General features: G+C 37.4%; 4 protein-coding genes across 8 annotated transcripts in view; all 4 read right to left on the bottom strand.

The window, feature by feature from the left end:
- Positions 1-3,489: 3,489 nt before the first annotated feature.
- fam110a (family with sequence similarity 110 member A) lies at positions 3,490-8,945 on the bottom strand. 2 transcript variants are annotated; one of them, XM_016672219.1, is made up of 3 exons: positions 8,776-8,945; positions 7,634-7,671; positions 3,490-4,793 (listed from the first exon to the last, which is right to left on the bottom strand). In XM_016672219.1, the coding sequence occupies exon 3, from the start codon at positions 4,673-4,675 to the stop codon at positions 3,554-3,556; it is 1,122 nt and encodes a 373-aa protein (XP_016527705.1). In that variant the 5' UTR covers positions 4,676-4,793; positions 7,634-7,671; positions 8,776-8,945; the 3' UTR covers positions 3,490-3,553. The 2 variants fall into 2 exon arrangements, with proteins under 2 accessions (XP_016527705.1, XP_007553602.1); XM_007553540.2 differs by lacking the exon at positions 7,634-7,671.
- Positions 8,946-12,116: 3,171 nt separating this feature from the next.
- prickle3 (prickle homolog 3) lies at positions 12,117-39,294 on the bottom strand. 3 transcript variants are annotated; one of them, XM_007553538.2, is made up of 11 exons: positions 39,052-39,294; positions 29,317-29,399; positions 20,027-20,210; positions 19,739-19,852; positions 19,245-19,382; positions 18,737-18,940; positions 17,928-18,114; positions 16,311-16,637; positions 15,937-16,230; positions 14,541-14,912; positions 12,117-13,673 (listed from the first exon to the last, which is right to left on the bottom strand). In XM_007553538.2, exons 1-11 carry the CDS (start codon positions 39,091-39,093, stop codon positions 13,243-13,245), a joined length of 2,376 nt encoding a protein of 791 aa, XP_007553600.1. In that variant the 5' UTR covers positions 39,094-39,294; the 3' UTR covers positions 12,117-13,242. The 3 variants fall into 3 exon arrangements, with proteins under 3 accessions (XP_007553600.1, XP_007553601.1, XP_016527699.1); XM_007553539.2 differs by having other exon boundaries at positions 29,317-29,396; XM_016672213.1 differs by lacking the exons at positions 29,317-29,399; positions 39,052-39,294 and adding an exon at positions 24,381-25,250.
- A 4,667-nt stretch (positions 39,295-43,961) lies between these two features.
- Positions 43,962-48,070, bottom strand: LOC103139170 (proteolipid protein 2-like; the record flags this gene model as incomplete). The annotated part of the gene is made up of 4 exons (XM_016672201.1): positions 43,962-44,660; positions 45,166-45,259; positions 47,658-47,756; positions 47,858-48,070. Coding segments are annotated over 4 exons (420 nt in total), but the record flags the coding sequence as incomplete, so codon positions are not given.
- A 3,200-nt stretch (positions 48,071-51,270) lies between these two features.
- Positions 51,271-64,164, bottom strand: part of LOC103139063 (proteolipid protein 2) — a 12,910-nt gene continuing 16 nt past the window's right edge. The window contains exons 1-5 of one of the 2 annotated variants that reach the window (XM_007553537.2): positions 63,834-64,164; positions 55,169-55,324; positions 54,969-55,067; positions 52,475-52,568; positions 51,271-51,969 (exon numbers count right to left, since the gene is read on the bottom strand). The exon at positions 63,834-64,164 is cut by the window's right edge and continues 16 nt beyond it. In XM_007553537.2, coding sequence (XP_007553599.1) covers positions 51,956-51,969; positions 52,475-52,568; positions 54,969-55,067; positions 55,169-55,324; positions 63,834-63,932 — 462 coding nt within the window. In that variant the 5' untranslated portion in view covers positions 63,933-64,164 and the 3' untranslated portion in view covers positions 51,271-51,955. Of the gene's footprint in view, positions 51,970-52,474; positions 52,569-54,968; positions 55,068-55,168; positions 55,325-57,470; positions 57,682-63,833 lie in introns of those variants that run through there. The other variant, XM_016672222.1, reaches the window with a different exon arrangement.

The following is a 64,164-nucleotide window of genomic DNA, read 5'->3' as shown; positions in this document are numbered from 1 at the left end:
CCACCGCTCTTTACCATAATCCTCATCTTTGGCTCAGGAACATGGTAAAAAAATTAATAAAAAAAATCCTTCTTTCAATATAAAAATTACAAAACTTTAACAAAAGCTGCAGATGTGTCTATTTCTGGTGAATTTTTGGTTAAAACATGTTTTTTTTTTTTTTTTTCATTTAATGGGTGGAGAATCTAGAATTTTATTCAAATGAGTAGAAATACTAAATAAAATTACTCAAGTAAAAAGTACAGCGTAGTAACTACTCCTAAAAAAACAAACTTTTTTCAAAGTTTCTCAAGTAAATGTAATTGAGTAAATGTAACTATGGTAGACTCTGATGGAGCTTTCAAACCTTAAAGTGAAGGCAAGTTAAACCATCTGGAAAATTCCAGCAAAGTGGGCGGAGCCAATGAACGTGGGGGGCGTGGCTTAATGTGTAAACAAATAGGACAATCCAGCTGCTTAGGCTCCATTTGACAGGAGGCCAGTACTATGATGGACTCAAATTTCCAAATTTTTTTTCTTCTAAAAAATTTGCCAGCATTAATTGTGAAATTGTTTTTTCTGGCAAATTTTACTTTTCAAAATTAGAAATTTCAAAAAAATTTTGAATTTTTTTTAGAAATTATCTAAAAAAAAAAGTTCTCACTAAAATTTCTGGTATTTTGCAAGTAGAAATAATTCTGGTAATTATAATGAGCCTTTTCTTCAAGAAAAACTTGGTCTGATTTAATTTCAGTGAAAAAAAAAATTTTTTTTATTGTCTTTAAAATCTGGATTCAATTGTAAATAACGTTTTCCAAATTTAGGCTTTTAATTAAATATTAAATCACCCTTCAAAAACGAACGGAACAAAATGGAGTGGGTAACAGCAGGAACCAGGGGTGAAGAACTGAAGGAAAACTTTTCTGCTTCAAAGGAGAACGTCTGAAGTCCAGTGGAGAAATTCCCAAAAACAAAACTGTCAACAGAGTCGCACCTCCAGTGAGGCGTATGGGGGTGGAAATATTATGGTGACGCTGAGCAGCTTCAGGTTCTGACCGGTTTACGATGAGCTGAGTCAGCTCTGACCTGCAGGTCTGAAAACATGACAGCGACCCAAAACACCAAGTGCATATGAACAGAACCAGGTTCTGGTTCTGCTGGAGGTTTCTTCCTGTTACAAGGGAGTTTTCCTTCCCACTGTCGTCATATGTTGCGAGTCATAGTTTTAAAATTACTCGGCTACATTTACATGAGTAATTTGTAAAAAAAAAAAAAAAAAAGAAAATTTTTTTTTTTTTTTTTTTTTACTAAGCTGTATTTCTTACTGTTGAGTTCTGCTACTCTTGAATTAAATTTTTGGATAGTCACTGAATGATGAACTATATTAACCAAAAATGTTTTTTTAAAAAAGTTTGTCGATATAACATTTGCTTGATTTTGTAATTATGAATTATTTTAATTTTGGTCTTTAAAATGCCAACATTTCCACATAACTTTATATTTTGATGTTGGTTATTTTTAAATATTAAATTAATAATTTGATCAGCCTGTTTACCAAACACTTTTTTCCCTCTTAATTTAACTTCTACTTTTTTAATTTTGAGCTTCTCTAACCTGAGTATAATTTGTGGATACTCAACACACCTCTCATGCAGGTTGCATAGAAAACAAATTGAAGTACAGTGATCCCCCGTTTTTTGCGGGGTTGCGTTCCAAAAATAACCGGCGATAAGTGAAATCCGCTTATCGCGGATAAGTAAAAGTTGTAAAAGATTACAACTTTTACACAACATAATTAAATACTCTACATACTCTTCCACCAAAGAACAAAACCTATTTTCAGATCAGCGGATGTGTGTTCTTAATGTGATCCTTTGTGCTGCCTCCAGCCACAGTTTTTTTTCAGCAGGTATTCAAAGTTTCAGTTTCCATCTCCTGAATGGGCAATCTGTATTATGTATATTTTAGCCAATCAGGACGTAGAACACAATGCACTGTGGAAAAAACTGCACAAAAATATCCGCGAAGCAGCGAGACTGCGAAAGGTGAACCGCGTTATAGCGAGGGATCACTGTAGTAGCATATTCTCATATTTGAGTTGATTCACTGAGATTCGTCACTCTGTAGTTTGTCATTTTTTTATTTAAGCGTTTTGTTTCCAGTAGGACATGATCCATGAAAGACGATGTCTGATGGCTCCAACAGCAAAAAGAGAAAAACAACCTGATTGTTTTCACAAAGAGGAACAGAAACAAAACGGTAAAACAAAAAGTGTCACCAACTTTCACCCAGACTGACACAATTCTTCATTCACTGCAAAAACAGAATCTTATCAAGTATGTTTGGTCTTGTTTCAGGTACAAATGTCTTGGATTTAAATTAAGACAAAACTAACTTACAAGTAACTTTTAGTTTTGTCTCATTTCAAATATATTTGCATTAGAAACTAGAACAACAATGCTTAAGTTAGTGTGCTTTTGCAGCGTTTTTACTGATCTTTCAGCCAGTTTTACATTTATACTCAAACAGTGCAGAAATTATTCAATTTTAGGTCAGATCAGGGGTGTCCAAAGTGTGGTTCAGGGGCTATTTGTGGCCCTCAAACTGATTTTGTGCGGTCCATCACCAGACAGTTTGCTGGACAGTTCATCTGCTGAACACTTTATTTGTCATAAGGTTCAATTTATAATCAACAATTTTCTTAGAATGGAAACAAAGTATTTAGCTTTACATAAACCAGTTTTTATAACAAGTCGAACCACGTCTGCAGAAACTTCTACTGAAAAGCCGACTTTGCTCCAGCTTTCATCAAATGTATTACTTGGCTAGATATGGTGAACATTTTCAAAGAAAGTGACCCAAATCCTGTTCTTATTCCGAGAATAAATTAATTCAATCAAGCCAAAAATAATCTGAAAATTCCTCTCAATACATCAAATGTGCAAAATCCTTTTGAAAATATTTGAATTTACAATGAATAACATCCCTTTTCTACACAGAGGACTACATTTGTTTGTTTTCATGGGCAGCCAGTTCTTTTGGACACATGACGAAACGTTTGGACACCCCTGGGTAAAACTTGTTCAACAATGTGTTAGGACCATGGTAGACAGAAAAAAATAACTAATTTTCCACCAGAAATATAGAGATTAATCCCTGAAATTTTCTGGAAAAAAACTGAATATTAAAAGTAAAAATGTTTGAGGGGAAAAAAATTCTGAAAATTTGAGATTAATCTCAAATATTTAATAAAAAAAAATGGAGCTCCAAAAGTTGAAAATCTGCCAGTAAAAAAACTCAAGTTTTGAAATAATTCAAATTGTTTTTTTAAACGATTTTCTGAATTTTGAAATTTTCTGAATTTCAAAACTCAAAAATCGTCATCCTTTCCACACTTTCTGTTCCACACTTTAGATTTTTTCTCAAAATTTGAGGGTTTTTTTTTTCATCACAAATGTTCAACTTTTTGAGTTCAAACTCTCCACCCCCTGAAAATTTCTGAGATTTTTTGGGAAATTTTGATTTTTCCTCCCGTCTACGTAGCTCAGCTGCGCCGTCGTGGATTCGTGTTGCGCTACAAGTTTGTGCTCGTCGTCGTGTTCTCCTTGACCTGCCGCAGTCCGTACAGCCACTTGATCACTCTGGCGTTCCTCTCAATGACGGATACGCCGTACGGAACCCGATCCGCCCCCTTCGGGGCCTCTTCCTCCTCCTCCTCTTCCTCGCCGCCTCTCTGTGAGGCACCGCACTCGGACCCGGGAGCGCTGACGCTCCGGAAGCGGGCCAGCGACACGATGTCCGAACTGGAGGCCGGCAGGTCCTGCAGGTCGGCCGGCTCCAGGCCGCACAGGTTGAAGAAGCGCTCCAGCTCCGTGCCAGCCCGGGAGAACCGGTCGCTCATGTCCGACTTGGACCGGGTAAGAGAGGGTCGCTTTCTGGAGCTGGAGGAGGACAGCCTGGTGATGGCGGGGGACGCCGGCGCCGAGGGTTCGGGTTTGGGAGCAACCGGTGGCACCGGTTTCTGGACGAAGAGCCTCTGGCTGGACGTGGCCAGACACAGGGGAAGCTGGGGATGAAGCGGAACCGGCTGGAGCGGCTGCCGCCCGTACTGCGGCGGTCTGGAGGCCAGCCGCACCGGGTCCGCCTGGGGTATGACGTCTACTCTGCGTACCGTCCCAGCAGCTGGCGCCCCGGGACAAACCGGAGTGTCCACCGTGGCAGGAGCGGTTGCTTTTAGCCTCGGCGTAGTGGCAACGGCCCGGTCAGGGCGTGGAGGCGGCCGCGGCTTCACCTTCGGCGCTGGGGGCTTGGCGGGGGACTGGGCTCCATTGGGTAGGTCACTAATGAGGCTGCTGAGGCGCTCCACGTCCAGCTCTGCCCCCTCCGGCTTGGGGCTGGGTTGGGTCGGGGTCTTCCTGGTGGGCCGCAGCGGAGTGCCGGGATTCAGCAGCGGCTTCTTCAGTGCCGGCACCCGGACCGGCTGCTGCTTGGACAGAGCCACCTGACTCTTCACGTATTTGGCCTTGTCCGCCTCCAGTCTCTCCACGGCGCTCTGCCTCGGGGCGCTGGCGCCCGACTGGGCCCGTCGGTAGAAGTCTGGACCCAGTGGACCCTTCGGTCGCAGGCGCGGAGGAGAAACTCCTACAGCAGCTTTCAGCGGCTGCCTTGAAGGATGTTGGAGCGCCTCCACTGGCATGACTGCAGCTTCCTGTTTTCACTGTGTGGCTTCCTGTTGAACGCTAGGTGATCATCTTCCTGCCATGACCAAGAGATGTGACCTCTGCTGACCTTCAGCAGCCTGACATTTGGACTTCCTGTGGACAGCAGAGGAGAGTCGGTCACTTCTCAGTAAATAATGTCAATAAAACTTTTACAACACTTTCCTGGAAACTTCGGACAAATACAAACTCCACCACAACGCCACACTCATTAAAGCACAAAGTATTCACACCACATTCTGTTTTAAAGGGTCACTAAGTGACCATTTACAGTACAATCAAGTAACCATGTTAACTTCAGTTATGAAAACGTTGACCATACTTAGTATGTCATAAAATAAATTTTACTTCCTGATAAAGGTATTGAAATTGGGTCTGTTTCTTTAAAACCTCAGCCTTCAGGAAGTTATCAAAATGTTGCTCCTCTATTAACCTTTTAACATTTTTTTTAACCAGCGTTTCACTGAGAAGTAGATTGTATAATGAGCTCAGCTGATACACAGCTCCACCAGGGGTTTGCTAATTGCTGCTGGCTAGTCTGAAGGAGCAGTTTCCAAACTCAGAGGAGCAGCTGCGTCTCTAGGGCAGAAAAAAAAAACAATCATTTTGAATGGTTACCATGGAGATAATTGTTAGTATAATGCTCATTTCTGATTTTTTTCTTGTTGTTTTTATTTGTTTTTGGCACGGTCGTTGATGCCATTAATTAAATCCAACCACAGTGATTCTCCTGTGTAAACGATTTACGACCCGCATGCGCAGAAGGAAATTGACGTCACAGCAGCTCCAGCTGGCTGCCTATTGCAATCATTCAAACTATTAACTAGATTTCTTATTTCAGCTACTTATAGGGCTGAAGCAATTAATTTGATTAATTGATTGAAATAATTGTCAACTCATTTAGTGATCTATAAATCATTAGCCGGAGTATAAATACAGACTCAAAAAAAGACAATCTGCTGAAAGAATACCCTCAGCAATAATTAAGTCACAACCGCAAAAAATCTGCAGAATTTGCCAATTTTTAATCCACTTAATCGATAGGATAATGGATTACTTGTAACTGAAGTCGGATTTTATTTTCCCGTCAGCATCGAGCAACTTCCTTGTTCCTGCTGCATAAATAGCATTCTTAAACATAATGCTGCCACGTAAAATACCAGTGAAACACACTGCAGTGTCACTGTAACTAGACTGAAAAGATTAATCGTGACGGGTTGATATTAAAATAATCAACTAATTTAACAAATTGCTAACTTTGTTTAATATATTTCAAATATTTTACTTTAAAAAAGTTTGAGGTAAAATTTAAAATTTTCAGAATTTGAAAAAATTTTAATCTGATTATCAGAATAACTGAGTAACTGATAACTAAAATAATCGTTAGTTTATCATCTTCTCAGGTTGTATATGCTTTAATGTTCTTGTGGCATAACATAGGCGTATTAATCACATAAAATAGCACATTCAAGATATTTCTTTTAACCCTTTTTATGCAATGTTCAAAATACATTAAAATGTACAAAATAAAAATAATTTCATCATTTAAAAACAAAAATGCAATAATATTGCATTCTTTTAGTCGCAATGGATGCACATTTTTCTTTTATTCAAAATAGAAAATGTATATTTTTAGTACAGTTTTTGGCTAAATTACCTCAGTTACTTTTTTTTCAGTCTGTGTAATATAGCTAACGATTAATCGATCTCTTAATTCATTAATTATTTCAATAAATATTTTAATCACGATTTAACTTGTCACAATGATAAATCCTCCCAGTAATTACTGTGATAAACACTAAAGATCCTGTTTTGATACCATTTTCAAGTAATATATTGATAATGGCATAAGTTTTTCCTCTGAAAGATACGTATATTTTGTAAAGAACACTTAACGCGTACCCTGGCCATTGCCTTACTGCGCTGTTCTGCTCATTCAAATTCAATTCAGAAATACTTTATTTAATGGCCCTTTGGGATCAATAAAGTACTTTTGAACTGAATTGAATTGAGTCTTAAACATCTGGCCTTCTCGTTTGAATAACAGGGTTCTGGGTTCTGTGTCGTATGTAATGCGCTAGCCTACGTGTAGCAACGGCTACATGTTCTTAGCTTGCAGATAAAAGCTACATTAGCTAAGCTAATTTCTTAGTTTGGCAGTAAGTACTACAGTAAATATCACTCTTTATCTTGGAGGCGAGTTCTCAAAAATTGTGATTGAGTAATAATAGTAAATGTACTTATGATGTTTATAAGTTGGATAGGACGCAGGCGAAACTAGTAAGCTTACGACTTGTTGTTATGGCAACGCCATAGCAACTCGATTCTTCAGTTAAGAATTTGCTGAAGTGTGACGTCACATGAGAGCTCAGTAGTAGCTTGTGTCGTATGTAATGCTGTATCTGCCGATTGTGCCAAGGTTTTGGAGCCATCCCTTCTGTGCTTTTTAAAAGGTTTGAATCTCAACCTTTTCTATCCATCCCCAGAAAATAAAACTGTAGGTAAAATATGTTTATCTGTTCATCCTGTTAATAACAAACTCATACAGCCTCATTTCAAAAGGAGCTCTTAACATCTGTTAAACATTGGGACAGATTTGTAGAAGGGATTTCATGGAAAAGGGTCTGGATTACTTTTATCATATTGTATTATTATTGGATAAAAGTATTCATTGCTACAAATTCACTGAAAGGAAATCATGTTTTGCTGCTTTTTTCAATTATAAGTATTGCATCAGATCTATCAAAGGCTAACAAAAAATGGCCGTTAAAACGTTTGAAACCTAAACCCCCTCGCCTTTTCTTTTTATTTGCTTTTTATCTGTACTGTTCTTTTCTGAGACGTACAACAATGTCATAAACAATTTACAGTACACTGTAAATGTCTTCAAATAAAGTGTTGTATGTAATGCGCTAGTTCGATGCTATGACGCTTACTGGAAATTGCCTCAGCTGTAAACAGCCGGCCTCCACTGCTAAAACAGAACAACATGGCTGTTCATGTTAATTCAATATTTGGAAGAGTGGCTAACAGGGACTTCGTTTGTTTCCTCCGCTGCCATTGTTAAAACTACAATTATAAAAACAGCGCAAAAAATCTACGTCATCTTTCACTTAGGCTGCTGCTGGTCGCTGATTGGCCCGGAGGGAATCCAAGCGAAGGGGAGAAAACCCACTCTGATCTTTTTGTCGAGCAGAATTGCACGGGAAGGCAACGGCAAGGCTAAAACGAAACTTACACAAGTTGAGAATATTTACACCTCCAAGCAGGGGTTCCCCAACCCCAGTCCCAAGTTCAATAGCTGCCTGCTGGCTGAAGTCTGACTTGAACAGCCATCCATCTTATTGCAGACAAAGACACAATAAAACTGACACTTCATTTGCAGACTGGCTGTGAAAAGAGATGCGTTTGAGGGAGCATCAGGACAGCTGTCAGCCTGCTATTGTCTGGAGTCGGATCACACGACCCAACAGCTGCTGCTGAGGGAACAATGATTCCCTCACCCCCTTTTTAAAATAGGTTATCCCCCAAAAACACAGCCTCTAAAGTGAAGAAGGTCAAGGAAAGTCTGTATCCAATAAAGATCAAGTGTGTGCTTCAAACTATGCTGTCTGCGTCTGCCAGTTAAATTCTCGACATGTCTGCCATTCCAGGCTGAGCTGGTCCAAGATCCTGCTGGGAGAAACCTCCAGTCCTCACCTGTCTCAACGAAATTAACCACGGCAGCAGAAAAATATAATTAAAGCAGCAGGCTGGTGGGTTACAAAGCAGGAAGGAATGTTGGAGGGGGTGGGGAGGGTCAGAGGAACAAAAATAGAGCCACTAATGTAATGTTTCTAAGTCAAGTCCTAACATGCTGCTGAGCTGAGGAGGAAACAAGAGGCAAACATGAGGAGAGACGGGACGCAAAAACAAAGAGGGAGGCATTGGGGGAAAAAGCAGTAAAAAGGGCCCTCAGGTAGATCAGCCTCAGGGCCTGTAAACGCTGGAGTCCAGTCCTGACAAGATTAAGTCGGTTTTAATTAGTACGCAGGTAACTTCGCGGTTTTCTCTCGCTTTTTCTCCTTTAAAAACCCACCTGAGCGGTGAAGAGCGGAGCCGCGGGTTCCGGGGGTCTCTGCTGAACACAAGCCGACTCGGGACGCTAATCCTCCCGCATGAATGTGTCCGAAACAAACGTTTACCAGCGCAACAACACAAACCTGTTTGACAACTCGTGTGTGCTGGCCGAGGCCCCGCCCACCCTCGGCTGATTGGACCAATCAGGCGTCTTCAAGGAAATAACCCGAAGGAGGCTCAGGTCACGTGACTACCTTACTGTTTTTGATTTCTGAGCGAGAACATAAGCCTGTAATTTACTGGAAAGAGGCTTGGTTCTTCACATGAAGAGCAGAAATGATAAAAAAAAGAGTAACGACAGCTTTCAGCTGATAAGATTATTAAATAAATGCAATGAGCAGATTTTGGTGCTTTAGTTGAATGAGAGCAAATCTTTACTCAGACTGGACTCTGAACTGTACAGCATATATTATTACTGCTGATAAGAGTTAGCAGGAAACTGTAAACTTTACCACGAATTATCCGGTTGATGAGATGACGTGACATTTTTCACGTCACAACCTGAAAAATTTAAGGAGCTAAATTGGGTCCAAAGATGTAGAAAAATAAATAAAATTTGGAGCAGCAAATAAAAAATAAAAACCACAAATATGGAAGGAACTAAGTTTAAAAACTTTCAGTTTCAAAATTGTTTCAAAACTGTTTTCTTTCTATTTCAAGTCTTTAATTTTGAAAGTGAAATGTTTTGAAACTGGAACATCTTGAAACTGTACTTTTGTTTCAATTTATTTTCTTTAAACTTAAAACTTATTTTTCAGGTTCAAGATTATTTCAGTTTCAAAACTTTTCAGTTTTAAAATAAATTCAGTTTCAAAACTTTACTGTTCCAAGATTATTGTTTTAGTTGCAAAATTACTGTTTTAAAATTATTTTTCTCAGTTACAAACCTTTTTCCATCTTTTTCCTTTTCAGTTTCAGATCTTTTTTTTAACAGTTCATACCCCTAATGTAGCTCCACTTGACTTCTATTTTAAGTGCTTACATCTTATTGACATTTAATATATAAACCTTAGAGCAGTTTTTATAGCATTTTCAACAAATAACATCCCATAGAAAAGAAAAAAAAATCCACTCATGTTGCAAAGATTTAGCATCTTTCTGTTTTAAAACCTAAAAATAAAATTATGGTTCTTTAAACATGAGAACACTTTTTTAGTAGATATTTATCAAAACTATAGGCAGCCTTTTTCAAATTGCAATGAAACATTTGCCGCCCTAAACAAGTTTTATTTATCCATGTAAAAATTTTCCCTCCAGTCCACAGTTGTGCAGTACTTTGATTAATGTAATGTGACAAAATGTAAAAAATAAATCAGAATCAAGATGGTGTGAACAGGAATTTTACTTCAGTTTGAACCGATCACAGCATGCAGACAAAAAGTAACAACAAGGAACATTATGTACACATTATTGATGCTAAAATGTTTTATTTTACTTATATGCATGCAGTGTTGGGACTTTTCAACCAATTACTTACAAATATAAAAAAACACATGAACACAAAAACCTTTAGTCAAATTTAATCACAGAGAAAAACATCCGAGTGTCGATGTATCGTTCACTTCACTTTATACAATGAACAATGATCTACACAGTACATATAAAAATAAATAAACTTTCACCAAAGACAAGAGACTTTTAAAATTTCTTGAAGGGAATTTTAGTTTAGTTCGTAGCTCAGAGTGTAAGATAATGTTGGCACAGCAGGTAAAATATTTATATGTAAGCATGTGGGTGAGAATCCAAACTGCACATCCCCACTGAGGCATTTTTAAACATCCAACGCATTATCAGGGAAAAATAATTTATGCATGTCTGCAGAGAGCGCATTTTGAGATTTCTTTGAAAAAATGTGCAGCCTTTTGACATTTTGCCTGATGCAGTGGTATTTAAAATGCAGGAAACATCTCAGTAGGGTGATTAAGTCTTCTTTCACTCAGCTGAGTCACTCTGTGCAGCATGAAAACTGAACACACAGCTGAGGAAAGGCCTCATTTATGATGAAACCTCAATCATGATCTCAATGTTAGTTTGTGGCCTTAGCAGTAAAAATGCCCTGCAGAAAGTGCAACGAAATGCTGAAAATAAACAGCATTATGGGAAAACTAGTTCATACTGAAATTATAAACAGGTATTTTTCTATCGGTACAATCAGAATTGTAATATTCAGTTAAATAACTTTGTGTTTGTTCATTTTTATGTTTTATAACAGGTGGGGAAATTTAGCCTGCCCATATTTGTTAAAAACGGAGGTGAAAGTGGTTTATGTAACTAAATGTAACTTTAAAGAGCAGTAATGCGTCACTGTGGTCTGTCTTTATAACAAATGGTCACTTCACATTCACCACCCACAGGTTTCATTCAGATTTTCCCCACCGACTGGTAAAGATGCAGCAAAAGCCTTAAAATAAATTCATCTTTCACTGCAGTAGTGTCGAATCCAACTCGAATAACAGAGCAATTTGATGAAGAAACCTGACCCATTTTTAGCATCCCCAAGCAATCCCTTAAATGTCAGTAATAATGGTCTTAAAAAGTCTTAAATTTGAGTCAGTAAAACCTGATTTTAAAGACCTGTATCTCCACAGAAATATACAAACATCATCCTGCGAACTAGCGATAAATTCGCACTTATCCACGATAGATGCAAAAAAGCTAGCTAGCAAAGGTATATCAGCAGCTAGTTAGCGATAGCCTCGACCACATTGAATTGCAGAACGCAATGAAGAAAAAAACTGTCCTGTGAAAAATATTTAAAGCCAACTCACTATTTGTATGAATTTAGGATGGTTTAAGGCCTTCATTTTAGATCAATTTAAGACTTTTTAAGGACGTATAACGAGCAAAGAGGAATCGGCAAAGATGTTTATCCTGTTGGCCAAGAGGGTTAAACACAAATTCAAAATAATTATTTCTTAACATGAGATTTTTTTTTCCAAAACTGACTATTAACTGAAACTGTTTTTTCCCCCTAAATATTCTCATTGAAAGTGATGCAGCTTCAATAGAAGATTAATTTATTTAAAGACTTTGCATACACTGCAAAAACACAAAATCTTACCAAGTATTTTTGATGCAGTTTCTATTGTAAATATCTTAGTACACTTGAAATAAGACAAAATTGACTTAAAAATAACTTTTTAGCAAAATATAGATTTTTTTTAAGTCAATTAAAATTGATTAATTGATTGAAATCATTAAAATTTATGAAAAAGTTGTAGTTCTATTGTCAGATTATTTCACTTATAACAGGAAAATGTTTTGTCAGTGAAAATCAATATTAAAACAAGCTCCTGTTTCTTGCTGAAAGTTTACTTCTAAGTTAGTTAAACTTATTTCTAGTGTACCAAGATATTTGCTGTAGGAAGTTCACCTGAATTACCTGGTAGGACGTTGTGTTTTTGTTGTGTTTTTGCAGTGTAACGTCAGAGACCAGCAGCAGAAGCATGAGTTTCGCTGGAGCCTCGTTCTGAGGTAAAATGTGTTTCCCTCACTGTGTTGGCAGACAGGCTGTGGTTTCACGCGTCACCCTCAGAAACCACTCAGCAAAGTCACAACAAACTATTTTAAGTCTAGTTTCTAGAGTAAATATCTTCATACACTGGAAATAAGACAAAACTAACTCAAATAATTTTCAGCAAGATACAGGAGTTTGTTTTAAGTCAATAATTTCTTAATGTTGACTGATCTACATTTTACGTTGGTTTTTATCCCAGTTCATTTATGAATGCAAGCAGGCAGGAAACCTCTCCAAAGCAGGAAGCAGACAACAGCAGAGGGCATTCTGGGTAATATAACCAAAATAAATCCAGTCTAATGCCAGTGGGAGAAATGACTTGTGGTCTTTTAATAAAGACAAAACAGAAATCCTACAGCCGCTAACATCTGATGCTACTCAGATTGTAGCATCAGATCTTTGTTCAGAAAGGAAGTTGCACTGCGTCTTCTTCAAAGGTTTTTGTGTCATTTCCTTCAGTAGTTCCTGTTGCAGCGCCCTCACAGGTGAAGAGGGGAACAGGTTTTTCAAAGGGTTTGGTTTGTTTGACAGTGCAGGGTGAAATCCAACCACAGCAGCTGAAAATGTAACAAATGTTGCAGTTTTGGTCCATAATCAAAACGAACCAACCAGACTGTCAGGTGTTGAAACACTAAGAAAAAAACCCTTTGCAAGTCAATTCAGTCCTGTTTTTCTGTATCAATCGATTCTAAACTTCACATGTCTGTATCGATATCAGAAGAGAAAAAAGTGGATCGGTGAATTACTGATTAAATCAAGCTCCTGTACTTTGCTGTAAAGCTACTTGTAAGTTAGTTTAGTCTTATTTGAAGTTTACTCAGACGACTGCGTTAGAAACTGGACCAGAAATACTTGGTAGTATTTTGTGTTTTTGCAGCGATGGAGGACGAATGCTCAGTAGCTTTTGCTTCAGGATACGGCGCAGTTTTTATCTTTCTCCTTGGCGCTCTGAGCTCGTCTCCGCCGGATGCTGCCTCTCAGGCCGCGGTCTCTCTGCGCCTCCAGAACCTCCTCGGGCCGCCTGGCCGGGCCGTCGTCGGGCTGCCGGAGCTGCGGAGGCAGAGGGATCCGCTGCCCCAGAAAGAAGCCTTCCTCCTCGGATTCGGAGGAGGAGGAGCAGGTGGAGCAGCAGTCCTCGTGTTTGTGGGGTCCCTGCTGGAGGCTCAGGGAGCTGCAGGAGCTGCGTGCGTCTCTCCGGCTCTCAGCCCTCAAGTCCAGAGTGTCGAGTCGGGGTCTGTCGGACCGGCGCCGCTCCAACCCCGGAGGGAGGACGGGGTCAGAGGACGTACGGGAGCGGCCCCAACCGCGCTTCAGGTGATGACGATGATACGAAGAGCCGTCTGAACGGGGAAAAAAGGAAATTAAAGTAATCGCTTGATAAAACGAGCTCAATAGTTTCAACTTTTATTATTTATTGTTTTTTTTTTTTTTCTTTCTACCAAAAACTGGATGATAAAAGCCTTCAGTCTGGTGGTTTGGTCTGTTTTTTGAAGGACAAACCATTCATCATTTTGTTCATTTTGAATATTTAATTTTTTTTTGTTTCAAAGCCAAATATTCATTAGAATTTAAAGTTTATTTACCTTTGAGCATGTATTCCTGCAGTATTAAGCCATTAAATTTTCTCAAAACAACATTATCATTTATTACAATAACTTCTCAAACAATTAATTGTCCTGCTAAATTTGTTTTTGTGACCTAAAATTAATCCAAACCTTCTAGAGATTAGAGATGGAGTAAAAATTGATTCCATAGAGAATCGCATTAAAATTTAAAAATGCTTAAAATCTGACATTTTGTAAAATTACACTTTGACTAAATAATAAAAATGCATATAGCACCTAAAAACGGACTCTGTTCGGACCGTTTATCTTTCCTCCGCCATCTTTAATTCTGTATCAACGCCTACTTAAGGATGACCAGCGGCGCCCTCTGCTGGATGGCAGCCAAACTACAACACTAAAGGTTATCAGTTAATCGATTGGAACTAATTTTAATCTAATAAATCATTTATCAACAGCAAAAGAAATTAAACAATATATTTTGTTTTTGTAGCAAAAACCTGAACTTAACTCTTTGTGTCTTAATCCCAATGAAAGACCTGGAGTTGTAATCTGACCAAACATGAAAAGTTAAATGCGAGTTTCATTTTTAGCAAACCACCGACCCATCTCGGCCAACACAGAACCACCAGGGACTCTGCTTACCCAGTAGATCCATCTGTGGTGGGATGCCTCTCTGAAGGTGCAGCCTGCTTCCAAAACCCCCCACCTCACCATCGTCATCCTCAGGCTGCTTGGACTCCATGCTGACATGAAGCCTCTCTTCCTCCTCCTCATCGTCGTCATCGTCGTCTTCCTCTACAGAGTAGCTGCTGCTGATCGGCTCCCTGAAGCTGACTCTGGCCTGGCCGCTGCGCGTCAGCGGAGGAGGCAACTCGGGGGGCTGGTCCTTCCGATGGGACGGGGACAGAGGGGACGGGGACAGAGGGGACGAGTCCCGCGGCATCAGGTCCCGGGACTTAAGGGGCAGAGGAGGTGGGAGGACGGGGGAGCTGTCTGATGATGGCGGCGGCGTGTCTGAGGAGAAAAGAGGGAACAATCAGAGAAGAGGCCTGATGTGGCGACAAGAACAGGAAATGATTGAGATCAATGATGAATATTGTCAATTTGAGGCCATTTTCAAAATTACAATATTATGAAAATTAATGATAACTATTATCAGTACTAATACGTTATTATGACTAATAATTATTATAATATAATAATTATTAGTAATAATGACAATTATAGTAATTATGATAGTTATATTATTATGTAATATAAAAATAATTTATACTAATGTGAGAACACTAATTTAGAGATTAAAAAAAATATTTCAAAAGAACATTTAACTCTAGAACTGGAAACATTTTAAATATAAAAATAAAACAACAGAAACAAGTTTCTCTAAACAAAACTGCACTTTAAAAAACAATAATCATTCTGATCAGGTGGCCTAAAACTAACCATTTCACACTGGGTTTAAATATTTTCACTGGGTTTAAATATTTTCACTGGGTTTAAATATTTTCACTGGGTTTAAATATTTTCACTGGGTTTAAATATTTTCACTGGGTTTAAATATTTGTCTTATCTCTAAAAATTACGGCTTTTCAATAATATTAAAGGAGAGTGTCTCTTATCGTTTTAGTTTATCATGCGATTGATTTATTGCTAATTGTGACGTTCTTATCAGAGACCAAACTAAAGCAGAGACGCCACGTTGATTTATTTAAAACAGGAAGTCATTCAGTGTTTTAACCCGCTACTGTTCACAGAATCGTTTTAATTCCAGAGGCATTTTAAGTACGAGCAGCTAGTCTGAGGTCATGCCACATCATCTCAATTAGAGTCACGGCTGGACTTTGGCTAGGCCACTCCAAAGCCAGAGGTGTGCTTCCTGACCGGTTTGGGTCTTTGCTGCTGACTGACCCTTGTGTGCGTCCTGAAGCTTCCCCTCACGTCTTTTTTCTGAAACACTGAGCCAGACTTCCTGAGCCTAAACTCTGGTCCTGGGAAGAGGCCAGATCCCTCCTCAGGCTCCCACTGGGGTTTCTGTTACCTTGCATTGCCTGATTTGTCTTTTCCACCCAGTTCCTGCAGTCTTTGTTGGTGGAGGTTCCTCTTGAATTACGACCAGTTAGTCCAGTATTTCCATTCAGCTCCTCCTGCAACTGGACACCCGTGGCTGGCGGTTTGACGCTGTTGTCCCCTGGCAGCAGACTGTAGTGTGGAACGTCGCTGGGCCAGCCGTTTCCCAGGTGAATGTGAGGCAGAGGCGAGTAGGAGCCTCTTGGAGGAGGATGGGCGGTGTGTGGAGGAACCCCATTCTGAACTGGAGCGCTGCAGTGAAGCCCTGAAGGAAGCAAATCACATGAATATTTAACAAAAACAGCTAATGTTCTCACACTTTAATGCCTAATCAGTCATTTTCACCTCTACTCTCCACTGCAGTGTGAATGCAGTCCTGTGCAGGAGAGTGTTTGACACCCTCTAGTGGCTGCAGAGGGGAGCCGCAGGGCACCCTCTCCGGCGTCCCCCACCGCCTGACGTGATGGGGAGACCTGCTCTGCAGCGCCGAGTCGCAGGAGTCCGAGTTGTTGGGGTCGTCGCCCAGGGAGCAGGACCTGGAGCAGAAGATGAGGCCCCCGCGTGGGAGGAAGGGCCGGCCGAGCAGAGGCAGCTGGCAGCGCGCGCAGCAGAAACACGACTCCACCGCGTGCCAGTGCTGACCCTCGTACGTCATCTGGCCTTGATCAATACCTGAGGAGAGACTTTCAGGTGATTATCTGCTACATTGATGAGTATTCTCTTTAAATATTAAAAATAAATCAGTTTTGTTAGACATTACAGGAGGCTAGGGTTGGAACGATTAATTGTAATTAATCATGATTAATCGGTTTTGAAAACATCAACTAATTTAGTAATCAATTAATCATTAATTGGAGTATAAAGACTCAAAAATTTTAAATTTTCTGAAAAACAACACGCTTAAGACAGTAATTAAGTAAAACCTTTACAAAAAATATATGTTTAGCAATTTTAGGGCTGAATCGGATTAATCCCTTATTGAAATAAACATCAACTAATTTAGTAATCAATTAATCGTTAACTGGAGTACAGCAACCTGACTTTGGGACCACAACGTTTATGAGTTTTCAAAACTGTAATCCTGTTAAACTCGACATGAATTAGCAAATTAAAAATAAATTATTGTGAAAACTTCCCCGTTTAATAAGCAGTATTAGATTTTTTTTTTCTTAGAACACGGAGGAACAAAGTACTTTAAAAAAAATCAAACATTTCCCATACTGAATTTTTATGCAGGTCTAATAATGACAAACGCTTAAATACATGTCTAGATTTTTATATTATGATTTAGCAAATCAAATAAAGGATGTAAATGAAATATAAAGAAACAAAATAGATTTTTTTTCTCTACAAGAAAATGCAATACTTTTCAAAGTTATGCAGGAACCCTGTATAAATTCCTATCAGTAATACATTTAGAAATATACACACAATAAAATCACCTGGAATGATTTAATCACATTTTGTCTAATTTTCTTTTAGGCTAACAAAAGGAAAACAGGAAGGAGGGAAAATTGGCAATTGCCCATTACTGTCTAATAACACTTTGATGACTTTGGATTAATGAGTTGCAACAACAATTAATTACCTTTTGGGATCAATAAAATATTTTTGATAACGCTTTATTTCATTGGGTGCATAAGACTGACATAAGGATGTTATAAACATGGAATTACACCTGTTATAAACATTAAAGAGTCTTTATGAATGTCCGTGACTTTGGAGTAAAATGTCATTTTTACAAATTAATGCAAATTTGGCACTTTTAATGGACTTTTAATCCAACTTTTAAAGCACCTTTGTATTAAAAGTGTCATGATTTACCGAACAGTCATAAGACTCCTTCATGTTTATGACAGGTGTTATATCATGTTTATGACAGTGTCATGTCAGTCTTATGGCGCCCCGGCACATAAAGGGTTACTGTATTTCTGAATTGAACAGAGTAGAACTGCCTTGTACCTATTGACTCTCCGCAGGTGTCGCAGTATTCTGCGTACAGGGATTCGTAGCAGGAGCAGCAGTACGGTCGGCTCTCCCTCATGATGTAGCGCTGACCGCCCAGCGCCGCCTCGCACTCAAAGCAGCAGAAGTGCTTCATGTGCCAGTACCTTCCTTCTGCCTCCGTACACTCGTCTGCTAGAATAATCTGGAATAAAGGGTTGGACAGGTACGTAAACAAACAAACACTGACAGTTTGGGTAAACAGAAACAGGAAGTGGATTGCAACCCAGTGCCCTCAGAGCCGCTGTGGGTCAGATCCTTCAGCAAACTAATCTCTTAAATCACAGCGAGCGGCCAGGCGAAAGAGACTAACATAAACCTTTAAATAGATTTAATTAATGGACAGAGATTAGGTTAGTGAATTCTGTTTATGATCAGATGGAGACGGGGAAAATTCAAGCAGTTTTAAGGTACGTTTTCCAACTTTTCCAGGACTTTGGAGATAAAAAAACAATACGATTCAAGTCACTATTCTATTATATAATTTATTAATAATACGTTATGATGGGATGGACTGAAATTTATCAAGACAATAAATTTCACTAGAGCTGAAACGATTAATCGGATTAATCGTGATTAATTAATTATTGAGATAATCAATTAATATTGTATAAAAAGTTACCTTAAGCTTAAGCAGTTAAATATAAAATCTGTAGAATCTGCTATATTTTTTCCGATTAATCATCAGGACAAAAATCGATTACTAAAATGATCATTAGCCGTAATCATGAGGAGAAGCATTTCTTGACCTAAGGATAACCACCCACCTCATCGCAGGCCTGGCAGCGGGGCTTCAGCCTCTCGGCGTGGTGCCGGCCGCAGTAGATCTGCCCGTCCTGGAAGAAGTAGATGAGGTCGACCAGCAGCTCGCTGCAGGACGAGCACTGGAAACACTGGGGGTGCCAGCAGCTGCCGTGACCCGCCCGGCTGGCAAACACAGCTATGTCTCCGCCGCTGATCTGTCTGCCACACTGGAAAAACAGATGAGGTTGGTTTGGGTGTGGCGCAGAGGGAAGGAAGTGAGGTGGTGTATCCTTCAGCAAATGGAGAGGACTCAGTAATTTGCTTCTGCAGCTCTGTGATCAGTAACTCTGTGTGCTGCAGCCTCCAAGCGTTACCTGCACATACATGCAGCTACGCTTAGCGTCAGCCTGACGCGCTCTGATACGTTTTAAGAAGCTTTCACATCTGTGCATTAATGCTGGATAAGGAAAACCTGAGCGTTGTATAGCTCTGGTCATGAAATATGATCATGATGCTGTAAGTGTTGTGCACCTGCTGGCAGATGGCTCCGGTCATGGTAACAGGGAAAGGTCTGACGACGCCTCTGCCCAGGTTATCTCGTTTTCTCTGCTGGCTGAACGTACGAAGCTCTTTCTTCTCCTCATCATTCAAAGAGTTGCAGTACTGAGGCTGCGAGAAAACAGAGATTACTGGTAGAAACTTACAGATTTATGAGACATTTTATGTAAAAATGCAGCAGCTTCAGACTCAGAAACTTTGTTTTAGTCCTTTAAAAATCTTTCAAAGTGTCACTGATTACTGATATTTCAAAAGTACAATCAGATAAAAAAAATAGAGAGAAAGAAAGGATGGATGGAAAACAGATGGATTTAGTTTTCATGTTTTCCACTCGTCTTCCAACCAGTAAAGTGTTTTTTTTTCAGTCTTTTTCCTAAATTCAGCTCCAGTTTTGAAGGTGTTTCTGTAACTGTGTGTGTTCCAGAGCTGACCAGGTGAGTCTCTCTGCCTCTACTGGAGCCCGTTACCTCGCTGTCGTGAGCCGGAAGCTGGTGCAGCAGCTGTTTGATTCTGTATCTCTCCCCCGGACTGTTCACATAAGGCACCCTGTCTTCTGGCAAGCAGCTGAAATACTGGTACACCTGAATCCGGAGACAAGTTTGTTCACAGAGGCAGAAATGAGAGACTACGGGCAGCAATTTACCCACTTACAAAGCAGTTTATGAAATTACTGGCTATCAAATCATTTGGGTCTGTGTACGAACACGTCCAGGTGAAGGAGAGCATCTGAGTTTAATTTATATCCTGTCTCTGACCTGTTCGGGCTTGAGCCCAGGTGGGACCCAAGCGTACTCCTCCGAGGCGCATCCCGAGTCGTCGTCGGAGATGGAGTGCCTCTGGAAGTCCGACACCAGCTTAGTCATCATCTTTTCCAGCTGCCCTGGCACCAACCGCACCGCATGCTCCTCCCGCACACACTTGCAGTGCACGCAGATCTTCCTGTGGAGACGGAGACGGTCTTAAAACTGATTTACAACCAAAGCAGAAACCTGATCAAGTGTTTCATTCAACGTCTAATGTTGCTTCAAGAAGCAAAGTTTTTAACGCTTGACAAGTCTTATATTTATGAGTTCTCCAGTTACTTTCTTCTTTGGAGAAACAAAAACAGTAATAAAATTGTTTCTGCTACACAGAGTTTTGCAAAACATAAGTTTTGCTGGGCGATAAATTGTCCCAGAAATTATTGCGATGAATGATAATATTGTGGTTTTGAATCCATTTTCAAGTAATATAATGATTCTGAACACATTCTCAAAGATCAATAAACCTTAATTTAACAAACATTAAAAACAGGAACTGGAAGACATTTTAAATATCCAAAATAAATAAACAAAACAACAGAAAAACAAATAAAATGAGCTATAAAGTCTCTATAAACAAAGTTGAGGTTAAAGCCCCAAACTGAAGACCAGCTTTGGAAGAAAGAGAGACAGAAAAGAGAAAAACAATAAATCATACAAATGGAAATGACTGGATTTGTTTTAATTTATCATGTTTAACTGATTTGTTGGTTCCACATCTTGAATTTTACAGAATAGACAAATATAAAATTACATTAAAATGGTTGCTTGCATTTATATTTATCCTCCCTGTGTCAATCAGAATTAAAACTCCACATATTTTCAGTTATGACTCCAAATTGTTTTGCAAATCAGCTGACAAATCTGAAAGGCAACCCCAAAGTATCATACAGCCACCACCATGTTTCACAGGTGATACATTCTGTTCAGAGTGTAATTTTAGTTTACCATCACACAAAGTGTTTTGTGTTGGCCAAACAGTTAAATTTTATTCTCATTGGACTGGACTATTTTATTTCTATAGTGCATTTTTAGGAATAAAATAATTCAAAGAGTTTCACATGATAAGGAAAATAAAACAAGCAAAAACAAAGAAATTAAAATGTTAAAGAGAAAATGATCACTGGTTGAAACACTTAATTTTCCACTTGTTAATTGAAGGAAGCTCTAAACAATTTTTTGTGGCCTTGATCCAAAAGAACTCAGTGTTTCAGCATGTTTGCAGTTTTCTGGACTGCAAGCAGTCCAGAAAACTCATTCATGCGCCTCAGATTAGAGGCGCATGAATGAGTTCCTCTAGATCTTGTTGGTACATTAGTCCTTTAATCCTAGAAATGTTCGTCAGGATCTAGAAGGCCAACTTTGTAACCGACTTTATGTGGCTCTGAAGGTTCAGGTATAAGTCTTCGGTTTTTGCCTGGCCTGTATACGGGGCTTCTTCTTGACACTCTCTAATAAAGGCAACAACAAATCAGACAAACGTGTGCTGCATTTGTCTGTGTCTTTTATTTAATTATTTTTTAGAACCAACCCCACTAAAATTTAAAGTTGGTAGTTGATCAACACTAAAATATCAGTGAGTAAGAGTACCTTAACAAGGCATTGTATTTGTTCAAGCTGGAACAAATTAACACTCTTAAAGATTAAGCTTTACTTCCAGTTGCTAAAACAGAGCCAAACAAAGAAACTCTGTAAGTAATAACAGTTTCTCATCGCAGTCATATGTCACTCCCTCCGCTTTCAACAGTGTAATTTACAAGGCACCAAGCAGGAGACGTTACATCACAAACCCAGCACAAGCATTTTTTTCATGCTGACTAACCAAGACCTCCTGCTGTCAGTTTGAACACAAGTAAGCAAATCTCACAAGAACACAACATCCAGATAATTTAGAGGAACCTCCGCCGAGTTCATGCCCTCCTTGGCCTGACATCTTGCAGCCCTTTGCATCAGGACCAGCACATCTGTGACAAGCAAGCAGCAAAACGAGGTCACTGACATAAGCCCGCCTGTCAATCCGGGACAGTTCTAATCTCTCTCTGCCTCGTATTGCAACCATCTTGTCCTCATACTGCATCGCGTTCAATCTGGAGGAGGGTGCGTGCTTGTGTGTGGGACCGGTGGAGTCAGAATGAAGCGCCCCGGGCTGCAAGCGAAGCGTGGGTATGACACTGTGTCCATACGCGGCTTTTACTTTACGTTTCTGTTGTGATTGCATAACAGCTTGCCAGCTGGTACTTGTGGCTCAAGTTCGTACGGCACAAAGCTGCTTTATGAGAGCACCCAGTCCCCAAGGAGCCAAAAAGCTGGCGTACCCAAACACATGACCACTGGTCAACCGCAGATTACTACTCCTCTAATCAATGGATTTATTTACAATGAGCTCTTTTTGAGACGCTAGTGACTGCTGCTGCTGCTGGAAACTAACTGCTAAGAAGCTTAGAAGGCTCTAATCAGAGATATTAATATGGGATAGAATTAATCGATTATTTAATCTAGATTTGATTGATCTTATCGACTAAGGATAACTTGATAAACGATCACTTTCCTAAAAATCAAGATAGACGATCGATCACCTTCCCAAAACACGAGGGGCTATATGCTGAATTAAAAAAAAATAAAATTAAAAAATCATTATTTTATATAAAATCTAACAAAATGTTACCCTCTTGCTTAAAAATAAAATATTAAAATATGTGAAACAGAAAGTGGGGTCCAACCGACCCCACACCCTCACTCGTATCATTTGCCTCGGTCCTTGCACGAACAAGGGTTAAAACGTTGCTTCGTAAAGTGAATCAACTCACGACAGCCCTCAAAATCATGTTTTTTTCATCATGTCACATTTTTTCTTTGCTACACTCTCCGCTTTTCTGCCGTCACATCTTTAATTTTTGGCTGATAATCTTGACGCTGCTCCATCACGCAGCTCAGCTGAATGAGCGCTGCTAACATGAAACTTAAATGTTAAACTTATATTTCAAAACAAACCGCATGAAGAACATCTTGCACCCCATACCGGACTCTATTTTGACCGTTTATCTTTCTTGTTATCCGCCATCTTTGTTGACGCACCAGCGGCTCTATTTACGGATGCCCAGCGGCGCCCTCTGCTGGATGGTGTCTAAACTACAACACTAAAAGAAGGTCCAAGCGGACGTCATCAGTTAATCGATCTGATTTAATTTTAATCTACTAAACCATTAATCGACAATTAATTGAAAATCTGTTATTGTTTAACTATAAAGTTTTCCTGTGACGCAGGTTTGGGATCAAACCCCTGAATTGTTGAAACCAATGCGGCCACAGCTGAGTTACCTACACAGCTGCTTAGCTACTGGTGGTAAGGGGCCAGTTAAAGATCTGGCATGATGGGACAGATGGTAAATGCATCACGTCTCAGCCAGTTGCACCAACAGCATTCCTAAACACTGTAACCAAAGACTGTAACCTTCAACCAGCAGCAGGTGGCACTATCACCTGGATCCAACAGAACCAGAGAAGAGTCCGAAACTATAATAGTATCAACATCAAACATTATAACACCAACTGTCCCTTTGTTACAGAGATCGACATGTTAATTTCAGTCATGCTATTTAACTTTCATCAGGTAAAGCTTAATCAGATTTAATGCCAGACAATAAAAAAGGTTATGTCTTTTCAAAATGTAAATATTTGGTGTATGTAATATTCAGCACTGCAGGACATAAGTAGAGCTTCACAAATCAATTGTTTAAAGCCTGGAATTGGCCAATTTTACCTTTGATCAGCAATATTTTTGCCTATTTGTTAAAAGTAAAACCGTCCACCATTTTCAGTTTATAAAGCACCAACCAACAGGTCCCTCTTTAGAAATGAGATCTGGATGTCAGTGGGGGCTTACCTGGTTAAATAAAGGAAATAAAATTAAAAATAAATAAACACAAATAAAAATAAATAACAGCCTTTTTCAGGAAAATTGGTGAAATACATCTTGATGTCTTAATTATTTCATTTTGTTGAACATACAGCTACTGCATCATTAATAAAAACATCTCATTTTGTATCTTTTCTGTAGCATAATTACATTCAGTCAGTAAAAAACTAAATTGGCCAGTAAATCACCTGATTAGTTTGTCTCTAATCTTAGAACGCTCCACTTGGTCATCATGTTTACCAAATTTTGTGAGATAACAAAGTAATCTGACAGCACCATATGGACTTAGAGACAGCACAAACACATAATTAAGACATAAATGAGCTTTTATCTTCAAACAACTGTCACCTCAACAGGTAATTACCGTTTAAGCCTCCAGTCTAAATTCGTTACCTTGTGTGAGAATCATGACCAGTTAGTCCCATCCAGCGTGTTGATGCCGTCCATCCAGACTTCTGACCAGCTGACTCTTAAAGCTCTGTTTACCGTCCAGTTTCTGCGTCCTGTCTGTGAGAGGAGGACGCTCTACGACAGCTCCTGTCCAACTGGGATCTTCTCTGAGTGAGCGTCTCTTTTCAATGTCCACTCCAACCCTCCCACCCTCCTCCGTCCCGAGTGGGAGAGCAAACAAATGGCTCTGACTCACCAGATACAGCCACCCATGCCACCCAAAATCCAAACACATCTCAACTTTTTATGAGCAGAAGCAATTTTACTGACCAATTCAAAACTGGGAAAACTCAACTAATCAGCTGAGGATTCTACATATTTACAGTAAGCCTTGAAATGTTCAGTCGTTTTAGAAAATAATAAGAGAAAAGTCACTGTTTTTCCTTTTGTGACTAAACTGCTGCAGCTGATTCACAACAGATGGACGACTGCAGCTTCGGTGCCGTTATTAATCATACAAATAAGAGCTGCAGATTTTGAGCCTGTGAGCAACGCCGTCCTGTTCAGCATCTGTCGCGTTATGAGATCAAGATGGCCAAAAATGACGACAAAATATCTCTGGAGAAATATTAAACGGCCTCTGGAAAGTCACGACAAATCTCTGACGTCCACTCACTGAGGATTAAAAACCACCGAGATAATGTCCGCTTTCATTTTAGGCAAAACATGCAATTCACTTTGAAGCTTTTTTTACTTGTAGTATCGTATCAGCACAATTTAAACACTGTCAACAAAAAAAGAAGTAATTTGAACCAATTGTCTGATGCTACACTGCAAAAACACGAAATCATATGAAGTATTTTTAGTGTAGTTTCATTTCTTAGTACTCAAGAAATAAAACTAAACTAACTTACAAGTATGAATACAAATTTTACTGGATGGTAAATTGCCCCAGAAATTATTGCAACAACCGCTAATATTGTTTTCTGGAGACAATTTTACGATAAACTTTAATTTTGAAAAGAGCACTTAACGCTGGAACTGGAACATATTTTAAGTACCTAAAGTAAAACACAACAACAACAAAACAATAATTAAAATGGAAATAAAAACCGTGAATAAAATGGATTATTATGTCCCTGTAAACAAAATTACCGTTTAAAACATATTAATAATCAGAATGGAAATTAAGGAGCTTGTTTAAATTCATTGTGTGATTAATTGATTTATTGCTTATTGAAACACTTATGAGTAACTAAATTTAAGGGCTTGTTTTGAGTAATTAGTCCTTAATATTGATGAAAACGTACTAAATCCACTGGAAGATTATTTGACTTATAGGAAAAATGTCTCATTAGTGAGTTAATTTAATCAATATTAAGGAATTATTTACTTAAAACAAGCTTCTATATCTTGCTGATGTTATTTTTAAGTCAGTTTTGTTATGTTAAGATATTTGCACTAGAAACTGATGAGTTTGTGTTTTTGCAGTGTAATTATCCTCAATATTTCAGTCAGTAAACAGTGATAGAATCTAGCTGAGCATCCAGCATAGCAGCTATATAATAATCCTCTTTGTGATAATCTAAAGCTGAGACAAACCGCAGGGGGACGACAGTAAACGCGCCTCAGATCCCAACAGATGGGCTGTGCCCCGTTAACTCCCCGCCACTAATAAGGGACGGACTAATTGCCACATGGCGACTGAAACTAATAGCTCCTGGTGACTTTGATCACTTTTGAAGCATGGTGGGGGACCTGCGGGTCAGCGGTAACTCAATTCACTTTCCGCCGGGCAGCGGAAGCACCATCTGCCCCCCACCGCAGATCAGGAAAAGCCCGGGATGAAGATGGATCGCTTCCCGCTCAGCCAGCTCCAGCAGCTGAGCCTGCGGTCTCTGGGAGGATCTTCTCCGCCAGCGAAGGTGTGACTCTTGATTGATTATTAAGGAGGATGAAATTAGAAGCAGACTCTGAGGTCCTAAAAACTGACCCCTATCAATCTCAATCACTTAATAACGTTCATGTGGCTCATTCTGCAGGATCGGACGTGGCTTAGCGGGACATTCGTCTCTGTCATTTTACCTGACATAATTTCCTAATCTGTCTGCAATGCGTAATGAAACAACATAAACTAAAAGTGCATTATGTTAAACCTGCAGTGACTGGAGGAGGAATATAACTGTATTTAACTGTTTCATAATGTAAAATAAAAATATATGTTTTGTCTTTTTTGTACATCACTCTCTTTGATCTGTACTGAGGAAACCCTAGAAAATAAGAAAAATCTACTATTTGGGCCAATTCATGACAGACTAATTCAATAAAATGTTTTTAAATTACATTATTTTACATTTAGTGTATTTTATTTATATTTATTCAGACTTGTTTAAGTTTTGCTACATTTAAAAACCTCTATATTTTATTGGTATCTGATGTGACAGACCAGCACATTTCGACTCAAATTTTACTCAGTTTTACTTTATTTTACAACTGTGAATTTTCTATCCAGCTCACAAAAGTCAATAGTTTGTGAAACTCCCCTTTCACTACAACTGAAACTACAAGTATTATTTTTTTCATCTGCAACAGATTTGCAGATCTAGAAGATAAATGTTTTGCACATTTTACTCTGCAAACCATCAAATGTAACAACTCAAATGTAAGACTTAAGACAATTTCTTTAAGATACAGAGAGAAATGTACAAATAAAATAATGCTAATAAATAGTATCGTTGGCAACAGACGTGAGCTAATAGCTGAGATGAACAAGCAATAAATTTGAACGTAGTCATGACGGACGTAAAAAAGCTAGCTAACTAGCTAGCAATGTTATATTAGCAGCTATTTAGCGGCAGCCACCACTGCCTCGAGTCTGTGTGCGACCCAATTAAATAATCCTACCACAACAAAAATTCAGATCTGCGATTTACAAATTAAAGGTAAAACTAGATTTAAAAAAAAAGAATTTAAGACATTTTAAGGACATACTTTAAACACAAATTTAAGACTTTTTAAGGATGCATGAAAACTATGGATTTACTCACAGGTTGACTCTAGTTACTGAATAGTGGACCTCTAAAAGTCACTGGTTGTACTGGGTTTTATTTAAAGGTATCAGATTAAAAGTGGTTAACACAAAGTATTTACATAAACAATTGATGAATGTCCTTTTATGTCAGAATTAAGAGTTTGGTCGATGATATAAAATCCAAAAGAAATGAATTAATGTTCTTGAGAAATTTTTGGGCGTATCAATACTTCTGTGAAGAACTCCGAATGTACCATGAGGTTCGGAGAATGGTGGAGACTGAAAAACAGAAAAGTGGCGGACAGAGGGCGGTGAAGATGGCGGCTTCCACAGCCTAATCTGGTTAATCTGAGAGACAGGATCAGATTGCCCACAGACCCAACCAGCTGGATATACATTACAAGAGCAGGAAGAAACGTCTGAAGGAAAACAACCAAACTTCACATATAGCATAATAATCACAGTGACTAACAGCTAAATTACAACAGTAAAAGTACAAAAGTCTTCGGCCATTGATGTTTTCTGTTGCTTGAAGTCACAAGTTTGAGAAGTTTTAAAGTCTTTTTTACTTGTTTTTATATTTCCTTCGGTAGTTGTTACCAGAAAAATGTATTGCTTGTTAAGCATCTGGATTCTGGCCAATTAATTAATTAATAAAAGGTCATAAAAACTAACCAGCATTACATCAACAGACAGAAAACTTTGCAAAGAACTTGCTTTAATCTGGGTGATGCACCTTGTCTCTGAGTGTTTTTTGTATCGTTTGTTTGTTTTTTTTATCATTTCTCATACTGCTCATATGTGGATTGTAGACTTTTTTAGTCCTGACACATTTAATTTAATCTTCCAATTTTTAAAAGCAAACTGTATAATATTCAACTACAGGGCAGTGCAAGGCCTGCAAAGAAAACAAGTCCGAAAAAAAAGTGCAACAAAAACCTAAAGATGTAGAACTTATCAGGAGTGCACACTCTTAAAACATATGTAAAATATTCACATGGAAAAAAACAGAATACAGCTGCAACTTAAAAAAATAGGGCTAATCTGCAACATGTAATCACATTAAGTTTGTCAAACTTACCTTATTTACGCTTGTTTAACATGACAGCTTAATGAACCGAATACCTTAACTTAATGAACTTGTAACTAGAAAAATTGGAAATTTGCTAGAAAACATTCAGAAATTTTGAGATTACTCTCAGAAATGTTCTAGAAAGAAACATTTCCGACTTTTCAAACTCAGAAAATTTCCAAAAAATTTCCAAAAGTAAAATATTTTAAACTTTTGAAGCACAAGAATGTCCAGATCTTTCCTAGAAATTTTCTGATTAGTCTCCAAATTTCAAATGTTTTTCTAGCAAATTTTCAACTCTTCAAACTCTTAAATTTCTTAGTATTTTCTAGAAAATCTTTGAGATTAATCTCAAAATGTTGGAGTTTTCTGGAATAAATTTACTCTTCCTTTTTATATTATGAGTATTATATTACTTATGTTTAAACTTGTGTAGATAAAAGTGATTAATAGGATATTCTTAACAGAATTTGAACCAAAACTAAACCGCTTTAAGAGTTTTGGGTTGAACATATTTACAAAGGTTTTTATTTATTTATTTATTTTTTTATCTTAAATGCAATCTGGATTTTTTTTGGTACATTTTTGGCTTAATTACTGCTTGTTATGCTTTTCTTTCAGCAAATGGCCTTTTTCTTTTGAGTCTCTTTACTCCAGTTAGTGATTAATCGACTTTTACAGTCGATTAATCGTTTCAGCCCTACAGCTCGGTTTTTACTTGCTATTTTCAGCTGCAGCAGATCCAGAGAGCAGCAGCAGCAGGAACTGTGACCCGACTGGAGGTGAGTTTTCATCCTGGGTGAAACACTTCCCCAGGATGAAGCAGCAGGTTTTACCTCCAGCCGTGGACATGGAAGCCGGGGCACTGATCTCCGCAGCGCATGCAGGGCTGGCCTCTGTCTGGGTCCTCTTCCTCCTGCTTCAAACACAACATGAGGCCGCTTTAGTTCACATCAGTTCCTCCGGTTCACTCTTTCAGGAGAACGACAGGCAGATATCAACAGATGCAAGCAAAGGCGGCGCTTTGCATGATGTGGTCAGAAAAACAGCCAGAAGCCGAGAACAGACAGATTTATTACATTTTCGCTTTGTCAGGGGTTTAGCATTAGTTTTCTGCCAAACTATTAACATAATAAACGAGGTACATGAATGGTTTTATTACACATTCACCACACAGGGTTGGTACACTTTTCCCACAGTAAGATTCAAACAGTTTTCAAACTTTTCCAGCACCAGACTTTAAATCAACTAGGAAAAAAAACTGTTTCTATGTCTTCTTAGTATTACATTGCTAAAAATGTCTTGTAATAGGATTCTTAATCATACAGCAGGGACAACGTAAACTTAAATATAATAAAATGTTATATTTTGAAATGTCTCTCACTCACACTACACACCTGACAAAGCTGAGAACAAAACACTAATTTAACAACAAAAAACAATTTTAATAATGTTGTTTAGCGTATAAAATATAAGACAACCTTTTTTCAATTAGTGAACGATAAATATTCAATGCACTGGAACAATCTAAACAAATCGTGTTAAGATAGATCACTTCTGAGCTCAAATTAAATGCTTCAACAAAACAAAAGTAAAGTTATTTTAAAAAATCTCTAAAAAAGTTTTCTGGCATTTAGCAAATAGAAATAATTTAAATAAGTCCAACTAACATAAAACATTAGAAGTTTGATCTGACTTAACTTCAGATACTGACAAGTTTTTTTTTTTAAATATCTAGTTTCAACCGCAAGTAACGTTTTGTAAATTTAGCCTTTTAATCAAACGTTAGATTGCACTTTATCACAGAACTGTGCTGTTTGAAAATCAAGCACTTTCAAGGATCTTATCCTTGAAATCAAGCACTTTCTGAATTGAAATTCAAGGATTTTAGCCACCAGTACAAACCCTGAACATCTGAGCTCAGATTGTATCAGCAGATCAAACCTCCAGGCTGAACTGAGCGCTGAATTAAAACAGACAAAACTGCTGAGCTTTGATACTAAAACTGCTTTGCTTCCATTCCTGCAGGAACGTGTGTGTGTGTGTGTGTGTGTGTGTGTGTGTGTGTGTGTGCGTGCGTGCGTGCATGCGTGCGCATATCCAGCATGCATTTTGCAGATTCAGGCCTCTCTTTAGAGATGTGAGGAAGGAAGCAGACACAGGATGAGAGCTGCACCCTTTCCCTCCCCATGCAGCTCTGCCGCTCTGCTCTTTTTTCTCCTCTCTACAGTAAACCAAACTCTGCTGCATCGCTCCTCTTATTTCAGCCAACACTTTACTTTTCGGAGAATAAGTATAAACAAACTCTGCACACGACTGACATGAGGATCAGAGAACCAAACAGTTGCTTCTGGCTGAGATCGAAAAGCGTAAACAAGCGGTAGGTATGAAAGCAATAAACTGAAGTACCTGTGCATACCTGCTCACCTGCCTTATTTCTAACCACCAACCCTAAAACTGGATTCACGTTAAGCCTGTTTTGCCAAGCTGAGATTTTTACGACTGCTTTCGAGAACGGCAGCCCATTAACAGTGGAGACGGCTCTGTTTTCACAGACATGTGAAGGCTGTCGGGTAAAAACCGACCTGTGGTTTTCTTTTATTTAACCTGAGTAAATATGTCTGGCTGTATAAACTAAAAGATAACCATCTGAAATGTAGGAGAAATCCAAAACACGCTGAGAATAATCTAATTACATGCAGATTTACAAATTCACTTTGAGGGTTTTTTGCATATCGTCACGTTAAAACTACAAACTTCAATGCGTTTTACCTGGATTTCATGTGCGGATTCTGCCCCCTGTACTTCGATACCCTGCGATAAAATGAAATGCAGCCAGTTGCCTTAAGGAGGAGTCACATGGCTCCACATTCCTGCCTAAAACCCCTGAGGAGATTGTTGAGCAATCTCAACCGTTCATTTATAAATGGAGAGAGCGCATTGCTCTTATTGGAACATTTCTGTTCATTCACAGTTGCTGCAGAGCAATTGCTGCTTCAGTCCAATAACAGAAAAAAAGTTGCTAAATTTGTCAGTAGTCACTTTTTTAAAAAAAAAGTCTGTTGAGCAAAGGTGTTCAAAGTGGGGTCCGGGGGCCATTTGCAGCACTTTGACTGATTTTTCATGGCCCCCAGATCACAATTTAATTACAAATTACAAAAATTAGGACAAAACTACAACTTTTAAATCAAAATCTAGTTACAAAAATCTTAGATGCAACACAAAGTGATAATCTTTTCCATGCTTGGAACTCAGTGTTTCAGCTGTTTTGAAGTTTCTGAAAGTTTGTTCCAGATTTGTGGTGCAAATTTTTAATTGCTGTATTAAAACTTGGCTAAATGCAGTAAACTGCCAAATGAGGACTGACCAAGATCCAGTTTTTATTTCTTTGGTTTCTTAAATCACGCCCAAAATAATAAATGAACAAGACGGCTTTCAATTAACAAGGAAAGTATAAATATGCAAAAACCATTTGAAGTTCTGATCATGTTCCTACAAAAAAAAAAGATTTTATCTGTTTAATTAAAATACTTTATGCTAAGTTTATTGTTGAGTAGGTAAAAAAAAAATCAGCATTTTTGGTGATATTGTTTAAAATTTATATTTATTTTGAGCTGATGATTTTGGCCCAAAAGTGGTACAAAAGGTTTGGACACTGGGGCTACGCTTTAACAGAGGGGTGAGTTACTTTAATAAGCTCTGGTGAACTGTAAAAAATAAAATAAATTCTCTAATTTACGGTAAAATACTGCCCATTGTGGTTGCCAGAACTTTACCATACATACAGCTTTTACTGTATTCATACAGCAACATCTGCCGGTATAACGTAAATTAGATACTTTTTTTTTTTACCAGTGTGGCTTTTGGCAGGAATGTGCCGCCATACAGTCACCTAATCTCTGTATGAATCCAGCTGCTCTGTGAAGGCCTTAGAGGTTCATTAGAGAACATGTCCAGTTTCATAAAAGCTGGTTTTATGGCTTGCATGCAAAGAGGCACTAAGTGAGAAGTAAAAATAACTCCACTCATGGCTCTGATGCAAACATGGTGGTGGCAGCGTCATGCTGTGGGTAATTTTCTTCCGTAAGGGAGCTTGTGACTTCCATCCTATCTGGCTAAACCTAAGCTATTTTCAAAAAAGAACAGGGTGAAAACGTATTTTATAAAATAAAATCCCAATAAAAGGCAATGAAGATGGATTATAATGTTTAAAATACAGATGATTTCTTTGTGACTGGGTCCTTCCACTTTTTGTTTCCTCATAAAAAGGTAACTCCTCGTTACTCTGACAGGCTGACTGAGCCTTGGAGGCACATGCTTTAAAAAAGAAAAGAAAACTTCTGTACACTGAGGTGTACATCTGCAGTCCTCCAGATTCAGAAAGAATTTAGCTGCAGGATAAGATCACTACTGGAAACTTTAGTCGACTTGAAAAACGTTTACTTCAGAAGCCACAGGGGAGAAAATGAAATGATACTTCTTGATCTCAGTAGGTTTAGTGTATGTGGCTCTGGACACATTCAGCAAAAACTAACGGGGGGGAAAAGATCACTTTTCAAAAACATTTAAACTGAAATATGTCGCCTCTGCAAAGGCCCGGAGTGCTAAGGTAAATAGAGTAAATGTGTAGTTAATAAAATTTGTATCTTCATCTTAATTTCTGTACTAAATAATCACAAAAATACTGTAGTACACATATGAACAATTATTGTAAAAATGATTTTGCTTAGTTGCACTCTTGTTTTGACTTCCACAGTGCTGAAAACGCAGATTAATCCACAGTAAATATCAAAGAAAACAAGAAACATCTCTACCCAATGTCACTCTTTTTACTTCTACACCATATTGTCATATTATGGATGATTTTTAAAGAACAAATAATATCACATTTCCAGTAGATATTGTCACTCTTTGCATCATGAACAAAGTAAAACACGAAGGTGGGAGAATCATGATGTGGGGATCTTTAAAGCCAGAGGCCCCTTTGGAGCTTCATCTTCCAGCTAAACAACCTTAAAGTTACAGTTAGAGCAACAACAGACTGGTTCAGATGTGTTAGAAAGGTCTAGTCAAAGCCCAGGCCTAAATCAAAATAGAAAACTGAAGTAAGACACAAAACATGACATTCAATCTCCATCCAGTCTTACTAATCTTTAGCCAAGAACAATTAAAAATGTCACCCAGATGCTGTAAAAGTACTACAAAGTGTAAACAAAGGGGTAGCGAATACAAATGGATGCCGCACTTTAGAGATTTTTAATTGTTAAACAATTTGTGCTGTAAATTTGAGTTAAGATCAACTATAATCCTCAAACGGATTGATATGAGGAAGAGAAAAGAGTTGGGATTGTTGATTGAATGCTCACACGTTTCGGGCAAATTGTAATTAAGAATAAAGCTTTGGGTTCAGCAGTGACGCAACGAAGGGGCAAGAGATTAGAAACAGTGAGAAAAGAGTTTTATCTCTACACAAACATGGATTAAATAAATTTGGCTTAAACTGACACAGTTGGGGTTCACAAAAAACAAACAGTAATTTGTGATGAGTGTTTATTCTGTTTGTGTTGGAACACACTTGTAGTACATGTTATATATACAACCACCTTAAAATAGTAAGAAAACAGCCGATTTACGTTTGTAATGACAGAGAGCGGGGAGGGGGCTTCCTGTTCTGCTTTTTAGCTTTCCATGAAAGATACAGTATCAAGTCTTTGTCTGCAGGCTGAGGTTTTCCTTTTGTGCTCTAACCGGGAGTGGCAACAGGAAGTTTCCACCAAACAAAATGAAGGCAAGGTAAATAATATGTTCATTAATCAAGTCTAAGTCAACTCCACCAGCAGCCCATTGCGTACTTTTGATGTTTAAAAACTATAACATTTGACAGGAAATCTGAAAATATGATTAGTTAGTGAAATCCTGCTAAAGTAATCAGCCAGTGGATCTTAAACAAGCTATGTAATGTTGGTCATATTTTAAATTACTTAAAATTAACAATGATGAGTAAGCATATTTGCATTTGAGTACAAATGTATTATTTTTACAGTGCTTTTCCAAATCCTACTGTTTTCTCTTGGTGCGTTATTTTGACTTGCTGGCTGTGATTGGTTATTAATACGAGTTAATGCAGTATTAGCAAGGAATGCTCTGATTGGATGAAAAAGACCTCTCAGTGATTGGCTGCTCGTGTGGTTCATTTTCATAAACTTTGTCACGTTGCAGGTAAAAACACAAAACCAAGCAAGCACCAAAAGATCGCCATCCAGTCCAAAAATATGTGACTTCTAACACATAGAGAACAACATGCAGGCACATAGATGTTGACTTCTACACGCTGGAAGTCGCATATTTTTGAGCTGGATGGCGTTCCATAAGTGCTTACATCATATACGTGTTTACATCAGTGACACTCAGGTTGGTGGGCACAAATGTGACGCAGAAAGTTGCTTATACGACGTCCTAACATCCATGCTAGTTAGCATTCTGCCTTATCTAGCTATGGCTTGGGTAATGTTAAAAATGTAGGTGCACACTCCTCGTCAGCAGGTGAGCGGACACGGTCATCATCTCCTCCACTGCTCCTTGGACTTTGGAAATAAAAAGTGTCCACAAATGTTTGAACTGGATAGCATTCCATAAGTGCCAAAACACTTATTGAGCGAGTGTGTGTGATGTAAACACATTATTCTTTGTTCACAGATATATGTGCTCACATCAGTCTTATTTTGTGCACTCAGGCTGGTGGCACAAACATAACATGTTGTTTACAACATGCTAACATCCATGCTAGCTAGCACTCTGCCTCATCTAGCATGTGGCTCAGGTAACGTTAACAACGTTGGCTTATGTCTTTCAGTCAGCAGGTAAACGATCAGGATTATCATCTCCATGGCTTCTCAAACTTCGGAAAAATAAACTGTCCATTGTTTCTTTATCCTTTATCTGTGACTTGACACTTTATTTAATGAAGTTGTTAGCATGAAGACGGGGAGCGACAGGCAGTGGTTACAGAGGTGCAGTGATTATAAAAAAAGACACCTGTCCTGAGATCATTAAAGTGTCACCATTTGCACAACAATTTCACCAAAGATCCTCTTCAACCCATCTTTGCTATCACTGCCACTGGTGTGTAAAAAGCCTATTTAAAGTAAATAAACACTGCTTAGGTTGGCATTGGGGCAAGTAAAGTCTGGTAGCCCAAAAAGCCAATATGTATACATAATACACTGGGGAAAACCTTGAACTTGCGTCAGTGTGGGAGCCTGAGGTTTGATCACATCAAGGTTATGCTGAGTTCCATCATGCTGCCAAGTAACGGTGTAACCAAGAGAAAGACAAACTGAAAACCAGCCAGCTTTGTTTGTCTTACATCAACATGCCAACGCTCTGGCTAAACCGGGGACTTCTTCTCATAATATTGGGACAACAGATAAATATTACATAATAATGATGTCATTTGGTCCATGCCAACAGTGTGGTTCTCCTCAAATCATCAAAAGCTGTGATAAATAGGCTCTTACTCACTGAAAAAGAACTGACAGCAACATTTAGATTGTCAAAGCTGTGGTTCTGGATGGATTAAAAATTAACAGGACAGGTCGGAGGTCAGGGGCCTTTGCTGCCTTGGCAGGTTGGGTAGATGCTCGTCTCTTCACTGGGTAGGATCAGACAGCCTGCTGGTTTCTCTGCAGCACAATGCAGCCCAGTGATGTGATGGATTGTATTCTTTCCTTCCTGCTTTCTGACCCACTGAGGTCAGCTCAACCCAAAACAGCCTGGATGTGTCGTCTTCCTCCAGCCTCACTCTTAGGACTAAACACAAGCCAGGCCTCTCTAACAGAACAGCTAAACACAAAACAGAGGGTTTCTGCAATGGAAGGGCTTGTTCCCATAAAAGCTTCAAGTGCAGCTGTTGTCTGCATTTGCAGAAACAGTTGTTAGTAATCACTGTTAGTTAAACAGAAAGAGAGCAAGTAGACCCTGACACCAAGCATGTTTCATCTACTTTAAAGTGGCAGTATTATGTAAAATCAACTTTTTTGAGATTTAAATTATGTAATAATCTTACCGCTTCATAAAAAAATACCTGGAGTTTTGCCTTGATTCTTTCATGCACGTTTGAGAAATCCCTTTAATCTCCATGGCAACCATTTAGCTGTGCAAAACGACTGGGTTGACCTACAGCAGCCCTCCTCTACAACTTCCCTGACTATTCAGCTCCTTCAGACTAGCCAGCAGCAATTAGCAAACACATGGTGGAGCTGCACATCTGCTGACCTCATTACTTGAACTACTTCTGGTAAAAACGCTGTGATAACTTCCTGAAGGCAGAGTTTCAGAAAGGAGTTTTTAAAGGGACAGAGGCCCAATTTCAAGGCGCTAAATTACAAAGTCAGATTTCTTATAAGTCATATTTGATATATATCATTATTATAACAACTTAAGTTAACATAGTTACTTGAGTGTGCTATAAAATGTTACTATGTGCCTAGAACATAGATAATAATACTGCCCCTTTAATGTTTATACTGCAGTCTAATAAATATAAGATTGCACTGCAGCCTGATTTATATCTAAAACTGACTTTCAAGAACATAAATATTGTGATTAGGTTAGAAGATGACAAAAATACAAGCCGACGTATTCCTCGATTAATAATTAAAATGATATACATATTTTTTTATTGGTTCTGGTCACCATTTAAAATTAGTATTTTGGATATTTCTTTACCTAATTTTTAGGTTTGTTTCATGTCCACCTCATTGTGGCTATTTAATAGGTAAATTTTGGTTTTGGGACTCAAATAATTGTTAAATAATCTCATTATGGTTAATGATATCTATCCATCCATCCATCTATCTATCATAATCGTTAACTATTATGAATAGACTTTCACAAACAGGGATCACAACCACAATAAATGGAAAGAGAGTAGCATAAAATCCTGAACAAAAAGAAAACAAAAAGCATCAACAATTTCTTTTGACTTTCTTTCAGTCTTTCTTCATGATGTCAGTCCTCACATCTATTTACTAAGTTGCACACAGAAACTGCACTTCAATATATCTTCAAGTTTAGTAATATTCTTTGATTTTCTCAGGAAATAGTAGAGAAAATTGCAATAATAATAATAGTAATAATTCCTACAATACAGACGTTGGTTGAGGTTTCTACTTCAAATTATTCAGTTAAGAAAATACTTGATCCCAAAGCGAAATTAAGACGTTAACTCATTAACGTCATTATTTGGAATTTATTGTAAATCCAAAGTCTTAGCATAACAAGAAATGTTTCACAATAACAGCGTGACAAACGCCCATCCCTAGTGTTAAATGTTTATTGTTAAATAAGAACCTAAGGATTTGCTTTGAACCTGTGTGTGCAGACAGGCACGAGATCAAACTTTATACTCCTTCCTGCTCCCGTTTGGATTTGCACATTTTGTAGAATCATATAAGTATGTCTTAAGATTCAGTTAACAGCTTTAAATGTTTATTTTCTGTTCTTTTTAGCCACACTGATTACAAAATGTAATCTATTGGTGAGAACCATTTGTCAGATTAAAAGTAGATTTTAAACATACCAAAATTTAAGCAGACTCTTTTCTTTATGAGAAATGTTTTGGGGTGTTTTAGTAATTGGTCTGATACAATTCCCTAATCGTAATGTAGTGTCTAATTCACTGTAACTGGGAAACAATGATAATTAACAGAAAGGTTAGAACATGTCCTTAGTGAATTAACTATATCATATAGTCTGAATAAAATAAATATAAATGTATATTACGCCTGACAGGAAGGCTTCATAAAATCAAACTAACAGCACAGTAATTCAACTGATGGGTATGAAAACTGAATTTTAAAAATACTTCATAGTACAATACGTACACCTAGAAATTATATAATGGTAATTACTTTAGATTCAGACAGAAACAACACATTAAATATGTAAAAAAGGGATTTGTCACATTAGTAGTTCACTTTTGGTGGGTAATTTATGCATTGCATTGTGCATAGCCAAATGTATGACAAATAAACCGCTGCATTTTTCTTCATTAACCAAACTATTGAAGTTGATTTTATGGTGAAAACATACCGAGGTGTTTACATCACAGATCCTGAGAAAGTATTTGAGTATGTTCGGGTTAAAACTGCTCTACATCCCAACCTGCTTGCAGCTCAGGTACAGATTTATGAGCCACTCCTGACTTCACCTGAGGCGTCACGCATCATGACTCAAGAAACAACGACTTCAAGAAGCACGCCAAAAAAACAAATAAAAAACAACATCTACTGCGTGTTTTTACCTCTAAAGTGGGAAAACAAGAAGGGAATTTCTCCCCAATTCAGTCCAGCGACAAAACAATAGCCAGGTGAAGGTGGGACGAAGTTCCGCTTGGATTGTTTTCTCTCCTGGACATTTTTTGTTTTGTTTGTTTGTTTGTTTTCGCACTGGTTAAATTCACGTTGATTGATGTGGATATGAAACAAAACAGACACTGAAGGGTTGAGAGTTGACTTCTTGATAAATAAAGTGCTGTACAGACAGTTTAAATTAAAAACAGAAGAACTTACCGAGCGGTTGGACCGTCGCTTCTTCGAGCCGCGCAGGAACATGATATCGGCTGGACGTTAAAAGACACTTTCCAGGTGGAAAAAACAGACGGAAAAGAAAAATAAACGATAAAGTCTAAAAGTGTGGAAACAGTCGGAGTCTACCGTGAACTACATGCTGCTTCCCTGTGGAATCCCCCGGACTCTTCATCCCAGTCTTCACTGAACACTTTTGGCTTCGGATCAGATGTGAAAAGTTAGCTTAACTGAAAAAAACCACACCGCTTCCGGTAGGACTTCAAAATAAAACGCACATTTACACACTTTGCTTTTGGATGGAGACAAAATAAAAGCAAAATTATGTGGTATAGAGGTGCTTATCAACAAAATACATAATCGAAAATGTATTTATTTCATTAACATGAACCTCGTATATTCAATAAATTACATTCAGGAATGCCTTCCTGTTGTAAAGCATGTCAATGCTCTGGTAGATTTGCTCTCCATAGTTTGCCAAGTCTTTTTTTTTTTACAGGAATTTCTGAATCAGAATAACTTGAGGTAATCAGCCTGCAGTTGTGATTAAGTTTTAATGAAGTCCATGTTACTTTAATAGCAGCTTTCACCTCATTGCATTGTTAATTCTGAATCCTTTCCTCCACCTCCACAGATTCTCAACAGCATTTGGGCCAATGTGCTACTCAAACAAACACAGAATAATATTGTAGTTATTTAACCAGTTGTTTGTACTTTAGGTGGTATATTGAGGTGACTGGACTTGGTGCAAACTGTAGAGAGACGCTCATGACGCTTGTTAGCAAAGGGAAGCATAAAGTGCTTTAAATTTTCCTGGACTTCCTGTTGACCCCAGTTGACCAAATCTACTTTCATTTTGTGCCTTTTCTCTTTTCCCATGAACTCTGGGAACTTGATTGCCTAGTAAGATGTAAAAATTTTATTAAGGCTGAAAAAAGGACATTTATGCCACTGTTTTTTTCCTCCTCTCAACTTTCTGTTTACATATTTTTAAAGACTTTTGTGCTTTACACTCCTAGAGGATATAATGCATCATATTCCGGACCATCATGTAGGTCAGACTGTGGTCAAAAATGCACTACTGCATTAAAAGTGCTCATTTAAATTGGTCTTATGTAATACTGAAAACTAAATTTTGGGTTTTATATTAGCTTCAATCCATAATCATACAAATTAGCAGAAATAACTAAAAAAAATCCCACTTTGTGTAATAAATATGTATAAAATGTGTCCACCTTTTGAATTGAATTACAAAAATGTATCATGTGTTTATTGACATTGAAATTTAAATTAATTCAACACACTTTTAAAGAATAGTCACAAAAATATATACCATCTAATTATATAATCATTACTTTATTTTTTATGTCTAAATAAAAGGCTTACTTTGCATAAAAGCATATGCTGTTTTATTAATTTTTCTATTTGGTTTTGATTTACTGTATGCTTAAAACTGTTTACAAATTAGGGAATAATAAAAATAATAGTAAGTCCTGTAGCTACATCTGTTAATTTATAACCTCCATTTTGTTCTCTGGGAATAGATGTTTCCACACCAGTTCCTCTGATTTTATAGTGACTCCATCACTGTAAATATATCCTTTGAATTAAATTTTGAAATAAGATAAAAATAATTCCAAAAAGAAATCTGAAAATAAATAAATAAATAAATAAATAAAAGTCAGTTTGGGGAATATCATCATCATGCTTTTAAAAAGCCTCGGAAGCAGTTTGGTGAATGCTGGCATGATCCCAAAAAGGGGATTATCGTTCCTGTGCAGGGCTTTAAAAATAACATGAATGCAATTGAAAGGTACTAAACAAAAGGAAGGGATTTTAATAATAATAATAATAAAAAAAAAACATAAAACAATGTAATCTCAGAATGAAGCATGGGGGCAGAATGGATGCACTCTCTGTAAAAAATGAAAATCAGATGAGATTAGAGATCCCATGTGAATACTGTCTGCATGAACTGAGATCCTCACTATGTGAATCTATGTGAGATAATTTGTTTTTATCCATTAAACCAACAACAGGTGTTACAAAACTACTCAGTTGATTCTGGGAGTACCCAAAAATTTGACTCAAGTAAGAGTAGCGCTACTTCAACATATTTTTACTTAAGCAAAAATATAAAGTAGCCATCCAAGAAATTACTCAAGTAAAAATAACTATTATTTCTCAAGTAAGAGTAAAAAAGTATTTAGAAAAAAAGAAAGTCTACTCAGTTACTGAGCAACTGATCAAATGGTCAATCATTTAATATTTAAAATCACATCATCAGACAGAGCAACATATAAGGTTAAGTGGAAGTTTTGGTATTTTAAGGACAAATATGACAAATATTCATATAAGTAGCAAAAAAGTAACAAAATCAGGCAAAATACTTTGTTTTCCAAAAAAGTTTTATGCAAAAAAAATGCATAAAACTTTTAACCAAAACGGTGTCTGACAAATTCTGTTTGTTTTTCACTGAGTGTGTAGAAAATCCAGACATGTTACTCAAGTAAGAGTAGAAATACTTCATAATAAAATTACTCAAGAAAAAGTAAAAAGCACAGCGTAGCAAAAATACTCCTAAAAGTACATTTAAAAAAAGTTACTCAAGTGTAACTGAATAAATGTAGCCAGTTACCTGTAACTCTGGTGATTTTGCGTCTTTAAATGTCACACATTTGATAATCAGTTACTGACTGGCTCCATCTAGCGGCAATAAGAAGAACAACAACTTAAAACCCACAGCCAACAACCAAATGGAAGAAACTCGGGACAAAAGATAGAAATGCTAATACTCTTTGTTGTAATGACGGTTTATTTCTCAAAGCAAACAATAATCTGAATTTAAAGAGACAGACTGCACATTGTTAGAAAAAAAACATTAGAATGACAAGATTTTCCTCCAACACACTGTCCTCCAACAACACATTTATAACCTTCTGTCTCTTTTTAGGAAAACAGGGACACTACAAAAAAAATCTCAACAGAAAGATGGCTTTCAATCTTTACAAAATGTGTTACAGATGTATGAAAAAAATCATAACCTGAGGAAGAATAAAACGATGAGTGAACGTGAGAGAGGATGACATAATCTGTGTGGTGTCGATCATCTGAGGATGAGTCAATATCAAATATATAAAAAACAGAAATATGTTCTCAAAACCAAACCAAAAGAACAGTATTGACAAATAACCACAGAACCCATTAATTGTTTAGGACTCAGAAATCAAAAAAGTGAAAAATGATGGAAGTACAACTACATGAAATGAAATTGAAAATAGATTTGTTTTTGTTGTTTGTTTTTTTTTCAAAGATTTAGTTAAAAGGTTATGAGCTGTCAATGTCCTCCTTGCAGTAGATAACTTCCAGATTACTCACTTTGATAAAACAGAGATTGGAAGATGAATAATTGTAGGAATAACGTTTTAAATTATGTTCTGAGTAATGTAGCATCAGATATGGAGGTTGCTGTAAAAATTCGGTTTCAAACTTGGTTTTTATTGCTTCTGTTTGCTTCATACAAATAAAAATGTTGGAAAATTCCCAGCGTTACCAGTCCTGGAAGGTTAACTGGAAGGTTAAGCTGTATGTATTGAGGCAACGGCGCCCTCTGGAGTGACAATATCGCAAGTTTTAATCAGTATCATACCAGCCTTTGAATCCGTTTGGTCTTTTTATGGTTAATTGTCTGGGAATCGATGCTTTTTTGGTGTCTGATGTTTTCTGAGACATGAAGTGTCTTAGTTTTAGTGCCTAAAATGCTGTTCTTCTGCTAGTGCTCATGCCAAATAATAATACTTCTACAAATCATATGTTGCTGATAGCCAATTAAACCTGGAAGCAATAAATCAATTAATCGCAAGAGTTTGATAATTTCCATTTGCATGATGGTTTTTTGTCTCTTTCTTTCTACCAAAAGTGGATGAAAAAAGTCTCCGTGGTTTACTGCTCTAAATAGTCCGTTATTTCAAGGATAATTTTCTTTACTTCAGTACCAAAAAAGGTTGTGGCAAAATAATTGAAACAAATGCTTTACAAAAGCAGAAGAGATTATAAGCTAAACAGTATCAGTGTCAAATCTAAAACGGATTTTTCCGACCAACTGAATCCAGCACCACTGTTGTTCTGTTAGCCGCTAATAGCTATGCGCCTTCTCACTCTCCTAATGTCCGAATAAATGACATTTAAAAGGGCCATTTTCTTTTAAATATGTTCTTACATCTCTAATTTATTAACACCACAGCGATATTGAAAGTAGCTCTTTGATTATTTGTTTTAGTCGTAGTAACAACTTCCACACCAAAGAGTTAGCTAGTAGCGCTTAGCATAGTGCATTTACGTGACTGTTTCTCTAACCGTCCACATTAGCTTCACGGAAACCCATAAAATATGAGCATCTTCGCAGCAAAAACACAAAATCTTACCAGGAGTGTTTGGTCTAGTTTCTAATTAATTTATTTAGAAAGAAATACGAGCTTGTTTTAAGTCAATGGTTTAATATTGATGAAGAAGAACTAGTTGATTTTCAGATTATTTCACTTAAGACATTTTTCCGATGCAAGTGAAATGATCTGCCAAAGGAAGTAGTGCTTTTTCATCTGTATTAATTAATTACTAAACAAGGTACCATTTCTTGCTGAAAATCTATTGCAAGTTAGTTTTGTCTTATTTCAAGTGTACTGGGATGTTTTACTAGAAACTAGACCAAAATATTTGGTAAAATTTTTACCAAATATTTTACCAAAGCTGTAAAAGGCGGTTGGAATGCAGTCAAAAGCTGTCACAAAGTTTCAAACGTTTCTCTCTTTTTAACTCATCTTGGAAAGTCGTTTAAATTGACCTCTTTATTTCCACATGAAATAAAGAGGTTTTTGTTGTGTTTATTGAGACGAAAGTTATTTATAGAAAATAAAAGAAAAAAGTTTTTGCAAGGAGCCAACCTGATGAGTCGTTAGCTTAGCTCAAAGTTTTATCAAAGTGAAAATACCAGGAGAGTCAATTGATGTTGGTGACATATTTATTGCTCATGACCTCTTAACAAAACCCCTCATAAAAAACAGAGACTGTGCTTTATAATATTTAACTGACTGAAAACACTTTTACGAAAAAAAAAAATATTGACAGCAATGACAAGACGAATATTATTCGGTTTTTAAATAACTCCTAATGTGTCAGTTACTTCTGAAGTCCAAATAACACGATTAATATTTCCTACAGCAGTCCATTAACAGTAGAGAAAAGTATTAGAAAAGCCATTTGAAGACACCAAACAGTCTTTTGTTACCTTATTAATATCAGGTTTTGCTGTTTAGTCGATGGTCTGTCTTGGTCGGAACAAAACTTGGGTTTTATTCCCGCCGCAGCACACATGCAGACACAGATGTACAGTATAGTGCCTCTCCCTTTGGTTCTGTGGTATTCCTCTCAAGCACGGCTCTAAAATACTTCTCATTTGTTCACACCATACAGCTGCAATGATTAAAACTGTGACCTGGTCATTTTACTGTCCATCTTCCCTCACTGATCCGCTCTTCTCTGTTTTTGTGTTCCTGCAGCGTCGATAACAGATGCGTGGACTGTTTAAGCTGGGCTACCTGGAAATTAATGTAGAAAAGTGCATCAGGAAAGTGAGCATACTTTATATACCAACAGGAAAAATATATATATACTGCAAGAGGTTCACTGCAAAAACACAAAATATTACCAAATACGTTTGGTCAAGTTTCTAGTCCAAATGTAGTATTAAACTTGAAATAAGACAAAACTAACTTACAAGTAACTTTTCAGCAAGATATAGAAGCTTGTTTTAGTTAATTGTTTCTTTAAATTTTGGGAAAGGTTTTGGTTTCCTTTGTTGGAGTTTTTTTTCACTCATTGGAAAAATGTCTTGCTATAAACCATAAAATCTGACAATGGAACTGGAACTTTTTATCAATATTTAAGGATTACTGACTTAAAACAAGCTCCTATTTCGTTCTGAAAAGTTACTTTTAAGTTAGTTTGGTGTGATTTCTGGACAACAATGTTTGGTAAGAGTTTGTTTTTGTAGTGTTTGTGTCACAGGGGAGATTTTGGATGAATAAACACTTGTGTTCCTACCAGAACCTCCAGTTTGCGACCTGACGCTCTTGATTTGCAGGTAGATGGTGTACGTGTCATATGCAAACAGGAGACCCGCGAGCAAGCCAAACACCTGAGAAATACAGCAAAACAAGAACTTTATCAACATTAAAACAAAAGCCATCGTCAGGATTTCAGGATGTTTTGGATTCCAGTTGATTTATTTATCTGTATTTGCTTTAAATATTCTTTTAAAAAGATCAACCTTGTTTCCTTTGAGCTTTGGTTCAGTCTGCTCAGTCATTTTAGTTTGATTATGTGTCGATTAAGATTAATGGCAAACTGAGTTTTTATTTTAATTATTTACATCCCTTTCTTCGGTTACTTCTCTGTTCATGTCAGACTGCAAAATAAACACCAACAGAGATTTTCAAAGAACAAATTTCCCTTTGGGTTCATAGAAAGAGCCACCACGTGTTCAAATGGCCCAACACGAGCAAAACAGCTCAATTATTTTGGTTTTCATTTTATGATAAATCATTCGGTTCCATACAGACTTATTTCCTGTGACATTATGGCTTAAATAACATAAAACATTGTTTTTTAAAATTTTATTACATTTTCAGAAGAAAGATTCCAGCAATGACGGTTCTTTTTTCCATTTCATGCCCAAATGAAGCAAAAAAGAAAAGATGCTTTCCACACTTGCATTAATTTATTTTTATTCTCGCGTTGTACACATGCTAAGCTGTAACTTAGTTGTTCTGTCGCAACCTGATCGGATGCAGATGGTTGTAACCTCGTGTTGCAACCCGGCCAGGGATCCACAGCACAGAAGAAGGATGTGGTTAAGAAACGGGAAGCGCGCTTTATTTTGAAATCCAACAACAATAATATCTGAATTTAGTTGGAAATTAGCAGTACTGATGCAACGCTCAAAAAACATTTGAAACATTTTATTCCCTGTTGCTCCTGTAAAATCTTGCCCGTTAGGTTTAAAGTATCTTTTGTGAATATTTTTTTTGCCTGGGGTACGCAGTGAGAAGGAACAAGTCGATACAAGGTTTTGAATTCAGACTTTTTTCTACTTCTGTGCTTTTTCCCACTTTTCCCACTATACAAGGGGTGTCTCATTTAATAAACTTGTCTAAATATGGCAGGTTTTTAAACAAAGAACCAGCAAAAACATTCAACCCATTCAATGCCTTTATGTTACAGAAATTATCTGAGGCCTTTTTGGGAACTACATTAATTTATTCTTTTCCATTTTGTTTCAGAAAATCAAGTTTATTGTAGTTTAGTTTATTGTATGGCAGCTAAAATAAAGAGAAAGTAATTCACAATAAAATTATTTGGGGATTTTTATTCCAGGGAGAAGAAAAAGTCCCGTGTTTGGCATGTGGTCCAAAATGTTTTGACTATATGTCATGGTCTCTGCACTCTACTCTTCAAGGTGTGCAAACAAAGGTTATGACAGTTAACTAAAACTAATAAAATAACAAAAACTCAAATTGAGAAAACATTTTCATCAACTGAAATAAATAAAAACAGTAATTAATAGCAAAAAGTGTAACTAAATGGAACTATATTGTGTGTTTATAAAACTAAAACATACTGACATTACATCCTTCACTTTTTGTTAATGAATCTATTAATTAACCTTTCAAACTGATATGAAATTAAGTCGTTTTTTTCCCCAGGCAAGCAGTTTACGTCGGCAAATTACAATTCTCCATTTTCTTTCTAGCGGCACTTATGCAAGTCCGCAAAACGACGACAACAAAAATTGGGAGGAAACAACAGAGTTAATCTACAATAATTGGTTACATTTTTTTAAATGGCGTCTTCTGTTGAGCGTTCACTACATCAGTGTTTCCCAACCATGGCCCTCAAGGCACACTGGCCTGCATGTTTTAGGTATTTCCTTGCATCAGCCCAGCTGATTTCAATCGATGACTGATTGAAAGGCGTTTCCTGAACTGCAATCAGTTGAATCAGGCACATTAAATCAGGGAAACCTCTAAAACACCTATATGTTTTAGAGTGTGCCTTGAGGACCAGGGTTGGGAAACCCTGCATTACATTATCACAATACTTTGACCTTTTTTAATTCTACACCTAAAAATTTACCACAATATGAAAAAACTAAAACTAACTATTAGAAACTAGCAAACAGACGCTAAAACCTAAATAAAACTAAATGAATTAGACCAACAAACTGTTACAACAAAACTATAATGAAAACCTCAACACCATTATGACCCTGGTGCCAACATTCAGTTTATCACACTCTGATAAAAGCCTTCAAAGTGAAGCCTTTTGAAAATAACTACAGTTATCTTTGAAGCTGAACAGGAAGGAAATGTGGGATGTTATCAGATTCTTGTGACAAATGGCTGCACTGTGTCATGGTAAACAGAACATATTTTTTTCTGCATATCTCCCTAGAAACAAGTCGCATGGTAAATGGTCGTCAGAAACAAACAGTGAAACCCAGAATGAGGAGCTTCAGAGCAGACGAACGAACTGACCCCGCCTGCGATGAGCGCGCCGTCCCCGGCTCCTCTGATGACGCAGATGAGCGACGTGATGAGGTAAACTAGAGTGCCAGTAAATGCACGGATAAAGTCCTGCAGGAAAAAAAAAAAAAAGAGAAATAAATCAGAACATAATGCATTGAGCAACGCGCCGCAGAATTTCTTTAAAACGCTTTTGCTCACAAAAAACTTACACTCCAGACCCAGCTGATGGCTGTAAACTGCTGGTCCAGATTCATCATGAAGACGCAGAAGAACACGATAGCAAAGCACATCTCGCAGATGGCAACAGCAGTGTAGCCGCCATACCAGGACGAAGCATAGCAGATGAGGATTATCAGACTGAGAACCTGGGAAAACAAGAAAGCAAGCAAAAAAAAAAGCTCCTCAGTGAGACAGTGGCTTAAAGTTTAACCTTCTGCGAGGGTCTGCAACAAGCAGACAGATTTACAGTAAGGGGTCGTTCCCTCAGCAATTTTCCGTTATGTGGAAAAAAAAAAAACATCTGCATGCATTCTTCTCAGATCAGCAAAATGCTGCCAGTGCACACAAATCATAAACTCAAACAGCCTGCAGGTCATAATGGGCCTGTTTTCTAAAATGTGGCTCAAAATGTGAGGGCAAACGCAATCACACATCCAAACAAATTCCTTCAAGAATCTGCTGCATAAAAACTGAAAGACGACCTGTAATCGCTGCGAGATGAAACATTTTGTACAAATACATGTGTCAACTTTTAAAAAGAAAGAAACATATGGGTATATCTGACCACACTGAAAACCCCCCCCACAATATCTTATCAGGTGTTTTTGCTTCAGGTTCTACAGAAAATGTTAGTACATTTCAAATAAAAGAAAGCTAACTTACAAGTAACTTTTCAACAAGATGTGAGCTTATTTTAAATCAATAATTCCTTAATTTCCTTAATGTTGATGAAAAGTANAAAGTCTACTCAGTTACTGAGCAACTGATCAAATGGTCAATCATTTAATATTTAAAATCACATCATCAGACAGAGCAACATATAAGGTTAAGTGGAAGTTTTGGTATTTTAAGGACAAATATGACAAATATTCATATAAGTAGCAAAAAAGTAACAAAATCAGGCAAAATACTTTGTTTTCCAAAAAAGTTTTATGCAAAAAAAATGCATAAAACTTTTAACCAAAACGGTGTCTGGTGAATTCTGTTTGTTTTTCATTGAGTGTGTAGAAAATCCAGACATGTTACTCAAGTAAGAGTAGAAATACTTCATAATAAAATTACTCAAGAAAAAGTAAAAAGCACAGCGTAGCAAAAATACTCCTAAAAGTACATTTAAAAAAAGTTACTCAAGTGTAACTGAATAAATGTAGCCAGTTACCTGTAACTCTGGTGATTTTGCGTCTTTAAATGTCACACATTTGATAATCAGTTACTGACTGGCTCCATCTAGCGGCAATAAGAAGAACAACAACTTAAAACCCACAGCCAACAACCAAATGGAAGAAACTCGGGACAAAAGATAGAAATGCTAATACTCTTTGTTGTAATGACGGTTTATTTCTCAAAGCAAACAATAATCTGAATTTAAAGAGACAGACTGCACATTGTTAGAAAAAAAACATTAGAATGACAAGATTTTCCTCCAACAACAAATTTATAACCTTCTGTCTCTTTTTAGGAAAACAGGGACACTACAAAAAAAATCTCAACAGAAAGATGGCTTTCAATCTTTACAAAATGTGTTACAGATGTATGAAAAAAATCATAACCTGAGGAAGAATAAAACGATGAGTGAACGTGAGAGAGGATGACATAATCTGCGTGGTGTCGATCATCTCAGGATGAGTCAATATCAAATATATAAAAAACAGAAATATGTTCTCAAAACCAAACCAAAAGAACAGTATTGACAAATAACCACAGAACCCATTAATTGTTTAGGACTCAGAAATCAAAAAAGTGAAAAATGATGGAAGTACAACTACATGAAATGAAATTGAAAATAGATTTGTTTTTGTTGTTTGTTTTTTTTTCAAAGATTTAGTTAAAAGGTTATGAGCTGTCAATGTCCTCCTTGCAGTAGATAACTTCCAGATTACTCACTTTGATAAAACAGAGATTGGAAGATGAATAATTGTAGGAATAACGTTTTAAATTATGTTCTGAGTAATGTAGCATCAGATATGGAGGTTGCTGTAAAAATTCGGTTTCAAACTTGGTTTTTATTGCTTCTGTTTGCTTCATACAAATAAAAATGTTGGAAAATTCCCAGCGTTACCAGTCCTGGAAGGTTAACTGGAAGGTTAAGCTGTATGTATTGAGGCAACGGCGCCCTCTGGAGTGACAATATCGCAAGTTTTAATCAGTAGCATACCAACCTTTGAATCCGTTTGGTCTTTTTATGGTTAATTGTCTGGGAATCGATGCTTTTTTGGTGTCTGATGTTTTCTGAGACATGAAGTGTCTTAGTTTTAGTGCCTAAAATGCTGTTCTTCTGCTAGTGCTCATGCCAAATAATAATACTTCTACAAATCATATGTTGCTGATAGCCAATTAAACCTGGAAGCAATAAATCAATTAATCGCAAGAGTTTGATAATTTCCATTTGCATGACGGTTTTTTGTGTCTCTCTCTTTCTACCAAAAGTGGATGAAAAAAGTCTCCGTGGTTTACTGCTCTAAATAGTCCGTTATTTCAAGGATAATTTTCTTTACTTCAGTACCAAAAAAGGTTGTGGCAAAATAATTGAAACAAATGCTTTACAAAAGCAGAAGAGATTATAAGCTAAACAGTATCAGTGTCAAATCTAAAACGGATTTTTCCGACCAACTGAATCCAGCACCACTGTTGTTCTGTTAGCCGCTAATAGCTATGCGCCTTCTCACTCTCCTAATGTCCGAATAAATGACATTTAAAAGGGCCATTTTCTTTTAAATATGTTCTTACATCTCTAATTTATTAACACCACAGCGATATTGAAAGTAGCTCTTTGATTATTTGTTTTAGTCGTAGTAACAACTTCCACACCAAAGAGTTAGCTAGTAGCGCTTAGCATAGTGCATTTACGTGACTGTTTCTCTAACCGTCCACATTAGCTTCACGGAAACCCATAAAATATGAGCATCTTCGCAGCAAAAACACAAAATCTTACCAGGAGTGTTTGGTCTAGTTTCTAATTAATTTATTTAGAAAGAAATACGAGCTTGTTTTAAGTCAATGGTTTAATATTGATGAAGAAGAACTAGTTGATTTTCAGATTATTTCACTTAAGACATTTTTCCGATGCAAGTGAAATGATCTGCCAAAGGAAGTAGTGCTTTTTCATCTGTATTAATTAATTACTAAACAAGCTACCATTTCTTGCTGAAAATCTATTCTAAGTTAGTTTTGTCTTATTTCAAGTGTACTGGGATGTTTTACTAGAAACTAGACCAAAATATTTGGTAAAATTTTTACCAAATATTTTACCAAAGCTGTAAAAGGCGGTTGGAATGCAGTCAAAAGCTGTCACAAAGTTTCAAACGTTTCTCTCTTTTTAACTCATCTTGGAAAGTCGTTTAAATTGACCTCTTTATTTCCACATGAAATAAAGAGGTTTTTGTTGTGTTTATTGAGACGAAAGTTATTTATAGAAAATAAAAGAAAAAAGTTTTTGCAAGGAGCCAACCTGATGAGTCGTTAGCTTAGCTCAAAGTTTTATCAAAGTGAAAATACCAGGAGAGTCAATTGATGTTGGTGACATATTTATTGCTCATGACCTCTTAACAAAACCCCTCATAAAAAACAGAGACTGTGCTTTATAATATTTAACTGACTGAAAACACTTTTACGAAAAAAAAAAATATTGACAGCAATGACAAGACGAATATTATTCGGTTTTTAAATAACTCCTAATGTGTCAGTTACTTCTGAAGTCCAAATAACACGATTAATATTTCCTACAGCAGTCCATTAACAGTAGAGAAAAGTATTAGAAAAGCCATTTGAAGACACCAAACAGTCTTTTGTTACCTTATTAATATCAGGTTTTGCTGTTTAGTCGATGGTCTGTCTTGGTCGGAACAAAACTTGGGTTTTATTCCCGCCGCAGCACACATGCAGACACAGATGTACAGTATAGTGCCTCTCCCTTTGGTTCTGTGGTATTCCTCTCAAGCACGGCTCTAAAATACTTCTCATTTGTTCACACCATACAGCTGCAATGATTAAAACTGTGACCTGGTCATTTTACTGTCCATCTTCCCTCACTGATCCGCTCTTCTCTGTTTTTGTGTTCCTGCAGCGTCGATAACAGATGCGTGGACTGTTTAAGCTGGGCTACCTGGAAATTAATGTAGAAAAGTGCATCAGGAAAGTGAGCATACTTTATATACCAACAGGAAAAATATATATATACTGCAAGAGGTTCACTGCAAAAACACAAAATATTACCAAATACGTTTGGTCAAGTTTCTAGTCCAAATGTAGTATTAAACTTGAAATAAGACAAAACTAACTTACAAGTAACTTTTCAGCAAGATATAGAAGCTTGTTTTAGTTAATTGTTTCTTTAAATTTTGGGAAAGGTTTTGGTTTCCTTTGTTGGAGTTTTTTTTCACTCATTGGAAAAATGTCTTGCTATAAACCATAAAATCTGACAATGGAACTGGAACTTTTTATCAATATTTAAGGATTACTGACTTAAAACAAGCTCCTATTTCGTTCTGAAAAGTTACTTTTAAGTTAGTTTGGTGTGATTTCTGGACAACAATGTTTGGTAAGAGTTTGTTTTTGTAGTGTTTGTGTCACAGGGGAGATTTTGGATGAATAAACACTTGTGTTCCTACCAGAACCTCCAGTTTGCGACCTGACGCTCTTGATTTGCAGGTAGATGGTGTACGTGTCATATGCAAACAGGAGACCCGCGAGCAAGCCAAACACCTGAGAAATACAGCAAAACAAGAACTTTATCAACATTAAAACAAAAGCCATCGTCAGGATTTCAGGATGTTTTGGATTCCAGTTGATTTATTTATCTGTATTTGCTTTAAATATTCTTTTAAAAAGATCAACCTTGTTTCCTTTGAGCTTTGGTTCAGTCTGCTCAGTCATTTTAGTTTGATTATGTGTCGATTAAGATTAATGGCAAACTGAGTTTTTATTTTAATTATTTACATCCCTTTCTTCGGTTACTTCTCTGTTCATGTCAGACTGCAAAATAAACACCAACAGAGATTTTCAAAGAACAAATTTCCCTTTGGGTTCATAGAAAGAGCCACCACGTGTTCAAATGGCCCAACACGAGCAAAACAGCTCAATTATTTTGGTTTTCATTTTATGATAAATCATTCGGTTCCATACAGACTTATTTCCTGTGACATTATGGCTTAAATAACATAAAACATTGTTTTTTAAAATTTTATTACATTTTCAGAAGAAAGATTCCAGCAATGACGGTTCTTTTTTCCATTTCATGCCCAAATGAAGCAAAAAAGAAAAGATGCTTTCCACACTTGCATTAATTTATTTTTATTCTCGCGTTGTACACATGCTAAGCTGTAACTTAGTTGTTCTGTCGCAACCTGATCGGATGCAGATGGTTGTAACCTCGTGTTGCAACCCGGCCAGGGATCCACAGCACAGAAGAAGGATGTGGTTAAGAAACGGGAAGCGCGCTTTATTTTGAAATCCAACAACAATAATATCTGAATTTAGTTGGAAATTAGCAGTACTGATGCAACGCTCAAAAAACATTTGAAACATTTTATTCCCTGTTGCTCCTGTAAAATCTTGCCCGTTAGGTTTAAAGTATCTTTTGTGAATATTTTTTTTGCCTGGGGTACGCAGTGAGAAGGAACAAGTCGATACAAGGTTTTGAATTCAGACTTTTTTCTACTTCTGTGCTTTTTCCCACTTTTCCCACTATACAAGGGGTGTCTCATTTAATAAACTTGTCTAAATATGGCAGGTTTTTAAACAAAGAACCAGCAAAAACATTCAACCCATTCAATGCCTTTATGTTACAGAAATTATCTGAGGCCTTTTTGGGAACTACATTAATTTATTCTTTTCCATTTTGTTTCAGAAAATCAAGTTTATTGTAGTTTAGTTTATTGTATGGCAGCTAAAATAAAGAGAAAGTAATTCACAATAAAATTATTTGGGGATTTTTATTCCAGGGAGAAGAAAAAGTCCCGTGTTTGGCATGTGGTCCAAAATGTTTTGACTATATGTCATGGTCTCTGCACTCTACTCTTCAAGGTGTGCAAACAAAGGTTATGACAGTTAACTAAAACTAATAAAATAACAAAAACTCAAATTGAGAAAACATTTTCATCAACTGAAATAAATAAAAACAGTAATTAATAGCAAAAAGTGTAACTAAATGGAACTATATTGTGTGTTTATAAAACTAAAACATACTGACATTACATCCTTCACTTTCTTGTTAATGAATCTATTAATTAACCTTTCAAACTGATATGAAATTAATTCGTTTTTTTCCCTAGGCAAGCAGTTTACGTCGGCCGAATTACAATTCTCCATTTTCTTCCTGGCGGCACTTATGCAAGTCCGCAAAACGACGACAACAAAAGTTGGGAGGAAACAACAGAGTTAATCTACAATAATTGGTTAAATTTTTTTAAATGGCGTCTTCTGTTGAGCGTTCACTACATCAGTGTTTCCCAACCCTGGCCCTCAAGGCACACTGGCCTGCATGTTTTAGGTATTTCCTTGCTTCAGCCCAGCTGATTTCAATCGATGACTGATTGAAAGGCGTTTCCTGAACTGCAATCAGTTGAATCAGGCACATTAAATCAGGGAAACCTCTAAAACACCTATATGTTTTAGAGTGTGCCTTGAGGACCAGGGTTGGGAAACCCTGCATTACATTATCACAATACTTTGACCTTTTTTAATTCTACACCTAAAAATTTACCACAATATGAAAAAACTAAAACTAACTATTAGAAACTAGCAAACAGACGCTAAAACCTAAATAAAACTAAATGAATTAGACCAACAAACTGTTACAACAAAACTATAATGAAAACCTCAACACCATTATGACCCTGGTGCCAACATTCAGTTTATCACACTCTGATAAAAGCCTTCAAAGTGAAGCCTTTTGAAAATAACTACAGTTATCTTTGAAGCTGAACAGGAAGGAAATGTGGGATGTTATCAGATTCTTGTGACAAATGGCTGCACTGTGTCATGGTAAACAGAACATATTTTTTTCTGCATATCTCCCTAGAAACAGGTCGCATGGTAAATGGTCGTCAGAAACAAACAGTGAAACCCAGAATGAGGAGCTTCAGAGCAGACGAACGAACTGACCCCGCCTGCGATGAGCGCGCCGTCCCCGGCTCCTCTGATGACGCAGATGAGCGACGTGATGAGGTAAACTAGAGTGCCAGTAAATGCACGGATAAAGTCCTGCAGGAAAAAAAAAAAAAAGAGAAATAAATCAGAACATAATGCATTGAGCAACGCGCCGCAGAATTTCTTTAAAACGCTTTTGCTCACGAAGAACTTACACTCCAGACCCAGCTGATGGCTGTAAACTGCTGGTCCAGATTCATCATGAAGACGCAGAAGAACACGATAGCAAAGCACATCTCGCAGATGGCAACAGCAGTGTAGCCGCCATACCAGGACGAAGCATAGCAGATGAGGATTATCAGACTGAGAACCTGGGAAAACAAGAAAGCAAGCAAAAAAAAAAGCTCCTCAGTGAGACAGTGGCTTAAAGTTTAACCTTCTGCGAGCGTCTGCAACAAGCAGACAGATTTACAGTAAGGGGTCGTTCCCTCAGCAATTTTCCGTTATGTGGAAAAAAAAAAAACATCTGCATGCATTCTTCTCAGATCAGCAAAATGCTGCCAGTGCACACAATCATAAACTCAAACAACCTGCAGCCCATTATAGGCCTGTTTTCTAAAATGTGGCTCAAAATGTGAGGGCAAACGCAATCACACATCCAAACAAATTCCTTCAAGAATCTGCTGCATAAAAACTGAAAGACGACCTGTAATCGCTGCGAGATGAAACATTTTGTACAAATACATGTGTCAACTTTTAAAAAGAAAGAAACATATGGGTATATCTGACCACACTGAAAACCCCCCCCACAATATCTTATCAGGTGTTTTTGCTTCAGGTTCTACAGAAAATGTTAGTACATTTCAAATAAAAGAAAGCTAACTTACAAGTAACTTTTCAACAAGATGTGAGCTTATTTTAAATCAATAATTCCTTAATTTCCTTAATGTTGATGAAAAGTATTCGTCCCACTGGCAGATTAAACTTCACTTGGAGATAATCTGCCAGTTGTACTAGTACTTTTTCCACCAGTATTGAGAAATCAAGAAATTATTAGCTTAAAATCAGCTTATATATCTTTTTGACAGGTTATCTATAAGTTTGGTTTTAGTTCTACTGTACTAAGAAAATGTACCAAAAATACTTGGTTGTTTTTGTGCTTATACATAATTCCAAAAAGTCTGAACCGGAAGTGATATGCGCCACCTTAATAGGAGAACGTATAACGGACCCATGGCTTTGAGACCAACGAAAAGAAAACATGAGGACACTCTTGACCAATGTGCGAGAGAAAGATCCATGAACAAAATGGCCGCTGCTGGGATCAATTCATATGAGACGGAGGACGAAAATGAGGACAAACTGCCTCCGATCTCATTTTGTGATACAGTTCACTACTTGGGGAACATGAAGAGAGTTTACATCATGGAGGAGCTTCACCTGAAATCTATGGACGCACACAATCAATGTTTAAACGGATTTGTAAAGGACGTACGAGCTCTTTAATAACAAGGTTCTGGTTCTGGTAGAGCAAGTACACATAGGCTACATGTCCGTCTTAGCTAGCGGATAAGAATTAGCTAAGCTAATTTTGCTACTTCAGCAGTAAGTACTACAGTAAACATCCCTGTAGAAGTTATATCTAATTTAGTATTACACAGAGGTGTGTAGATTACTCAAAAATTGTAATCGAGTAATAGTTGTAATACTTATTTTGTTCATTAGTTGAGAACAAAGCAAGAGATGTAGCTTGTGCGCTGTTTATTGTTGTCATAGCAACTGGCTGCTAAGGTGGCTGTCAGTTACAAAGTTCACGGAGGTGTGAATTTTGTAACTGACAAAGTTCGCACCTTTGCCAGTTACAAAGTTCTGTAACTGACAAAGTTACAGAACTTTTTTAGTCTTTTGACTAAATACTTAGTCAAAAGACTAAGTATTTTGACGAAGTATGCCAAATACTTGGTCCTCAGTATTTTGCCAATGCTGAGGACTAAGTATTGCCAAAAGACGGGTGGATTTTTTTTGGTGTTTTTTAAGTGCTTGGATTGTTTTTAGAAGCAGACCCAAATGTAAGTATAAAACATGCCAAATGTAAACTTGTGTTATTGAAGGATCAGTAAGTAGAGTTTAATGCCATCTGGAGGTAAAATTGCAGACTACAGCAATAAAATGTCTTCAGCCCTCCAGCTATGACTACAAGCTTGTCTTACACATTGCACGGTTTTATTCTAAGGCACAGACAGCTTGGCCAACAGTGTCAAATCACTGCAGTCTACATGATACAGGCATGACCGAACTGAGCAGACACCAGGCTCACATCTGTCACTACTACCTCACATGCCGCCCACAGGCAGCCAGCCAGCAGCTCAGAGGCATCAGAAGTTCATGTGTTTCAGGGACTGGCACAGGCTGCCTCTGTAGGGCAGCGAAGAGGCCGAGGCCAAACCATAACGCACAAAAGGAGCTCTATCCGGGACAGAGCCGGCTGAAGAGGCCGTCATACAGAAAAACACCCACCATACCACACAGAGGACTCCCCGAGAACAAAACCAGCCTCTGAGTTGTTGACACCTTCATGTTGAGCTGCACAGGCTGTGGTCTGTCCGCAGCGTTTCAGGATCTCAGCCGGAGTACACTGGCATCAGTGTAATAATGAGCTGCTTGTTTTAAACTGACTACAGGGAAATTATTGCAAACTTTTGGCTAATTATAGTGAGCCGCAACACGAGCCCCAAGAGCTCAGCCCATGCATGGTGCAGATACCAACCAAACAGCAACAGTTGCTATGGAAGTCGCCTTTATTTTGAAGTACATTTTTTCTCCCAAGCACAAAGGAAAGTGGAAATTGTGACAGTAAAATCATGAGGGAAGTTTTATATCATCACTCTTTGAGCAAATTCATAGGAGTAAAACTAAACAGGCACCTTAAATTGCATGTGTTGTCATATTTTAGAGGCAGAAAGCTTAAAATCTTGAAAGTATAAAAGATAAATGAATGTAAATTGGTCTTGCTATTGATTTTCAAACAGGAAAAGTCATTGTTGAGCCACAAATCTCTCAAAGACTTTTACTCTCTACCTTGTTTTCTTAATTATCAAGTTTTTAAATGGTAATGTGTTGAATTGATGGTGTAGCAGCAAATATTTTAGAAGAATATATATGCAGGAAATATGAACGTGCTCCATGGAAACCACCACAGATTGGGTGGAGGGAAATTTCTGCAACAGTCTCTCTGCTGGAAACACTTTTTGCTCCAGGATTTTTAACTCGACTGTAAGCAAAATCCCAAAGTTGGGGGAATAAAACAAGAGTTTATGCCAAGGAAAGGACTGGTAGCTGAACAGGAAGTCCACAGCCAGACCGTTGAAGGGACTGCAGCCGCTATGACATTTAGCAAGAAAGATTTTTTGATTTACAGATAGTTAGATGGAGCAGTAATTATTTTTTAAATATATTTGAGCTTAAGAAATGAGAGTGTGACTGAAATGATTAATCAGATTAATTGTGGTTAATCGATTATTCAAATAATCGTCAACTAATTTAGTAATTGATTAATCGTCAACTGGAGTACACAGACTCAAACTTAGGACATTTGCTGAAAGGACAACATACTCAGCAGTAGTTAAGCCTAAATTTTACAAAAACATATAGATTTGCCTTTTAAAATGTAAAAAAATCTTTACATGCAAATATGTTCTTCCAGGAATCCTGAAAGTGACATATTCCTAGATTAAGATTAATCAAGAAATTAATTAATAGAGTAACCCTACACTGTATTTGTATTATCCTTTGTTTCAGATGGTCAAACATACACCAACTTTATTGCATTTTAGGCAATGAAATGTTCATTATTATATATATTTGTATTCTTTATATTTTGTATAAGAAACACTGAAGTAGTTAAAATGTGCAGAAAGTGCCAATTTAAGCAATTTAATTTTTTTAAGTGTTTCTTTTTCAGCATTGCATATTTTTTTATCATGTTCACTTATGTATTGAACAGTTAAAAATGACAGAAAATAAATAAATGCATAAATGTTTTTCTCCAAATTTCTTTTTCCAATTAATCATCAGAATAACCAACAGAATAATTGATTACTAAAATAATTAGTCGCAGTCTTAAAGGAGAGTATTTTAGCTTTCCTTCCATGCATTGCCTCAGTTTCATTAGTATCATAAAACATGAACTACTTTGGTGACAGCCGTTTGGAAAAATATAAATACAGACACATACCCATCAAAGTAACAATGCTGGTCAGAATGGGAGCACAAATTACATCTATGCCAACAAATATTTTAGAATTTGTATTTCAAGTTTTGTGAATAATTACATGTTGATCAGGTTCACCATAGAGAATTTCTTTGAAATCTCTCCGTAGGGTGCTGGTTTGTTGAGTCTCCAAACTGCTCAGATTGCCATACAATCCCTCATTTTATAACCTCAAATTTGAACTGGGCACTTTTCTGTCACCACTTTTCTCTTGGATGGACATTGTTTTAGTTACTGATACTGGTATTGGTGTTTCAAAACACAATACCTGAGTTTTTTCAGGCTTCAATTTATCTTTTGGAAATAAATACAACTGTTGTGAGCTACAAGTCTAAACAGACCTGGAAAAGACAAGCTTTAGAAATGGACATGCCCTTTAATGCTGATGTTTTTAATGTTACGGTTCAGATCGGTCATTCCAGCTCATCTCTGCAGAGATAGTCATGATGAAGAAAATGTGCACTCCCTTCAGTTGGTGTGTATGACTTGCACATTAATTTGCAATTTAAACATGTTCCAACACAATCATCATGACTAACAGGCGGAGAAGTCATTCCACGTGAAATAAACGATGATTAGATCTTCACATTCGCCAGTTTTACACCAGTATTCCCAGCAACTGATACTAAGAGGCCCATTTCCGACCAAACTGAAAGTCCCCATAGTTAGCAATAAAATATTCTCCATCCTGTTTTTGTCCTGGGGAGTTCTGGGAGCTGTGAATGTTTTCTAAACTATTTCAGAAATCCTGCCTGATAGAGGGAGGATTTCTCTGCCTGAAGTCATCCTTGAATGGAGCGGCGGCAGAGATCCGGGTTAATCGCTTCATGGATTCCTTGTTCCAAGGCCTAATCGTCACACCAGTCTGGAGTTTCCATTACTACCTCATGAAAAAAAAAAAAGAAACGAAGGGGAAACTTTTACAGTGGGTGGAGTTCAGAGAGGCCGTCTTTAAAATTAGCTTGTTCCGTTTGGGACAGCAGACCCTTTTTCCAGGGAGGCACAGACTGAGGGTTTTTCTTGCTTTCAAAAAACGCAGTTTTACATTTACTTAGCTGTAGGTGCTAGCTAACAACAGTAGAAGTTATTTTCTACTGTAAATAACTTCAGTTTACTAAAATTATTTTCTAGTAAACCAATATTACAATGGCCTAAGGCATAAGCAGAGTTTACAGCTGCTGAATATCCTCCTAATTCACACCAGACAGTTTGTCCATCACACATGTTAATTTAATCTAAACTTAATTTGAAGCCATTTTAATTTCAAATTGTGTCTCAGATTAAAAAAAAAAACAATACAAGGAAATCTTAACATTTTGTAAATGAATTAGCAGATATTAGTCTTTTTCAATGATTGTTTGTGAACACAACATCAAAGGTGACCCATTATACTACTTTGAACTGGTTAGGACAGGTCTAACAACGATACAAAGCCCAAAATTATTCTGAGAAAATTAGATTTTAGTCAACAAGAACATAGCAAATTGTTTCTGGATGGTAAGTCAACAACAAAACATTTCTTTTCCAGCAGCTATCACACAGCGCACAAAGTGGTAAAACCAGCTGAAAAACACGCTGGAACTCAGTTTAGGTTGCTAGGTAACAGGCTGGGCTTCACTGCGGTTGCTAGGTAATGGGCTGGGCTTCACTGCGGTTGCTAGGTGAGGGGCAGAATCTGCTGATTTGTGACGTTACGTTCAGAAGGTTTTTGGAAAGGCTCATTTACCAGACATTAAAACACATAAACTTATTGATAAAAAATACAAACAACTGGGTGTATTTTTTTTTTAGAAGCATTGATTTTTAGAAGTCTCTCACTCTTAAAATAAGCAATAGAAAATATATCTCATATAACATGACGTTGCTGATTAGGCTTCAACATCTGGCCATAGCTTAACTGCATCATTACTTTTCATATTTACACACGTTTCTCCTTCAACTTAGCCACAGCTCTTAGGACTAACTACACAAAACTGTGTCAACAATTGAATAAAATGTCACTGTTTACCTAATGGACAAGGAAAATAGAAGAACTATCGCTTCTGATCAGGTTTATGTTTTGTTAATACACCGGTATCATTCTCTGAGCACAACAAAACTTTATCGGAAACTGTAAAAGCTAAACAGTGAAGACCTCCTCCAATTCACGATTCAGAAGTCACGGACTTACCTGGACACAAATTGCTCTATGGAACGTGATTTAGAATCGTTTGTGGATTTTTTTTTTTTTTTTTTTTTTTTAATATTCTAGAGAAAATACAGCTTGAAAAGTGGAAATACCCTTGAATGACTGTGGCTGATACACTATTGACTGGCTTTAATAAAGCAGCTAATCAAAAAGTGACATAGCTTCTTCTTCAGATGGTTTTCACTGAGTGAATTAATGCATGTTACAGTATATTTGGTGTTTGAACTATAAAACAGGCTGTTTTTATAAGCACTTTGTCAAGAGGGAGTCTCCAATATTCATAGTTTTTAATCACCCAGGGGTGGCTGTGATTCCTAACTCCCATGAACTCAACAGCATCGAAAGAGTGAGACTCAGACTCTGAAGACGTTTGCAGTTACGACAGAATTGCAAATTGCAGATAAGACTCCACCGAACCAGCAAGTGTGTTTAAATATATAAAGAAGTTACGGTAATCTCAACAACAGTAAATACAGAACCTACGCAAATAATGGAGGTCAAAGAGACTCACACCACTATGAAATGCAAACAAACGCATTCATCCATGAAAAACAAAACAAAACAACAACAAAAAAACGGTGGTTAGGAACAGAAATGAGACAAGGTTCCCTGACAGGAAGTGGCTGCTTTTTACCATGACCGCAGATTTCTTTTCAGGTGTTGCTTGAGTTGTTCCATTCTCACTGTTGTGGTTACGAATCTGCTAGCTAACCAAAGCAAGATGTGCTGATATAATTAGTTTAAAGGTACCTGATGTCCATTGCCTATTTATACTGTTCATATTTAAAGAAAAGAAGAGACACATGGGATGGCATCAAGTATATTAAGGTTTTATAAAGTTACAGCAGGAATTTTTATCTTGTTTATCCCAGTTTAGCATTAGTTTAATGAGTTGCTTCTTCGCACTGCCAGTCAGCTGAATCAAAGGAGGAATATCAACTTTTTTCCTTTCCTAAATTTGGTCACCCTTTCACAATATTTCTGTATAAACATGTCACTCTCATTAACGTGAAGCTGTTTTAAAACTACAGCTGGCTAGCAACAAGATGTCCAGCAAATAAGCTTATCTGTTTCTCCACAAAGAGCAGAACAGAAAAAAATATATATTCTGCACAATAAGTGCATGAAAAATACTGCTGAACCTGTTTTCTTGAATGAAGTAATAGACAACTGCTGCTATTGGAACAATTATGATTTAGTTTTAATCAATAAAAACAATTACATCATCGTTTTATCCCATAAGACCAGTATAATCTGATCCCGCAGCATGATTGTGCCACCACCAGGACGACTGTGTGCTCAGGGTCGACTTTCTCTTACACATAAACTGCAAAAACAAAAATTTAACAAAGTATTTTGTCTAGTTTCAAGTGCAAATATCTTAGTAAACTTGAAATAAGACCAAACAGATCTAGGAGCTTATTTTCAGTAAATAATTCTTTAATCATGGACTATTAATGGAAAAACTACGTTCCTTTAAATCAAACCTCCAGTTTAGAGTCACTTTTGAAGATTAATAAATGGAAAATTGACCAACATATTTGATGTGTATTGATGATTTTTGACAAAAAGTCCATCCATCCATTTTCTTTACACCCTTGTCCCTCAGTGGGGTCGGGAGGTGCTGGTGCCTATCTCCAGCTATCGTTCCGGGCGAGAGGCAGGGTTCACCCTGGACAGGTCGCCAGGTCACCTGTCGCAGGGCAACACAGAGACAAACAACCATGCACACACACACTCACACCCAGGGGCAATTTGGAGAGGCCAATTAACCTGATAGTCATGTTTTTGGACTGTGGGAGGAAACCGGAGTACCCAGAGAAAACCCATGCATGCACAGGGAGAACATGCAAACTGTGCAGAACAGAAATAATCTGAGTTGAACCAATCAATATTAAGGAATTGTTGACTCAAATCGAGCTCCTATATCTTACCATTCTGCTAAGATATTTGCAGTAGAAACTAAACCAAAACTACTTTATCAGATCTTGTGTTTTCACAGTGTACCGTTCCAACATTATGCTATTATTTGACCCTTTGAAGAATCTAAATTAATGAGCTACAATAACATTTAATTTCCCTTTGGGATTAATAAAGTATTTGTGAATTGCCTTGAACTTTCCTCAGCATTTAGCTCTTTAGTGTCAAATGTGCTTGTGACAGGTGGAAACCCTTTACTTCCGTCCCTCAACCTTCAACTCCCCCACAAACCACATGCATTTCTCATCCCTTCTGCCCTCACTCACATCGATCATCGATCACACAGATCTGCTTCTCCTTCAGCCTGAAAATCAGTACCAACATTAACTCCTAATAACCCATTAAATATTAATTGGTTGCAGCAGCCACACGTGATTTGTAAAAACGTGCCACAGCCAGCTTTATGAGCTTAAGAGTCACTTTGTTTCTACTGTAAACTCACAATTTCTGCAGCGAGGATGGTGCCTTTCTGGGTCCGCACGTAACTTTTCAGCTTCTCCACGACGCCCGCAGAGGAATTCTCGGTTGTATCAGCAGCCATCCTGGGAGAAAAAGTAACGTGGAGGCCTTAAAGTAGCTTCCCTCTGGTAAAAGAGCGAGTTTGGATGAGCAAAAGTTGTCCTTAGATGAGATATTTCAGGAAAGAAGCAGTTCCCCCAGTGTGGTTGAGTGGAGCTTTAGTTTAAGCAAGTGGAGAGAAGAGAGCAGTCTGACGAAAAAGTCTCTGAGAAATAAACTGCTGCGAGTCTGTTAAAGCAGGGCGGGGCCAGCGG

This window comes from Poecilia formosa, unplaced genomic scaffold (genome assembly GCF_000485575.1).
Source record: "Poecilia formosa unplaced genomic scaffold, Poecilia_formosa-5.1.2 Scaffold57, whole genome shotgun sequence".
Classification (NCBI taxonomy): domain Eukaryota; kingdom Metazoa; phylum Chordata; class Actinopteri; order Cyprinodontiformes; family Poeciliidae; genus Poecilia; species Poecilia formosa.
Note: the sequence above shows the minus strand (reverse complement) of the source record. Positions and strands in the feature narration are given on the sequence as shown.

Excerpts from the sequence above, each read along its gene's own strand:
- prickle3 (XM_007553538.2), bottom strand. The coding sequence starts at position 39,093 with ATGTTCCTGCGCGGCTCGAAGAAGCGACGGTCCAACCGCTCG. Across the intron at positions 19,853-20,026 it reads CTGGGCTCAAGCCCGAACAG|GTGTACCAGTATTTCAGCTG; the intron begins GTCAGAGACAGG and ends CTCCGGATTCAG. Across the intron at positions 16,638-17,927 it reads CACCTGCGGAGAGTCAATAG|GTATTGATCAAGGCCAGATG; the intron begins GTACAAGGCAGT and ends GTCTCTCCTCAG.
- fam110a (XM_016672219.1), bottom strand. The coding sequence starts at position 4,675 with ATGCCAGTGGAGGCGCTCCAACATCCTTCAAGGCAGCCGCTGAAAGCT.